This window comes from Helianthus annuus, chromosome 6 (genome assembly GCF_002127325.2).
Source record: "Helianthus annuus cultivar XRQ/B chromosome 6, HanXRQr2.0-SUNRISE, whole genome shotgun sequence".
NCBI classification, from domain to species: Eukaryota; Viridiplantae; Streptophyta; class Magnoliopsida; order Asterales; family Asteraceae; genus Helianthus; species Helianthus annuus.
In genome coordinates, this window is record NC_035438.2 from 19,413,367 (window position 1) to 19,485,455 (window position 72,089).

Consider the following 72,089-nt stretch of genomic DNA (forward strand, 5'->3'; position numbering starts at 1 on the left):
AGGTAGCGTAATTTTTTTTTTAGGTTATTTAATTTTTATTTATGTTATGTAATGGATTTTATTATCTTCCTTTATGTCTTATTTTTATTTAAATGTTGAATAGTTTTTATAAAGTTAAATAAATAAAAAATAAACAATAAAACTTAAACAAATAAAAGTTAAACAAATAAAATGAATTAAACAATAAAAAAATATGTGGTGGGGGCCCATCCTCCATCCCCCTCCATCCTTCATGGAGGCTCATCCCCCACTAGCCGCCTATGTGGCGCCTACATAGAGGCTCATCCCCGTGAGGATGAGCCGAACCATACCTTCTAGTCCAACATAAACGCCACCCTTCTTCTTCTTTTTCTTCATTCTGTGCTTCTATTTCTGTTTTGTTTTCGCATTTCTTAACCTTTAGTTGGTGTTAAACGGATTAATGCTATTTACTTTGGTTGTTTAGATTTATTGCAATTTCATATGAACATACATTTTACACCACCAATAGAATCACACGTATAATGGAAATGAAAGCATATACTAATTTATTGAGGAGGTTCAAATTCTACATCACACCATAAAAGTCCACTTGAATGAACCTTGCACACTACTTAGTTTTAGAGTCCAGATCGTGACCTTTACATATATGTGGTCTAAAAAAGTAGCATCATTAATGAAATAATCCAAAAGAGTCCCTACTTTCTCTAGGATATTCAAATTCCACATCAAACCATTATTTCTTTCATATTTTCTCCTCCAAATCCATCAAACAATCCTTGACCCTAATCCTAAATAATATTAGTTAATTTTTACCTACCTTATAACAAAGGTCTTTGTTTTGTTTCAATATACGTTTTTTTCACACTAGAAAACACATGTCCATTTTTGTTGAATTTATGAATCGTCCAATTAAGACGCGTGTTGTCAGAACACCATAATATGAAAATGAGACTAACACCATTCGAAAATCTATCTAGAAACTTTAAGTACTACAAAACCTACACAAAAACAGTGGTTGTGTATCTAGTTGTTTTCTAGGCGATACTTGAGAGACGAGATAGCGGATGTTCTTTGTTGACACACATCATCTTATAATCCGGAACTCATGTACCTCTTGACTTTGGATTCACAAAAAATCGGCTTTTTATTCATTGGTGTTACGCAACATGTTGCTCATGAGAGTGAGGTGTTCTTTGTCTCTTGCGAGTGAGCTCCATGTCCAAGAACACTGGCCATCCTTAGTTTTTATTTTTCTATCTATTTAGTTTTGGTTGAAAACTAAACATCATAAAATGGGAGTAGTGCTTTTAATAAATAATAATTTTGTCGGTGATACACTACTAAGTATCACTGACTTGCCAAATCCGGAATATTCGCCATAATGTTTTACTTAGACCATGTGTAATGGGCATTATAAGGGCATGAAAAGGTTTGATAATGCCTTCAACACCATTCCTCTTGGGCATTATAAGGGCATGAATAGGGTGGGGCATTTCTATAATAATGCCCAAAGAGAAGAAAAATAATGGAAAGTAATAAATGAAATGGGCATTAACCATTACACATTTTTTAAAAGGGCATTATGATGATGATGTGGTGAAAAATGCCCTTTAGTGGGCATTAACCATTACCTATGGTCTTAGCTTTTGATATTAGTCTTTTACTTTTTGAATTTGTATATTTATTTTGTAGGAATTCTATAATCTATTAAAACACCAGTGTCGGAGAGAGCTTTGGCAAGATAGTTCAGGTTGCTCAACATAATGTTAAAGATTCCGACTTATCTTTTGATTATGTCGGGGTGCTTGTAACGGAAGGCAGAAAAATTCAAGAAGAAGTCGTTATTCATTGGAAGGGACGGAAATACAGAGTTTGGGTGGAGGAGGAGGTCGGTGATTGGGAACCGGAATTTTTGGAAAAGGGTAGGGGCGAAACGAAAGTTCCGGTTAACCGGAGTACACATACGTCGGATTTTCCGGCCAACTCAACGGTGCCTACTGATAAGGAAGGTACGCTAATTACGGATAGTCTAGAGAAAGAAGGTAATCATGTTCAAAAAGGAAATGATATTATGGAGGAGGTATCCAATAATTTGGGTGATTCAGTTCAAGTCATTAAGGAAGGAAACGTAAATGTTGGAGAGGTTAATATGGAAGCATTAAAGTTTAGGTGTGATAGGAGATATGCATCTAAAAAAGATGGGATGAAATCGAAAAATAAGAATAAAGGAGGTGTGGGCCCGGTTTATCATAAAATGCTTTCAGTGGACAGCAGGCCCAGTGTGAGAAAAAGACCAAGGTTAGATTTTGACCTAAATGGGTTAGACCCCTTTGGGCTGGATGCTCTTTTGGGCTTAATTAACAATAATAATAATAATAATAATAGTGATCATATTTGTCCCAAAGGGGATGATAAGGAGATATCGACTGGTGGTTTTACAAAAGAGGGACCTGCCTCTCAGTCAATTATAATGGAAGAGACGATGGCTTTGAAGTCGGTGCAGGATGAAGGTTCAAAAGTTCAGTTAGAGGATATCAACATCTACTCGACGCCGAATCAAGATCAGTCGCAGGCCGCTGGGTCGCTGAAGGCTCAAGAACAATTGCAAGTTGCTGATGTTATTCAGTCTACTTCTGCGACCGAGAGTGGGGATATCAACATAGAAGTGGATAACACGATCGATTTGGGAGCGAAGGTGGGGGTACAACTGGGTAATTTCAAAAAGCTAGTGACACAAGTGGTGGAAGAAGAAGGTTTACAACCAGGTAATCCATGAATTTTCTGTCAATTAATGTTAGGGGATTGGGAATGCAAGGGAAACAGGGGTGGGTCAAAGAGTTGAAGACCAAAAATGGAGTTGATTTTGTGGCCGTTCAAGAAACTAAGATTATGGATTCGCAGAGGTTTGATAGTAGTCAGTGTTGGGGGAGGGGGGTTGTCGATTTTGATTTGGTAGAAGCTTCGGGTAGATCAGGAGGTTTGTTGAATATGTGGAACCCAAAGGTCTTTGTAAAAAACGCTGTCATCTCAGAGCCTAATTTTTTACTTACTTCAGGAAATTTGGTGATAGATGGGTCTCAGTTAAATGTGCTGAATGTTTATGCGCCCCAAAAAATTGTAGCAAAAAGGTGTCTTTGGGAAAAATTAAAAGATCTGATTAGTAGAGGTCAAGGTATGTGGATAGTGTTGGGTGATTTTAATGTTGTTCGTTATCCTGAAGAAAGAAAGAACTCCAGATTTAACCAAACGAGCGCTGCGGATTTTAATGCTTTTATTGACGAAGCTGATTTACAGGAGTATGTTATGAGGGGCAATAGGTTTACTTATGTGGCACAAAACATTGGAAGTTTTAAGTTGAGTAAAATTGACAGAATTTTGGTTTGTCAGTCTTTCTTCGATAGATGGCCGTTGGCGTGTCTTAGAGCCTTGCCGAAGGAGATGTCCGATCATACGCCCCTATTGTTAACTTTGGTAGATTCCAACTTTGGATATAAACCGTTCCGTTGGTTTAATTCGTGGTTGGAAAGAGAGGGTTGTCAGGAGGTAGTTACGAATGCGTTAAGAGAAGGCACTTTTGAAGGGTGTCCAGATGTGGTTATTATGAATAAGTTAAAAGCGGTCAGGGATGCGATTAGGATTTGGTGGGCTGAAGTTAAACAAAAAGAAGGAGAGGAGCTTGAGAGCTACAAGAATGATATGCAACGGTTAGAGCAGATTATGGAAGAGAGGGATTTGGAAGAAGAGGAGATTTGGGTGTGGGAAGAATGCAAGAGAGGAGCGGACCAAGTAAATTGTTGGAAAGGTAGAGATTTGCAACAGAAATCTCGTGTTAGATGGGCTATGAAGGGTGACGAGAACTCCGCATGCTTTCATAGGATAATGAACGGAAGAAAAGCGTCGAATAATATTCCTGGCCTGTTAGTGGACGGCCAGTGGGTTTCTAAACCTAGTTTGATAAAGAAAGAGGTCTTTCAGTTTTTTCGGAATCATTTCTCGGAAAAACATTCGGTTAGGCCGGTCATGGAGTGCGATAATTTTAAGTCTTTGTCTTCGGTTGATGCCGACAGGCTTGTTCGGGCGTTTTCCAAAGAAGAGATTCGGGAGGCAGTTTTTGATTGCGGGTCTGACAAGGCTCCGGGTCCTGTTGGTTTTAATTTTAAATTCATTAAACATTTTTGGAGTTTTTTGGAAGATGATTTTCTCAAGCTTTTCGATAATTTCTATGATACGGGGATGGTTAGTAGAGGGTGTAGTACCTCGTTTATAGCTCTATTACCTAAGACTAGCTCGCCGGTCAGGTTAAAGGATTATAGGCCTATTACTTTAGTCGGTGTAATCAGCAAAATTATCTCTAAGGTGTTGGCTTCGAGGGTGAAGGAAATAATGGGGAAAGTTATTTCGGATACTCAGACCGCTTTTCTTAAAGATAGATTTTTTTTGGACGGTCCTTTAATTATTAACGAGCTATATGGTTGGGTCAAAAAGTCAAGGAGACAAGGTTTTTTATTGAAGATTGATTTTGAAAAAGCGTACGACAATGTAAATTGGGGTTTTCTTCTTTCGGTGATGGGTCAGATGGGGTTTCCTAGTAAATGGTGTCTATGGATTAAGGGGATTCTTCAGTCTGCTAGGTCGGCTGTTTTGGTCAATGGGTCGCCCACGTTTGATTTTCAATGTCATAAGGGGATCAGACAAGGGGATCCATTGTCTCCTTTTCTTTTTCTTTTTGTAATGGAGGCCTTCTCGTGCATTGTTAGTAAGGCTTGCGAGTTGGGGGAGTTGAAAGATCTTAGAGCTTTCGATGGGGGCTATGCTATTTCGCACTTGTTATACGCAGACGATGCGTTGATATTAGGGGAATGGTCGAGGGAGAATATTGAGAATACAGCAAGGTTACTTAGAGTTTTTTACATTTGCTCGGGGCTAAAAATAAATTTAAAGAAATCGTCGTTGTTTGGTATTGGTGATGTCGGCGAGGAGGTTGCTATTATGGCGAGAACTTTGGGTTGTCGGGTTGGGGAGTTTCCGTTTGACTACTTGGGGATTAAAGTGGGTGCAAATATGAATAAGTGTTGTCATTGGGATTCGGTTATCGAGACGATCAAAAGACGGTTAGCCTCTTGGAAGGCGAATTCTTTATCAATGGGTGGAAGGCTTACTTTAATAAAATCGGTGTTGACTAGTTTACCGGTGTATTATTTATCTTTATACAAGGCCCCTAATAAAGTGACGGATCAGATGGAAAAATTGATGAGGAATTTTTTGTGGGCAGGTTCGAGTGAAGATAAAAAACTGAACTGGGTTGCGTGGGATACAGTGACAAACTCTAAGGAAAATGGTGGCTTGGGAATTTCGAGACTAAAAGATGTTAATTTTGCTCTTTTGGCCAAATGGGCGTGGAGATTTAAAACTCAAAAAGATTGTGTTTGGAGAAAAGTGGTGGAGATGGTGCACGGGGGAAGGGGTAGATGGGATTTTCTACCTTTGAATCGTCGTTTTAACGGTTGTTGGAATTCTATTGTTAAGGTGTTGGCTAAGCGGTCTTTTAAGGGGAAAAGTTTCAATTCTTTTATAAGGGCGAAGATTGGGAACGGTTTATCAGTTAATTTTTGGTCGGATTTATGGGTTGGGACAACAGTGTAAAAAAACAGATGGCCTAGACTTTATAGCTTGGAGCGTCATAAAAGTTGCACGGTTACGGAAAGGCTTCAAATGTTGGATGGCAATACGAGATTAAGTGCGGATTGGAAAAGAGGAATCTCGACAGTTGAGGAGATATCTGAGATGCAAGACGTTAGTTTTCTTCTAAATAATGTTTTGTTGACAGGTTCCAAAGATATTTGGTATTGGGGTGAGGAAGTCAAGGATGTTTTCTCGGTTGCTGCGGTGAAGCGTTTGCTTCGAGAAGAAGTAGAGATCAGCCGTCAGCAGCTTATGCAGTGGGAATCTTGGGTTCCGATCAAAATAAATGTTTTTATGTGGAGAGCTGAGTTGGACCGTATTCCTACCAAAGCGGTTCTTATTAGAAGGCGGATAGACATACAGGACGGTACGTGTTGTTTATGCAACTTTGGGGATGAGGATGTCATGCACCTTTTTACAGGATGCGGTTTTTCGTTTGGAGTTTGGTCAGCGGTGGGGCGATGGTGTAATATTATGCCTTTAATGGCTTTCGAATTTAAGGATGTGCAGGGCTTTCATGAGCAAGTGTCAGGTGGTAAGTGGGCCAAAAAAGTGGTTAGAGGCGTGGTTATGATTACCTGCTGGGCGATTTGGAAAGCGCGAAATGACAAACTTTTCCGGGGGTCTAAACCGAGGGTCGTAGATGTGGTCGCATGGATTAAGTCATGGTCTTTTTTGTGGATAAAAGGTAGGTCTAAATTTTCTGATATTGTATGGAAAAAATGGGTTCTTGACCCAATGTATATGCTGTAATTGTTTCTTTGGTGGCCCTTGTTTTGAGGGCGCGCCCTTTTTCTAATGAAGTTCACTGTTCAAAAAAAAAAACACCATGTTGGTGCTTTCATCTGATTGGTGGGCTTGGACTTGGGCTCTACCTTTTTTTTCAACTTTTGTATTAATCGAAAACTTTGCTAGGTTTACAACAGTTTTTGTATTAATCTAACACTTTGCTAGGTTTACTAACATTTTACACTAAAAATTAAATTATTTAAAGAAGAGTAAACTTCTGTTTTGCTCTATGTGTTTTGGTCACTTTAACGGTTTTGCCCCAATCATTTAAAAATAGCCATTTTCACTATCCAAGAGCCTTCTGTTTGCATTAGAGAGATAAAGTACCCATGGACATGTGGTTGCATGTTTTTTGGATCTAGTTTCTGATCTTGTGGTGGTTTGTGCAATAAAGCACCAGCTATACCCTTGGGACCCACACCCTTGGGACCATCACTTTTGCATGAAGATTCCCATTTATCACCACTTGGTGCAGATTTAACATTTTTACCCTTACCTGCAGCAGAATTACCCTTTTTGCCCTTACTTGCAGCTGAATTCCCCTATTTACCCTTACCACAATCTGGTTTAAACCCTTCACAAATCACCCTAAACCTAACTGGATCATTCCTAATAATCTTCAGTTGCCTTTTGCTAGACACAACCAACTTCTTAACAAGAGTCCTTATCTCTTTCCTTTCTACAAAAACTTGACCAAGATAGAATGGGTCAGCCACAGGATCATTCCTCCTTTTTTGTTTCCTTCTTTCCCTTCTTCGTTGTATATTAATGGGTGGATCATTTTCCTTATCAGTTAAGCTGTCAAAATCCTCTAAATGTGCATCCAGTCCCATCCCCATCTGAGTCACTTAAATGAATGTATTCTAAAGGCTCTTCCTCTATATCATGATCCACATAACTACTGAAATTCTGCATATCAACCACTACATCAACAATCATATTATCTTCATCAACTATGTAATCTGAATCATCAAAATCATCTTCCTCTTCAACACTATCTGCAGGCTCCTCATCTAGGTCCTGATCATCATCTTCACTATCCTCACCATCTCCCTCATGATCATAATCACTATCCTGACTATCACTCCCCTTACCATCATCTCCCTCATCATCAGCCTCACTACCCTCATTTGCATTATCCTGACCAGGATTAACCACCTGACTCTGATCTAATTCAACTTGGCTAATTCCAGCATCATTTTGATTAAAGAGCACCTCAATTTAGCTAGTTCCAGCATCTAGTACCTGACTCTGATCTAAATGAGATTGGCTAATTCCCACATCATTTTGATTAACCAGCACCTCAGTTTGACTAGTTCCGGCATCCAGAGTTTGACTAGTTCCGGCATCCAGTACCTGACTCTGATCTAATTCAACTTTAATTCCCATATCATTTTGATTAACCAGCACCTCAGTTTGACTAGTCCCTGCATTACCTACATTATACTCCAATGCTAGTCTCATGGAAGCCCTTGCCAATATCTGTTGTGTATTCCTAACAGGTAAATCATCATCATCATCATGTATTTCCTGAATCCTAACTTTACAATCAGGAGACATAAAATATGTTTCAACTCCAGTTTGACCATGCTCAGTATATAATTCCATCAACTTATGATCACCCACACAATACAAAAAGTTGATCACATCAGAGTCATTTCCTAAAGCCCTCAATCCAAAGTTCAAATCTTCATCAAACAATTTGAAATGGTAAAAAATCAACTCATTTTCTAAGTACCCTAGTTCTAACATCATATAACTTACTTCATGAACTGAAAATCATCCTTGTCTACGAAGTCAACATAGTCTACCTGACCTTTTACATACATCCTGCTAGAAAACTTTGTGAAAGAGCCCCCATGAAGAATCTTGAGTGAGAAAAATGTAGGGTTAACTGGAAAAAAAACATAACAAAATGCCAGCATTATCAGTTTAACAGTATGGAAACGGTTTAATACATTATCAGTGTTAAGGTTTAAAACTTCACCATACAATGTCTGTACATCAACCTCTTGTCCCCTAGGACGAACGAACCACATTGACATTGCACTTCAATCGTCGATAATCCTGAATGCGTTTGATGTTGGAGAATGTTTAGGGTTTGAGAAAGATTCGATTTGGGAGATAATGTATCGATTTGGGAGATAATGTCTCGAAATGGGTGATAAGGCGATTATAATAAGTGTATTTAGGGTTTTAAATTGGAACTGTAAAGGCAGGATTGGGAAAAGACATAATTTCCCATCAGGTGTATTGCACGTGACACGTTTTAACATTTAAAATGGATGACGTTTACGCGGGGAGTAAAATCATGAAGGGCTTCATAGATCAGGGAATAAAATGCCTATTTTTAAAGGATTTGGGCAAAACCGTTAAAGTGACCAAACTACAGGGAGCAAAACGGAAGTTTACTCTTTAAAGAAATTAGCTTTGACCCTCTGATAGTGGATTAAGATTTGTGACAATATAACATAAACGTTTTCATTACTATTTGTTATAATCACAAGCTAATATTAATTTAACGTAATATTCTGTATATTATTAACTCTAAAAAATATCAAGGGTTTGTTATTTAGTTTTTTTTTTTCAGCTGCTACAATGAGTACTCAGTATCATAAGGAGTTGAACCGATACTGATTGAATTTCCGTCGCGTAGCGCAGAGAATCTCACTGGTTTATTTAACAGTGCCATTCACAAATTCCAGTTTATTTGAACGCTTACAAATCAACACTAAATACTATTCATTGAGATTTAAAAATTTTATATTCTAATTGTATCCAAAATTTTAATAAAGTTATCAAATTTTTAATAAAGTTATGTGAATATAAGGCTTTTTAATAAAGTTATCAAATTTTTACTAAAGTTATGTGGATCTAAGGGGGCTTAATTAAAAACTCCCAATACAAAGGATCATTTTCACTAAGGTTTAGAGTCAAACCTTATCCTGCGCGTTTTCATATTGTTTGTCTTGAATATATCATCATCATAAAAGATTCCAAAAGTCTACAACTCAAAGATTCAAATCCACATAAAAAAAATCTATTTATTTCTTTCTCTTTCAGATACATTAAAAAAGTCTATGTAGCTCATGGAGATAATGAAAGACAAATTCTTTTTTCCATAATTCACAACCGATAAAAACTCAATATTCAAATTTGTTTTTACAACCCTTCTAACAAATTATCACTGCTTGAAATATAATGAATTAGGAGTGTTCTGAAAGATAAGTGTGTTGTACGTTGAGCGTTTTATGCATTGCAGATGGTCTTACGTTTATACTCAAAACACGAGGTTAATTTTATATATCAATAACCTTCAAAAATTAACCAAAAAACTAAATACATTAGATACAAATTATGCAATAAATAATTTATGAGAAGCTAGGTAAACATCAAAGTTTCATTTCAAGTTAAAAACGAGTATAATTTAAGCCGCGCTTAAACTTGAACTCCAAAAAAACTTGATTGAACTTGAACTTTTGATCATAATAAACTACTGTAATCATTAAACGAGCACCGATCTCGAACCCGAACAATATTACTTTTCCGGGACATATTTGAGTTCCCTATTGCTTGGATCAGAAAAATATTGACACCCTAGATATATATATGACTTTGGAAGTCACAGATGAATGCATAAATAAATCCAAGATATAAGTCATTTTTGAACCAAAATGCCGTGTCATCAGTCATGTATATTGCTAGCAACAACGTTTTATGTACGATGAATTCCACATCAGATATATAAATGTTATTATTTTAACTTTTTATAACACAATACATGACACAATTAAGATAAAACACTTATGTAATTTTTACACTTTTCTATTTAAAATTAATTCAATATTAAATGTATTTCTATGGCCTGTAGTATGTGTCTTATTGTCAAAACTCAGTGCTGCTGTTGAATAGCATATAAGAATGTCAAATTAAATATATGTATAAAATATGTTTGATAGCCCATTTCCTAAAATATATATTCGGTGAAGTTAAAGGAGCAAATCATAACTTTTGATATAACACAAGGATGAGAATGTAATTTACTATTCTATATATAACCATACAAAGAAGATTTCAATCATATAGACTCAAAATGGCCTTAGAGAGCACTCTAGAGCTCGAAAACAACGATGGAAGGGCGAAAAGTGACGCGAATTTGCTAGTTGCGGAAGGGAATACGGCTGGAGATGACGATGGAACGAAGGGAAAAGTAATAGAGTCGGTAGAGATGACATTTAAGGACACAATGATACCGTCGTGGAAGGGGCAGTTGACACTTAGGGCGTTTGTGGTTAGCGCAATATTGGGTGTCATGTTTAGTTTTATAGTCATGAAGCTCAATCTCACGACGGGTATCATTCCATCGTTAAATGTAGCGGCGGGTTTATTAGGTTTTTTCTTTGTGAAGACTTGGACAAAGGTGTTGGAGCGGTGTGGGATCTTGAAGCATCCGTTTACAAGGCAAGAGAACACTGTTATCCAAACGTGTGTTGTTGCCACTTCAGGCATCGCATATAGCGGTCGGTATATATCTCTTTCTTTTATAGTATCTACATATTCTTGTGATCGAGAATAGAGTCATGAAATGTGTTAGAGCGGTTGCAAATTAACTTTCTTTTAACTGCCACACACCCCTAAAACTCCTACAAAATCCATCTATTGCGCACTTTATAGGACTAGAACTTAACGCTACCAATTTGATGAGGATAAACACGTCATTGCATATTAACTAGTGAGTAAAATTAGTAACAAAAGACTATTTTTCTTGACTAAGATCATGTATACGACCATGATCGATTTAATGCATTAATTTTAGCTGCTATTTGGTTGATCAAGTTGAAGCAACATTAAATTACGGTGTAGAATGATGATTTCGACGTCTATTTTGACAAAGACGACTAGAAAACAAGAACATCATTATCAGGATGATAAAACCATCAAGCAAGCCGGCTACAAAAAGATGAAACTACGAACTTCTAAAGTACACTTATATGAGGTGATTTCAAAAAAAAAAAAAAAAAAAAAAATTATAGGAAGTTAACATGTAACATAATACAATAATTAAATTAAAAGAAATAAAAATGCACATTTGCCTTATATAATATAGGATTTTTATAATATTAAAGTACATAAAAGCTATTTGAGTTTAAAAAATAACAAATCTAGATAAAAAGTTCAAATATAGGATATTTATAATATTCAAGTAAATAAAAGCTGTTAAAAAATAACAAATCAACGTATATTTTTAAGGTTGTTGCAATTTGACAGGGGGATTTGGAAGTTACTTATATGGAATGAGCGATGCTATCGCTTCACAGTCCTCAGACTCTGACTCGCCTACTCGAGATATGAACATCAAGAACCCAAGCTTGGGCTGGATAATTGCTTTTCTCTTCACCGTTAGTTTCATCGGCCTTTGCTCTGTGGTTCCTCTTCGAAAGGTATTAACATGTTTCATCAACTAACAACTCGGTAAATTATTTTATATGCCCGGCCAATATAAATATAATAATTTCGTCTTTAAGGTCACAAGTTATAAATCTTTTTCTTCCCAAAAAAAGTAATTAAGAATATTTTACATGCAGATCATGATCATAAAGTTCAAGCTAATATACCCAAGTGGAACTGCAACTGCCCACCTGATTAACAGCTTCCATACCACTCAGGGTGCCAAGCTTGCCAAGTATGTATAACTTGTTTCAAACTACATAAAATATAATATATGTATAAGTTTCTTGTATAAGAAACAATTATATGTATTAATTAATTATATGACAGGCAACAAGTGAGTGCCTTAGGGAAGTTCTTCTCCTTGAGCTTCCTATGGAGTTTCTTTCAATGGTTCTTTGTTTCTAATGAGGATGATTGTGGCTTTCAAAACTTCCCTACTTTTGGCCTCAAAGCTTACCATAACATGTAATCACTACCCTTTGTCATATTTACATGCATTTTTTTATTTTATATTTTCATCAACTTAATAAAATGCAATAAATATGTGTATATATAGGTTTTACTTTGATTTCTCAACTATGTATGTTGGGGTAGGGATGATATGCCCATACATTATAAACGTTTCCTTGCTACTTGGTGCAATCCTGTCATGGGGGATTATGTGGCCACTCATTGAGACACAAGAAGGCAACTGGTACAAAGCTGGTCTCGGTCCCAGCAGCTTTCATGGCATCCAAGGTTATAGGGTAATCAAATTTTATTCACTTCTTTTTAATCCATTGCCAAAGATTTGGATACTTTAGGACCTTGTTTTTGTGTGGGAAAATTGTCTTTACAGCGACGAATTGTTGATAAAAGCGGTCGGAAAAACCGTAGTGGGAAACATTGTGACAACATTTAGACAAATTAGAGACAAAACAAATTCGCTGCTAATTTCTCACAAAATTCCGAAATAAAGTGTTTTATGATAATTTCCCTTGACTAAGTTTGTAATATTATTTAGGTAAAATTACAAGTTTTTAACAGAAAAATTACCCAATGTAATAAGATTTAACAGAAAAATTTAACTGGGTTAGGCTCAAAGGACGTAACTTGTAACAAAATTCCCTATAAATGGCGAAACCTGTCAAAATTCGTTGAAAAGAACACCGCCTGAAAAGAGATATATAGATAAAGGACAAAACTTGTAATTTTTCCTATTATTTATATTTAATAATAATAGTAACAAGAGCAACAATATTAATAATACTTTATTAATCTAAATGCTATTGAAAAGACTATGATTTCCAACAATATATACTAGTGTCTTTTTTTACTTTACCGACCATTATTTTTATTTTTATTTTTATTACATTTAGTGACGATTTTCCAACTGACGCTGAATAAATTATTATTTTTTTACAGAATTTACTGACAAATTTCCGAAAAACCATAAATAAATAAATAAATAATTTGGTTTTATTGACATGTTTCCGACAAAAAAAAAATTAACAATTATTTTTGTTCTTACAGACAGAATTCATTTTTTGTTAATACTTTTATTTTTAATTTGTAATAAATACTGCTGTTAAACATTCATTAAATAGTTACATATTTTGTCGGTAAACTGTCGAAAAATGAAATAATGTAGCGACTATTTCCGACGAAGTAAATGGTTGTTGCTACTTTGTCAGAATGTTATGGTAAAAAAACAAGGTTCTTTTTTGGTGTGAAATTCGTTGGAAATGTCGTGGGAAAATTGTCAGAAATTCTCGTGGGAAATAAATACAGTTTTCTACCAGCTCTAACAAACTCATCCCTATATTGTTGTAGGTTTTCCTCGCCATAGCCATAATCCTTGGAGATGGACTCTACAACTTTCGCCAAAGTACTTACAACTACCGGAATCGCGTTGTACTGTCAGCTAAAAAACAAAGAATCAAGAGCCGTTCTACCGGTAGCTGCCACCGATGGTGCGAGGCAAGAAGCTACATCTTTTGATGACCAGCGTAGGCTGCAAATGTTTATGAAGGATCGGATACCAACATGGTTAGCCGTTGGCGGGTACGTAGCAATAGCTGCGGTTGCAACGGTTACACTCCCTCAGATATTCAACCCACTTGAATGGTACTATGTGGTTGTAATTTACCTTTTCGCCCCAGCATTAGCGTTTTGTAATGCGTACGGGTGCGGGCTTACTGACTGGTCGCTAGCGTCAACTTACGGGAAACTGGCTATTTTCGTGATCGGCGCGTGGGCTGGTAAGTCACAAGGTGGTGTGTTGGCTGGGCTAGCCGCGTGTGGGGTGATGATGAACATAGTGTCAACCGCTTCGGACCTAATGCAAGATTTCAAAACTGGATACTTGACCCTGGCTTCACCACGGTCCATGTTTGTGAGCCAAGTGATTGGGACCGCAATGGGGTGTGTGATTGCACCGTGTGTGTTTTGGATCTTCTATAGTGCTTTTCCGGATCTTGGGCAACAAGGGTCCGAGTACCCAGCACCATATGCGGTCGTGTATAGAAATCTTGCTATTTTGGGAGTCGAAGGGTTTGGGTCGCTCCCAAAGCACTGTTTAGCACTTTGTTACGCGCTATTTGCAGCTGCAATCCTTACAAACGTCGTTCGAGACACTGTGCCCAAGAAGTGGGCTAGGTTTGTTCCAATCCCTATGGCAATAGCGATACCGTTCTACATTCCACAGCCATTCGCCATCGACATGTGTGTGGGGAGCTTGATTCTTTTCATATGGGAAACGAGGGACAAAGCAAAAGCTAATGCTTTCGGACCAGCTGTGGCTTCCGGTTTGATTTGTGGTGAAGGGATCTGGTCTGTGCCCAAGTCCATATTGGCTTTGGCCAAGGTGAACCCCCCGATTTGCATGAAGTTTTTGTCGAGGCGTACGAATCTAAAGGTCGATGATTTTCTAGCGACGCTAAGTCGTTAGCGTCAAATAACACCTCGTGTTGTTGCGCGTTTTTAGTACTTTATATGTTGTAAATTTTCGTTTCATAAACTATCTTTTGGGTGTTTTGGATGTTGATTATATTGAGCATATGTACTATGTTATGTATAAAGCCACCTTGTGCATGTATGTGCATCCTGGGAAACGAGTCAGAGTTTGGTTTGAATTAAGTCATTATTGGCTTAAAATCTTCTTTAACCTTGGTTGGTGCAATACCTTCAAATGATATGGTTTAACTTTTGACTAGATAGATTAATGGGACACACGTTTCCAGTCACCATTTTAAATTATCTATAGAACAACCTTAAGACTTGCAAAAAATCAAAATAAAATATTCCCATATTCACAAAACAAAGTGAACACATCATATCTTAGGATTTTAATTATATAAAAAACAACTACCCTACAAACGACAAGAAGTAATTCAAGATTATCCTCCAATCCCACAATTATAATCCAAACAACTTCAAAGTTTTGCAGCATCACTCATTACTCAAAAAACCATGAAATTACAAATCTTTTCAGTTCCACCAGCAAAGCAAATCGTCATTCAATCAATCCACATTCATTTTTTCAAAACTTCTTTCAGCATTTATATCAAATCCGCCACGTTCATCGGCATTTCATCGATCTGGGTACTGTAGTACTGCTCTATATCTCTCAGAATTTTGATATCATCGGTTTTCACAAAATTTATAGCAACACCCTGCAAACCAAAAAAGATTGCAGATTAACTTCAGTCCTAGAAAACATATTTAAGTTAAATGATTCAAAATCAAAAGACAGTAAAGTAAATAATTCTTAATAACCTTTCGTCCAAAACGACCAGATCGACCTATACGATGAATATAAAGCTCTCGATTATTTGGGAGGTCATAATTAATGACCAGAGAAACCTGTAAAACATAGCATTAAATAACATATTAATAATACGAAAATAAAAATATAACATAAAATGAGATACTAAGATAAAGGTGTTGACTTGCCTGTTGAACATCCAATCCCCTGGCCCACACATCTGTGGTAATCAACACACGAGTAACACCAGATCGAAACTCTTCCATAATTGCATCTCTCTCTTTCTGAGGCATGTCTCCATGCATTGCTGATACAGTAAAGTTATTCTCACGCATCTTTTCAGTTAACCAATCAACCTACAAACATACAAAATGAGAATAGGTTGTTAAAATTGATAACTTCCATAATATATACAAAACAAAATAAGATGAATGACAATTAATTAGTTACCTTTCGCTTTGTGTTACAGAAAATTACAGCCTGGGTAATTGTAAGAGTATCATAAAGATCACACAGAGTATCAAACTTCCAGTTTTCTCTTTCTACCGCAACGAAGAATTGTTTTATTCCCTACCATAATAAAACATGTAAGTTAAAATACAAGACATTTAGACAGACCGACAGACAGAACAATTCTTAGCAAGCAACATATGCGATACCTCAAGAGTCAATTCATCACGTTTTACAAGGATTCGAACAGGATCAGTCATGAATTTGCTGGTCATCTCCAATATTTCATTAGGAAGGGTAGCAGACACCAAACAAACCTGCAATAATGATATGTTAATACTTAACATGATGCATATAGTTCTGAATGAGAGAACGTGTAATTTTTAACTCAGTGGTGATACTACGTAACTAATCCTAAGAAAGCACCAAACTAAGTTTCAACTGAATGAAAAAGATTCAACGGTGACATATAGGAGAAAGGAAAATGGAAAACAAGCTTCAATTAAGATTCAGTCATTCAGAAATAAGCAAACAATAATGATGTATGTTAATACTTGGAGTAGTTTGTCAAATATGTGTCATATACTCACATGTTAATACTTGGAGTAGTTTGTCAAATATGTGTCATATACTCACATGTTTTAATATATCTACGGTATATATTCCTTTTACACTTTGAACCCTTAATGTCAAACTTCTTAAAATATTAAATATAAAATACTATATACTAATTGTGTTGATAGTTTATCACAAAGATGATACAACATAAGATATGCAGTTAATATCGGTTATCGGTCCCCATGTCAAATATCGGTACCGATATTATTGGCGATATTGACCGATATTTAACCAATATATTACCAATTTTCCCGATATCAGTACCTTTTTTCTTGAAGTCTTACTTGTTAAATGTTGGAGTTTTGAGTCATAATAAGTACCTACTTGCTACAATTGTTAGTGTTTCGCAACTTGCAAAAGATTTATTTGTTAATGGTAGGAGAGTATACTGAACTATTAGTGTTAAATTGCAATGTATATATATAATTCCGCATGATATTAAAATTACCGACATCCCACCAATATCCCACTGCGATAACCGATATCTCAAATATCGGTCCTTGATAGATATCCGATTTTTTTACCACATTAACTGCATAGCTGAGCCTCCACCAATTTGTTAACAGCCCTAGTTCTAGTGTAAGCTATACTGTGGCGTATCGAGTTAGTCCCACAGCATAGTAGAAAATAAAGAGAAAAGAAAGATAGAGAACCTGAAGCTCTGGTGGAAGGTATCGATAAACATCATAAATCTGATCCTTAAAGCCTCGGCTCAACATTTCATCAGATTCATCCTGTTAAAATTTTAGAAACTCACACACATCAATCAACATCCAAACATGATGCAGAAAAATTTGGACATGTGACAACTCTAATTAAAAAATTTAAAATTGCAAGGATAAAAGAAAATAGAAAACTCACAAGAATTAGCAATTTAATGGCTCTAGTTCTCAATGTTCTTCTCTTGATCATGTCACAGACTCTGCCAGGTGTTCCAGAAACAACATGAACTCCATTTTCTAACTTTCTAATGTCCTCCCCGACACTTTTTCCACCAATGCATGCATGGGCTTGTATACTGATGAAATCACCAATAGCCAGTATTTGTTTCTCTGTTTGCGCTGCAAGCTCTCTTGTAGGTGATAAAATCAAAGCTTGGACCCTGCATATGAGAATAAAAATCTAATCAACAAAACTATAACATTAAGGAAAAAAAAGAATGAGAACTAATCAAATTTCCCATTTCCCAATAATGAAAATAACCACTAAAAAGTAAAAAGAAAAAGGCATAAACCAACTAAACAAACAAGAAGTAGTAACATCATCATTAACATACAGAACTTAGCTAAAAGCATAAAAAGGTAAAACCAAATAATAAAACATCCATAAACTATACAGCTGCAATAAGTGCTTAATTAAGTTAACAGCTAGACATTACAACCAATAAAGACAATACAACTTCATAAAGTCCATACTTTTTTCATGATTCATTGGCATCCCACTTTCAACTCTACTTACAATTCTGTTGGGTGATGTAGGCTCGTTAGTGGCAGCCGACCCTAATGTGTTCTATGCAGGTTTGGGCCTAACTTGCAAATTAAGTTTCCTAACCCTAGATTAATCTCTATACATTGATAGCATTGTACTTGTAACTCCTAAAGCAAATTAAATACCTAGTTGCATCACAGTGAACATAAGTCACATCAACCGAACCGCTTTAAATCTTCGTGTTCATTAATTGTTTTCGTGTGTTTAACCCTAACAAATTACTCACTAAAATGGCTACAATAGTGCTTCAAAACTAACCCTAAAACAACAAATTATTACAGAAAACTTGCTATTGAATAAACAAACAGATAAATAAAAACAGAAGATAACATACTCTCTGGAAGAGGTGTCAACAATCTGGCAAACGGTTAAGGCAATCATGGAGGTTTTTCCGGTACCAGATTGGGCCTGAGCGATGACGTCACGGCCTTCAATAATTGGGCGAACAGCTCGCTGTTGAATTGCAGAGGGTTTCTCGAATCCGTGCTGGTAAATACCGCGAAGAAGATCGTCTTTGATTCCCATCTGGTCAAAGGTCATGATTGGCTCCACTCCTTTAGATGTTTCGAACACCAGCTTCTCGTCGTCCACCATCGTGTTCCGTCGTCCCCTGTTCGCCGGCACCACTGACGTTCCCGCCATCCTAATTTCACCTTTCGAATGTTCTAGGGTTTGTTTGGTTTGATTGAGAAAGAAAGAAAGAATGACTCGAGCGAGGAGGTTGGTTGTATATAGGGTTTATCTTAGGTTAGCTTGAGATTGGCTTTTTGCCCCTCTTTAGTCTTTACGCATAGGGTATACGGGGTGTAAGCGGGGAAAGCAATCGGTGACCCCATTCACCTATAGGGAACACCGCCGCCATCCCTTAGGTGAATGGGTGAGAGGAGTGAAATTGGTGGGGGTTCACCGAAGAGAGGGGAGGAGAGAGAGAGGAGAGAGAGAGGAGAGAGGGAGCTGCATCCAATCACATGTTTTCTTTTTTTTTTTCTTTTTTTTTTTTAAAAAAAAAAAAACAATTCACCTAATAGGGGAGTGGGTTTGGCGTAAGAGAGTGCACTCACCTATTAGGTGTGCACCCCCTTCACCCTTATGAAAAGAGTAAAATGAGTAAATTAAAAGGGGTGAAAGTGAAATATCACTCGGTGACAAAAAAGGACCCGTTATAACAAACAAAAGAGAAAACTTGAAAAACAAAGTCGAAAGAAAATTTTATTAAACTTTTGAAGATATTTGATAGCTTATTAAAGTTTATGGTATAAAAAACAAACTGAGTAAACTATACAGTGAAAGTGAAAAATCACTAAATGACAAAAAATGATACTATTCATCAACCTACACTTTTAAATATATATATATATAATATAATATAATTTTGACATAAAATGACATATTTACCCTCACGTGACCTGCACATGATCACATTTAACTGAAAAAACAAACTGGGTTATGACTAAAGGACAAAACGTGATGGATTTTAAAACATAAAGTACAAAACTCATCAATTTTAAACACAAAGAACAACGCTTGAAAATGAGTACAAAAACAAAGAACAATCCTTGCATTTCACTCCATTTAATATATTATATCATATAGATCATGTTTGAGCAGTTATACTTAGTTAAATAATTAAATAGTTATATTAAATACATCTTAACAATTTAAATAAGAAAAAAATTACACCATTAGTCCTTTTGGTTTTTGCCAAATTTCAATGTCAGGTACTAATAGTTTTTTATTGCAAAATCAGGTAATAACGTTTTAATTTGTCACAATGTTGAGTACTAAGGCCAACATTTGTTAAATATTATTAAAATGACGAAAATGACCTTTAATAACTAAAGGGTCTATTTTTGTAATTAGGCTAATTTAATGATAGGGACTATATGTGTAGTTTACAATAAAATACATAATAAAATTAAAGTCAAAATATAAAACCTACATCAATCATCTCAATTACCCCTCCCCTGTAACCCTAATCCGCAGCGCCACCACCATATAATAAAATTAATGTCAAAATATAAAACCAACATCGATCATCTCAATTACCCCTTCCTCTGTAACCCCAATCCACAACGCCACCACCATAATAAATTGGAAAAAATAATTTATCATAACTCAAGTAAACATGTGGGGTGGAGGTTTTGGGTGGTGGTGCAACTGTGATTTTTTATTCGTGCATGATGGTGGTTTCATCTCGCCAGGTGATGGTGATTCAATCGTCGATATTGGTGGTTGCATAACGCTGGTGATGGTGGTCTAGCTTAAACCTATTACTTTTCGTTTTCCCTAGATCTTCATCCATACTTCCCAATTAAGAAATTAGTTATTAAAATCATTAATACAAACCAATTAAAAAGTGCCGAAAGATTAAACATCAAAAGTAATACATTAAAAACTTGTCTTCACCAAGTGATGTAAGAGTTTAGCCAAACATGGTCTTTGATTGATAAGAACTCTTACGATCAATCTTGGATCCCGAGACTACTACACACTCTAAAGATGGATGATGGATGATGGATGATGGTGGTGGGTGTTGGTGTTGTAGTGGTGGTGGAGTGGTGGCAAAGTGGGAGAGAAGTGGTTTGCCAAGGGATGCCTTTGAAGTGAACCAAGCACCTCTATTTATAGCCAGAACAGAGCCCTGGCCACGGCCCCGTGTCCACTGGGCACGGCCCATGGCCATCATCTTCTCTTCCTTCATTAATTGCAATTGTCAGCAGGGGGCCCCACACGACCCCGTGTCTTCTGGGCACGGCCCCGTGGTCAACGCTTTGCTGTACTATCAAGATTCTGCAGATCTAACAGTTGACCATGCCCCGTGTAGAGCTGGGCGCAACCCCGTGGTGGGTGTAGAAACTTCTGCAAGTTTGTCTTTTTGTGCAGGGCCTGACCACGCCCCATGCTCAGCTGGGCACGACCCCGTGGTCAGGTTCTATCTTCTTGTTTTTATCTTGGGAGTTACTGCCGAGGGGTCGAGCATGTCACTTTATTCCTTCTTCTTGTATTTATGTTGGTTTTGGCTGCTTATTTGTTCCTTTTGCTCGTTTAAGCTCGTTTAGTCATGTAAATTCAAAAGGAAGAAAGAAACGCGCTTTTTCCAACATTAGTACTAAAATAGGTTAGTTTTATGCCTCATTTGATATAATTTATATGTTGCATTTTACATTTATCGACAATCTGATTATGGGAAGGGGTTTCTATTTTTTGAATAATTTACATAATGGCCCTCTGATCAAATATAATTAATTACAAAAATAGACCATCTAGTTATTAAAGGGCATTTTCATCATTTTAGTAAGATTTAACAAAAAAAAATGAACAAAGTTTGGGATTAGTACTCAATATTGTGATAAATTAAAGCGCTAGTACCTGATTTTGCAGTACCCGACATTGAAATTTGACAGAAACTACAAGGACCAACGGTGTAATTTTTTCTTTAAATAATTAAATTAAAAGGAAATAATAGGTGATGATTTGGAAAATGTAATGATATGTAAGGATGTGTGTAGGTGAAATTAAGAGTTTTTGTAAGGATATGACATAGCAGTTTACTAGAGGTTTTTTTTATTTTTCTAAACTAGTCTTGGTAGAAAAAAATATTTACCATTTTGGTGTTTCTAAAAAAACTATTTACCTAAATAGTGTTTTTTATTTGTTTTGCATTTATCTTTTCTTTTTAGACTTGTCTTTTTCTGTTTTGTTTTGTTATTTTTTAATTCAGTCATTCTAGTCTCGATATCAAATAAATACAAAGATAATTAAATAAACCACCGGTCTCAATATATACAAGCGAAAACAAAAATGTCAAATAAAAGCGAGTCACTAGCGGTTTTAATATCAAACAAAATAAAAAAGTTTTAGTCTAATTCATATTAAAAACACATTTGTTGAGCGAGGACAACCATTTTTATCTCGTTTTAAATCGCATGTAATACTACGTTAATTTGAATCACATGTGTAAAACAAACCTATATTTAAAAAAAAGTATATGAAATCCTATTGTTCAATTTTTTGTTAGACTTTCTACCCCATCGTAAAAATTATAAAATCACAAAGTCTACAAAGTTAACATTTGAATAAATTTATTTGTGGACGTAGTTGCACTAATTTTAAAATTATTTTACATAAATTTATTTGTGGACGTAGTTGCACTAATTTTAAAATTATTTTACTAATTTCGTGAAAATAGCTGAAAGACAAAAGGGTATATGCACTAATCGGCCTTGTCTCGATTATTGAGTGTTATGTGTTTTATGTCCAAGATTTGATGCAAAACTACTTTCAAGTTAGAAGCCTCAATCTTTCTATTCATACGGGGCAAAGGTAAGGTCGTCTATATCTTACGCTCCTCAAACCCTATATTAACTTTGCTATCGGTAGTATTTATTTAGTATGATGAAGAAAAACTTTGAATAAATTTAGTGAAGAAAATCCAAAAAGTTGAATAGATTGTAAAAGATCAATTTTATGTAGCTTTAAATAACTATGCGAAAAACTCGGAACAACAATTTATTGTTCTAACTGAACAACGTATTGTTTGAATTCCTTGCAACCAAAGAAACCCGTAATCAGTATCAATATTCAGTTTCCTTATTCAAACGTCTTTTCCGATTTCCATATCCACTGGGTATCTTAATCCATTATAAATACCACTCCCCTCTTCATCCTCAAACCACACATACATACACACACAAAGCAACATTATAAATACCACTTCCCTTCACCCTCAACTACAGTCTGCAGTCATGGCTATAGAGACGAACAAAAGAAACAGAAGCACGAACCGTGATGGCGGGTACGAATGCAAAACTTGCAAAAAGAGATACGAAACTTTCCAAGCACTCGGAGGCCACCAAGGAACCCATAAAAAGGTCAAACTCAGCGACGAAACTAATGATGCATGCTTGTTAAATCTTGGTATTGTGGTTCACAAGTCTTCGGGGTTGCATCGATGTCAAACGTGCATGAAAGAGTTTGAGACTGGGCAGGCGTTGGGCGGACACATGAGGCGGCACAGGCTTGAAAAAGCTTTGATTTTGATGGAAAAAGAGAGTATGTGGCAGCAACAGGCGGTGGTGGAGAAGGCGGAGAGTGATGTGATATTCGCGGCATTGGAACTACAACTGCTCAAGTCGAAGGAAGATGAGCGGGACGAGGCCAAAACCGAGTTGGTTTTGGCAGCACAAGAGTGGCGACTATCTGTTTGACATTTAGGCTTATAGTAAAAAAGACATTTGATTCATTCGATTTTTTTGTAAGGATCGGCGACGAGATTTAATTTCCTGTAATTCTCTAACTAATTCGTTGATAAATATATAAATACATACATATTACTCGTACATATATATTCATACTCATATGTATATGTGATTATATATATATTGATACACATGATCAACTCTTAAGACCGAACCCAATATTCATTGTACAAATATAACTTAATGTTCTTTTAGCAGTCGAGTCGGTCGGGTCATAAGAATAAACCTATACACCATGTAATGTGCGGTAGATAATTTTTTTAGAACACAAGAAAGCACAACAAAAAACAAACCAAACACAGGGTGTATTCCACAAATAAAAAGCCGAACTAATTACATCACACCAAAAAAATATATTTACACATGCAATGACAGACAAAAAGACGACCGACCTGTATCACAGAACAGTGTTGATATGGAGTGCTTTTAGCAGTGAAGTTGCCATCTGCTTCACCAGAACTTGACCACCGGAACTTTGACCATCTCTTCGTTCTTCAATCAAATTTTGAAGTTTCTGAGGCAAATTGTTTTCTACAATCAGTTGCTTCGGGCGTGGGTGATGTTCGTATACAGCCTGACACAACATACCAAAACCGAGGTTCAGTATGTAAACAACTGGAGAAAAAAACATACGTAAAATTATATACTAATTTGGAAAATTATCGACCTTTATTAGTTTGAGCAGATTGAGACGAGCTATGGCGTCCTGGTGATCAAGCCTCGATATGAGCAATGGTGTCCACCCATTAACAGCCAATGTTGTATTTATTCGAGATGATTTCCTGTAAATTATGTGAATAAAATTCATGATAAATACCCGCATAAAGCATACAAATGAGCAACAAAAAAAGCCGAAGAAAACAAACGTGATGATCTTCAAAAAGGGTTCTAGTATGTGCAAGAAGAACTGTTCTGGACAGCACTGGAAGAATTTAACCAATTTTTGAACCGCGTCCTTTTTGAGCAAAGCTTGTTCCACTTTCTTGTTATCGTTATCATGTGCTAAACAAACAGCAATTGAATCTAAAGCTGTTACAGACCAAAGTTGGTCTTCAAGTAAACTCAAGTATACATCCATCCCACCATGAGCTCTTAACTGCTCCCTTGAATTGCGTGATGCGTGGGCCATATCACATAATAAAGGTAACGCACATTGTCTTAGTGGAGAATCCGACATTATAAAACGCATTAAGTGCGGAATGATTCCGTTTTCCGCTGCTTGTTCTTGTCTTCTCTTGTTTATCTTGCATAAGTTGAATAGAGCGTTGAGGACCTTCAATGGAAAAAAACATTGCATTGTAAGATTATCATATTCTAGATTTAAAATTTTAATAACCACGTAATCGTTTTACTAACCTCGTGATGAATTTGGGACACGAGGGGACCGTCTTTGAGATCGAGATTCGGAATAAGATGCTTGATGGCATCGGCTCTTTGTAGGTGTTCCAAGCAGTGTGGATCAGTTGACAAATGATTGATGCATTTTAACAACTTTAACAGTATAGGTGGTTCTACTTTATTGAACATCTGAAAGAGGCGGCTAAGCAAACTTTGGCTACACATGTAGGACTTCACGGTTGAGTCAGCACCAGCAAACTCAAGTAGAAGATCCGCCACTTTTTCAAGATATTCACGAGCCACGTCAGCGTTCCAAGGGGATACCATGTGAGACAGGAGCCCTGATGACGTGGCACTCCCTGGTCTAGCATTAAGAACTCCGGAACCGGAGAGTACGCCTGATGCTGTCTGAGATGCGATTCCCGATGTGGAAGCCTTTCCCTCATTGGATGCCGTTAACGCGGTCTTCTTATTGGCTAACTTATGTGGAGTCCTGGTTACCGCCTCGGTGTAAGCATGTTCTCTTCCACGACTAGAAGCCTCTGTACAATCACCAAAGAAAACTAGTATCAGAATAGTAGGGTGAGAAAACTAGTATCAGAATCTGTACAATCTCACCAAACACGGATAAAGGTACCTTTTATTAGAATCAAAAAAAGGAAAAAGGGCCCCAAAATTTCATTTCGCCTTAGGCCTCCAAAAAAGTTGGAACGGCCCTGGGTTTCGGTTTGCCCTTCTTCCATAACCGAAATAACCGAAACCGAACAGATAGTTATACATTTATGTGTTTTTCATGTATATCCATGTATTTGAAACATATTATCATGTATTTTCCGTGCATTTGAAACATATTTTCATGTATTTTCTGGGTGTTTCATGTAATTTTCATGTGTTTTCATGTATTTGTATGCTTGAAAATGGTTCAAAACACTTGACAGTTGACCAACTATTTTAAGTTTATAAATTGCACAAGTTTTGTTTTTGGTAATTAACCAAATATAACCAAAACCGAATCGGCCGACATATTAACCGAATCAACCGAACCGACTTAACCGATGGCTTTCGGTTATGGTTTTTCCTAAAACAGAACTTTGGTTATAGGTTTCGGTTATGTGTAAAAACCGAACCGACATTTGCTCACCCTTACAGAATAGTAACATAAAGCTGAGATATTTTTGTAAAAATACTGATGTTTACCAGCAAATTCAGCCATCAAGAAATCCATCCCGTTGGATTTCTTCTCATTAGAAGAATGCAAAAGAGGAAGTATGCTTTCGTGTTTCTCCAAGCCCGTAAGATGTCGAACGTACTCAAGCTGACCCGAAAAATGGCGTGAAGGCGGTTCTTTCTCCAACAAACTTAAAAGTGGCCTCACATTTTCTTGCTGAGTTGCAGAATATCCATTTGATACAGCATCCATCGATTTCCTAGGCCTATCAGTGGACAACCTTCCAAAATTAGAAAGCCGTTGTTTAGGTTCTGCGTCATGTGACGGATCAATTTTATCTCTCTCCATTGATGTTGAATCGGGTGATCTTGAGGTAACCGGAGCTTCAGCGCTAGTGTTGCTTGATTGATGTTTATCTGTTTCTAGTGTGAAGAATCTTGAATCAGGCGAGTGAGAAGATGAAAGTCTAGAAGATTCCTGCGGGCCAGCAAAAGGATGATCTGTATGGCTACTTGGATCCAGTGGGCCAGAGCGGGGCCGCATGGGTAAACCATCCATTGAAAAACCACCTGCACCTGATATGGACGCTAGCCTCGTTGCCTCATTTAAGCTATAGAGGGTATTTATGAGCCTGAGTAATATTCCATTTTTTGCAGCTATTCGACAAAAATCATTCCTAAGGGTTGATCTCTGAAGCTTAAACACCTGCCACATGCCATCAATAGCTAGGTGGACCATTTGCCTGTATTTTGCATAATCAGCCTCGAGAAATCCCACAAGAACGGGTATCCCACGGCAAGCGATAAACATTTGCAACGTCAACGAGCTGTAACAGAAAGCTTCCACCTCAATCCATAATCATCGTAAAGCAAAACACAGCACTCTATGCGAGAAAAAAAAAACAGGGGGCAATTTCATATATACCCCTATAAACTTGCAAAATATCATGTATACCCATACAAAATTATAAATATCATATATATACCTTTATAAAGTAGTTGAAATATCATATATACCCAATTCATTAAAAAAATTTAATAAATGACAATTTTACCCTTATTTTTCTAAAACTGTGGAATCTCATAAATGACCTTTAACTTCAAATACTATATTTAGACATTTCTAGCTTAATTTATTTAGCTTAAATATAATATATGGAGTATACTATTGTTTATGGGTTAAAATAAAAAATAAAATAAAAATGGGTAAAAATAAATTTAAACTAAAATGTGTTATATAAAAATATAAGTTAAAAGATGAGCATATATGAAAACTTGAAGTTCAAAAAATAAGGGTAAAATGATCATTTATTAGATTGTTTTTAATAAATTGGGTAAATTTGATATTTTAAATACTTTGTAAGGGCATATATGATATTTTTAGTTTTGGTTGGGTATATGTGAAAATTTTCAAAGTTTGTAAGGGTATATATGAAATTAATCCAATAAACAATGTAAAAAGAATATGCAAATTAGCAAGACACGAGACCTTGACTGACACAGTTGCTGCAAAAAGTAAGCCGCTTCCATACGAACCTCTCGTGTTCTATCAGGCGCTGCAAAGCCCATAACAAGAGGGATCTAGAGAGGGTTCTTGACGATTAGAACACGTAAAAAGAAACATCTTACCATTACATAATGTATACATAAATACTTACAAGGCCAACAAGACAAGCGTTTTCTTGGAAATCAGTATTATCTTTAATAATTTGATTTAAAACCTGCAGCACAGAGCATATAACCTGCACCTAAAGAACAGCAGTAACTACATTACTATCGCTTATTATAATCAGACAAGAAAACGAATAATATGTAACAAGCCCGGAAGCCCGTTCGAATTGCCATACCCGTGTCCTCGGAACTTCGAGCAATTCCAGAAGAGGAAGCAACCCGTGTTGTGTCATAAACACGTGTTTCTGCTCAGGACGGTGTTGGAAAAAAACAGTTAACTTGTGACAGGAGGACACGATCACATCTTCTGATTCCTCTGGTCGCAGTTGTGAAACTAGTTTGCCAAATTCAACAGCCTACATATTCATTGATGATTTAAACAACTGTACACGATATACCCTAATTTGACAACTGCGTTTTAAAAAGATTGTACCTGAAGGTGAAAAAGATTGTCTGCAGGTAGTTTATCATCAAAGCCCTGATAAACAAAAAGATGAGAAGTCAAAGGTCTATAGTGAAGAAGTCAGATAGTCAACAACATAAGCCTGCTATCATGATATATAAAGCTTACCAGACCATCGATACCGATTACATCCTCCTTTAAAACACCCATCATTAGATGAAGTATATCTCCGCCATTAGACTGGCCCGGTTCATTCTCCATTTGTTTTTGAGCGATTGTAGCTCGTAATTGTGTTGCCAAGTCAGCTTTTCCACTATCTGTAACAAATGTGATACCTTGATTCACGTGTGATGATGAAGCAGACGTTGAAGCTTCAGCCGATCTACCGTCCAGATGTTTGTTATCTATTGGCTGAAACAAATCATCCAACGAAGCATCACCAGGTGTATCACTGAATTTACTCAGCTCATTTACTTCAACTGGTCTTCCCGTCTGTACACCCTTGCGGGAATCGTAGTTATGGGCTTTGCGCCCGGAATTATGTGAATCGCTATCAATTATAACAGTGCTTCCGTTTTCTTTGACTTCTTTACCTACTGCGGTTTTCGATTTTGACTCCGGAGATCCAGATTCAGCATTTGTTATCACAACCTCGGTGGGTTTCAATTCTAATGGTTCATGCACTTCTGCTTGATTAGAATCTTCATCCTTAGCGGATGAAGATTCTATTTTTTCATGAATAGCTAAAGTCACAACTTCGTCTGCCAAAACAGAAACATCGTCTTCAGATGCATCTGTTTTTTCCTCAGTATTCTGATTAATTAAATCATTTTCCTCAGCTAATACCGACTCTGTTTTATTTTCCTGAAATTGGATATATTACTTAGTAAAAAGAAATAAATAACTAGAGGGGTGAGTAGAAAACCAAAAAACCGATTTAACAGAACCGGAAAAAACCAAACCGCACAGAAAAACCGAGAAAAAAACAAACCGAAATTTACGGTTCGGTTACGGTTTTGCATTTTATGAAAACTGAAGAAACCGAACCGAATAACCTAAAAAATCTTTTTTAATGTTTGTTATGTATTGACATAGAAATTATTATTTTTATTCTTAAATGTTAAGTATTTATAAATAACATTAGCATTTTATTTGTTTTTGTAATGATTTATCTATTGCATACAGGAAATAACAAAATTTAACATAAAAATTAAATGATTTTCCAAGAACTATAAAAGAAAATGTCTTACTAAAAACTTTGAAAAAAAACATAAAAATAGATTAGAATGTTAGGTTTATGAGAACAATATTAATTATAAAGGTTAAACATAATAACTTAAATGTAAACATCTAAGAAAGATTCTTAAATCTTGGATTATACTTTTTATTTTAGAATCTTATGTAATTTTGTTCCAAAAACCGAACCATTGCTAAAACCGACAAAACCGAAACCGAACGGTTTTCAATAACCGAAAACTGAACATTTCGGTTACGGTTTTACCATAAAACCGGACCGAACCGTGCACACCCCTACAAATAACTATATTGCCGAGGCTCTAAAAGATAATGTACGCATGAGTTCCAGTTAAAAGAAATACTTTGACTTTCTCGGAAGATAGATTCTCAACAGTGCTTAGGGCATCTGCATTTGAGCTTTTGGCACCCACTGAACCATCATCATCATCTATGTTTCTGAGATTAAAAAAAGGGGTCTCTAGTTCAGATATATAAGCATGATGTTTAACAGCATCATTCAGTTAAAAATTAGCATGTAACTACCTAAGTGTACCGCTATGCCGGAGTGAAGACGGCAATACAACACGCCTAGAATTTTGTATCCAAGGATGAGAAAGCAGCGTCTTTGCATCCGGTCTCAGCCTAGCATCCTGAAATACGAATTAAACGTCAAACGAAGCATATATAATTGTGGTCACGATAGTAATTTGCAAGCACAGAGAAAACAGGATATATTACACCTTACCTTTTTAAAGCACTGGCGGAGAAAAGAAGTTATGCCAGGTGACAAGCTATCTGGTATCGGAGGATTCTCATCCTGAAAAACATTGAGAAATTTCAGTAAATGGGTTCGTTGTGGTAATTTGACCATTTACAAAAGGTTAATCGGGTGTTGTGGTTTCATTATGATAAATCGTTAATAAAAAGAACACCTGAACAATCCTAAAGAGAGCAGGCATGGGTTGAAGATCATAATAAGGAGGTACACAGGTAAGTAGCTCAATCACAGTACAACCAACACTCCATATATCAGATGCAGCACAAACTCCTGACATTTCAATGACCTGCAAAAGATAAAAGTTGAAAAAAGTCACAAATGTAAAGGTTGCTATATGATCTCGATATCCTGCCACACAAAAGTAGAATAAGGTAATAATAAACAAAGATACGATCATACAAATACCCTAGGTCAAAAACTTATTTGAAATAAACTACCTCAGGAGCCATCCAGTAAGGTGTACCAACAACTGAATGTGTATTAACATCAGCCTCAGTTAGCTTCGTGGCAACCCCAAAATCTGCCAATTTTACAAGACCCTGAAAATGGTATTTGACAGAATTAAAAAGGTAAGATTCGATTAGAGGATTTAGAGCTAAAAGAATAAGGGGAATAAAACTTAATCCAATTGGTGGTGATATAAGCAGATCTACCTCTCACATCAGCAAAAAGGGCAACTTTACTTATTAGGCAACTGTCAGAAAAACACCCTATTTACCGTCTCGGTCTTTGCAAATACGTCCCTAACCATCTTTTTTTGCATGATTTAATCCTTAAACTCGTTGAAATTTACCAGAAGTGCATACTTACCCTTGAAACCGGTTACATTGTACATTGCTGTCAGGATAGCAAGATCCTTGGGTTTTATTTTGTAAAGTTTTTACATAATTAAAGGATAATGATATAACCATAGTTGTCAATAGTGAATAGCGGTGAGCGGTCAATAGCGACAGGTTACCTACATGCTACGTCGCGATAGCGACGAAATAGTGCCCGCTATTTCGTGTTTAGCGATAAGGTTGTAGAAAATTTAACAAATAAAAAATATCTATTTATAATTTATATATATGTATATAATGTTAATTTTATACTTTTAAGTATAAATTTATAAGTTTAAGGACCAAATGTAAGCTATTGAAGATAGAGGGGGTCAAATGTTTAAATACACAAACTAATTTAGTAATTTTACACTTTTATGTAAAATGTACAAGTTTTAGGGACTAAATGTAAACTAGTGAAAGATATAGGGGTTAAATGTTGAAATACCTAAACTTATCTAAACCTAAAAGTCTAAACCACGCATGTTACGCAGCCGCTATCTTCTTCCCAGTTTCTGATAGAAAGCAGCACCGGCGTCGGAATTTTATCGGAATTTGCCGTCGGAAGCCGCTATGTGGCCGATATGTGGTCGCGAGGTACCATGAAGCGGCATATGGCCGCCTCGCCACACTATAGTGTCCGCTATGGACGCTATTGACAACTATGGATATAACATAAATGAAGTTAAAATGAAAACCATAACTGCGTACTTAATCATAAAGATATTCATGTAAGCAAATAAAAAAACCATGTGGCGTCCGTGTCAGCATGAAACCAGTTTCAAGGGTATGATACGCACTTCCGGTAAATGTCAACAAGTCCAAGAATTTAATCATACAAAAAAGGTTTAGAGGCTTATTTGCACAACTGGGAAAGTGCATTGGGCTTTCTGACACCTGCCCCAAAATATTTATAGCATTATTCAGTACACTAGGTCACAAATTACACTTAAGTGGCCCTAAGCAGGAATTTTTGGAACATGTTACTTAATAGTAAACACTACCATATGAACTAGCTGCTTCTAAGGAGTAAGAAAAAATTTACTTACCTCTTTAGTAGTCAGAATATTAGCACCCTTAATATCCCGATGAATAACCCCTTGTTCATGTAAATAAACCAAGCCTTCCAAAACTTGAGCTATATAAACAGCCACCAATGATTCAGGAAACGGCCCAAATTTGTTCGGCTTAATAATGTTTGCCAGTGAACCGTTCTCCACATACCTGAGGTTAATTAGAGCACCATCAAATAAAAACAGTGCTTTCAAAGCTGACACAATTGATGATCATATTAAGAAAATTACTAAACAATGACGTACACTCATACTTAGTTACTTACTCAAGAATTATATGAAGATGTGCCTTTGTCTTTAAGGATCCAAGATATTTCACAATATTTTTGTGGTTCAAATTCTACATCAATAGAAACGCATCATATAACATGACCATAAGTATCATCATCATCAGGTAATTTAAATAGCCATATATTACCATGAAACAGAAACATTATCCAAGTGATTTATATATTTATGTACTGTTTGTAAAATAATTACAACGAAGTTAGAACAAGTGGATTACCTTAAGCAAGTCAATCTCTTGCTGAGAAGTTACCAAGATCGATTGATTTACGATTTGTCCATACATGAAGCAAAAAAAGGTGTTAATGTAAAACAAAGTAGTTGCGTATCGATATTCTAACCAGCCATATAAACATATAGCCAACAGGAGCATCTTATTATAAGCCACTAGAAACGCATTAGAGATGATAACTTCAAAAGAGAAAAAATGATTAATCATACCATGATGATATTAAGATCCTCCTGTGCAATATTCTCCAAAGACACTTGTTTGATCGCAACAAAATCCCCATTCTCCAAGTCTAGACCCTTGTATACTCGACCATATGCTCCTTTCCCAATCTCATCTCCAAGCATCTTCCAAAGTTTAAAAAGAACGACAGATTAATATGCAGATATCACGTGCCAAAAGTAGACTATCTATAATAAATTAAATACTCCACAGGGAAGAAATATAAAAGGAAACTTGGTCTTTGTTCACAATATTCCTCTTGCATGTAAAGAAACTGCTTCGAGTTTCTACAACTCGAAAACATGAGCTTTCGACTTTTCGTTATAAAAGAGTAACAATTTATTCATTGACCTAAGTCTCTACTATATATTAGAAAAATGTTTATTCTGCAACAACTAAGTGTTTTTAACGACTAACTCACACACCCACTGAAGCTATCCTAAATCCACACCAATGTCCACCGTGGGACAAGAACCCTCAGCAACTTGGGAAGAACCACCTTTAGAACACTCCTGGATAGTGGATACCACTAGACTACAAGCCCTTTGGTCGATTAAGTTAAATACATATTCGAATAAGAGTATTCTCTAGTTATAAAGAATTATCAGTCACTGGGTTGTGCTATTTCTTTTTTTTTAATGGCAAACAAGCTCACCCACCCATGTTTTCTAAAATAATCAAATTGGTCGCGGAGACTTGAGCAGTGTCTCGGTTAAACTGGCCAATGACAAACAAAATCAACTGATTTGGTGTTGTCAAACAAAGAATGAAAAACGGGATACTCCTTGACTTTAAAGATAACATAAAGTACTTTCCAATTATAACATATTTAGATTTGCACACAAGTTAAACATCAATATTCTATTTTCGTACCGTTTACTAGTTTTCTTATAAAGTCAATCCCCACGTCTATTTATTTGCATAACTCCATAAAGCTTTGGAAGCACATATTACGTGGGGAATAATTCTATCGCTAGCGCATCAAAGGAAGTAAATGCTCGTTAGATTGAAAGCCTTACACTCTTATCAATTATCATTCAAAAAATCCAAAGCCCTAATTCTACAAAAAAAAAAAAAAAAAAAAAAAAAAAAAAAAAACTTGCTAATATTTTCCAACAACCTCTTTATTCAAATAGAAAGCATCATACCTACAAAACCTACCTATGAGATCTCACATTCTCACGCGATACAGAATTACAAACTACCTCTCCAATATATAATGCTACTGAACGAAATCCACAAATGTGATACAGGTTGCCAAACACATACATAGCACAAATTCAATAACTTACAGCCCCAAAGTCAACTACATTAGATATGAAACATTGAGAACCTAACTGTATTCCATCTAATTGCTTGAAAAAGTTTAAAGTAATCGCACATATTTCGTCAAAATTTCAGATCACGGATCAAATTGAATCCAAAAACTGTAAAATTCAGCATCCAAAGTGAAAAGCGAACAAAATACAGGATCAAAATAGAAGGAAATGATGAAGAATTCTTACATATTTGTTGTCTAGGGTTTTGTTCTTAGGAAAAGCGGAGGTAACCGGTTGGCGAGACATATCTATCTCTGTGTATCCCCTCCTCCCTGTGTGTTAGAATTGCAGAAAGAGGGGAGGGTTTTGAGAAACCCTAGAAATGAAGTTGTGCCATTATATTATGATTGTTTGTTGGTGATATAATAAAGTGGTGAGTGATTTTTGAAATTGGGGCAAAAGAAGATGGGATGGGATGGCCCGCCTGAAAGTGATCGGCAGTAGAAGCTCCGATGAGGGGGAAAACAAACACAGTTGTTAGGTTGATTGATCCGATTGGTTGGCAATCTTATGTGTTGTTTTTGGTGTTAATTATATGTTTAGATGTATTGTTATGTGATATAAAAGCTAGTGGAAATGGAAATGCCAATCATATTTAAAATTTTTAAAAATAAAAGTATAATTTCGAAGAGCTTGTATGTGTTGATATTATTTAAAAATTTTAATTTTAATTTTAAATACAAATAAAAATAAAAGTAGGAATAGAAGAAACTCAACTTGGTAAGCAAAATATAATCTATTTTAGTAAACGAGTTAATTACATAGTTAGTCCCTGTGGTTTGCACAAAGTAACATACTTGGGTACTAATAGTTTAGAATCACATTCTAGGGTATTAACTTTTCATTTTGTAACGTTTGAAGGTATTAACCTTATTTTTAGGCTTAAAATCACATTCTATTAGTACCTAAATATGTTATTTTGTGCAAACCACAGGGACTAACTATGTTAATATCCTAGAAGTTAATACCTCCAAACGTTACGAAATGAAAAGTTAATACCCTAGAAGGTGATTTTAAACTATTAGTACCTAAGTATGTTATTTTGTGCAAACCACAGGGACTAACTATGTAAAAGGTGAATGAATGAATAATTAAGGCCAAATGGGTCATATATTTATGTTTGACCAAGTAAAAAGTGAAATTAGCGTGTGATTACGTGAGAGATTTCTTCTAGCAGTATGTTTCTAGTTTAAGAAAAAAACTCTTACTCAATAATAAGCCTTGTTTAGTTGAAGGAGATTGAAGCTTTTAGGTTAGGAGTTTGAAGCTTTTGGTTTAACGCTCCAGCTGGAGCTACAAACTTTTAGAAAAAAATGACTATTTTAACCTTTAAAAATAATGAACTTTTTAATGCACAAACTTTTTAAATTTTTAGTTATGCCCATTTTGGTCATTTTATAAATTTTATTAAAAGCTCCAGCTACTTTGTCAAACACCAAACATATCTAAAAAGCAGTTTCCAGCCACCAACTACTTTTACCAAACATACACTAGGTCTTATTAGAAATTTCATGATAGGCTTCTCTTTGATTTAAGAAATTTAATTTTTCGTATAATGTATCCTAATTTTTGCTCATTTCCTTCTTAATAATCATCTTTTTTTTTTTCTAACTAGAAAACTACTCAAGTTTCAATATTTTTATATTGTCATGAATTTTTCATGATTAATAAAAAAAAATCTAAATAAAACTTGGTTATTATTTAAATTTCTCATATTCACCTAGTGGTTTAGTGGTATGGTATCCTCCACTCACACACGCGCGCGCACACACACACACACAAAGTGTTGTGTTTAAATCCTTGCAAGTAAAAAATTGTTAAACAGTAACCAACTTTCATATTTGTTTAAAATTTATAAAAAAAAAACCCATAACAATAGAATAGAACACCATTGAAACTTGGGTGTTTTTTAGCTAAAAAAAAATTAGGAATGAGTCTAGTAAAACGGTAAAGAAACTTAATTGCTATTATTAACTCTGATGAAAAAAAAATAGTACAAGGAAGAGGGCAAGAAAAAGGTTGAAATGTTAAGCACTTAAAAGCTTAAATTATGATGTTAGGGACATGTTAGAGAGTGTTTAGGATTACGTTTTGAAGTGATTATTTGATTATTGCGTTTGTAAAACATAAATAATCTAAAAAAATGTTTGGATGAAAAAGTTATTATCTACATCCAAAACGCAGTTTTGGAGAAGCATGACACACAAAATCTATTTTGAAAACGCATAATCTATTTTGAAAACGCAACACCAAATACCCCTTAGTATTGTCCCTCGTCAACAAATTATTAGTAGGAAATTTCCTTGCTATTGATTTTTAAAGTTAGGCTTGAAAATGAAGTTTTTGGTTATTTGTGTTTTTTGTCAAATCATGAAAAGATCGATGATGCTTCCACTATCTTAATAAAATTATATAAAATAACAAGTAACTATAACGTGTGCTATATTTAAGAATAATTGAAAATACATAGGGGTGTAAACGAACCGAACGAACACGAACGAGGCCTTGTTCGTGTTCGTTCGTTAAGGAAATAAATGTGTTCACGAACGGTTCATGAACACTAACCGAACAAGATTTTATGTTCGTGTTCGTTCATTAAGGAAATGAGCGTGTTCACGAACGATTCACGAACACAAGCGAACACAAATAAATTTGTCGAACGCGATGAAGGATAAAGGTGGATGGCCCAGAGAGTAGCACTATAACTTGAATCCCTTATTGTGGAACGGAGGTAGATCATATTCGTCGATGTAAATAATGAGAAAAGAAAGGGAAATGGTGCATAAACAAGGTGAAAGAGGGTTTCCTAGTTTAATTGTTAGGGTAATGATATAAATAAAAGTTTAATAGTATAAAAAGTATAGATAAAATACATGAAAGTATAAAAACCTTTAATTAAAACACGAACATACGAACACAAATGAACGAATGTTCACGAACACCTTACCGAACGTTCACGAACACAATTGAACGAACGGGACATTTGTTCATGTTCGTTCATTTAACTAATCGAACGAAATTTCTTGTTCATGTTCGTTCGTTTATTAAACGAACGAACATAAACGAACTTCCCGCCGAACGGTTCACGAACTGTTCACTGAACGTTCAGTTCGTTTACAGACCTAAAAATACATGTTTTTCAAAACATGTCAAACAAGTTGAAATATAAATGGCGTAAAGTCAATTATGTAATTTAACAAATAAGTATTTTCCAACACATACAACACGCCTAGAATTTTGGTTCGCCCCTTTCAGGCTTAAACACATTTATGGTAAATAGGTGCATTCATTTATCATACAACGCGCCTAGAGTTTTGTATCCACGGGTGAGAAAGCAGCGTCTTTGCATCGGGCCTCAGCTTAGCATCCTGAAAGGCTGAAATATGAAGTTAATGTTTGATTAATCATATATAACCGGGGTTATTATAGTCATCAGCAAGTTCAGAGCAAATCAAATATGTTGTTACAACTTACCTTTTTAAAGCACTGGAGAAGAAAATCAGTTATGTCGGGTGACAAGCTATCTGGTATCGTTGGATTCTCATCCTGAAGGAAAAATTGAGCAAATTTTAGTAACCGAGGTTGTTATGACCACTGACAAAAAAAAAAAATCATTGCGGTTATATCAATTATCAGCACGGTTGGACCCGAATTTAAAAAAAAAATCAAAAAAATCATGTGGTAAATTTGGCTTATAAAAAGAAAGAACACCTGAACGATCTTAAAGAGCGCAGGCATGGGTTGAAGATCATAATAAGGAGGTGCACCAGTAAGTAGCTCAATCACAATACAACCGACACTCCATATATCAGATGCAGTACAAACTCCAGACATTTCAATAACCTGAAAAAATAATAAAAGTTAAAAAAGATAGATGATCTCGATATCATGCCACACAAAAGTACAAGAAGATAATAATAAACGAAAGATAGAAAACAAAACTTTTATATACCTCAGGAGCCATCCAGTAAGGTGTTCCGACAACCGAATGTGTATTAGCATCAGCCTCGGTTAGCTTCATGGCAACCCCAAAATCCGTCAATTTTACAAGACCCTGAAAATGGCATTTGACAGAAGTAACAAGGTTAGAATAGTAATTTAGTGCTAAAAAATAAGGTATATAAACGGCGACTTTGCTTTATATTATGTAGGGGTTTTGGAACATGCTAGTTGTTGGTCCCAAAACGGATCTTTGATCTCTAGACATGAATCGAACTTGAATATAAAACCGAATATCTTTACATGTGATTCTGATTGTGTACAGGGATGATATTACAATTGAAAACTACAAGCCTATTTATACTAATTGAATAGATGCGAGTGAAAGACATGTCTCTTCGCGAAACAGCGCGTCTTCTTGATCTTGTGATGGTGGCGACGATTGGAACAGATGCGTCCCATGGGATGTGTCGCTCCATCAATTTTGTAGGTTATAATCTTTGCTTTTGCCACGTCTAGTCCTCGCACTTGTATACTATTCTAATTACAATATAAACTATCTATTAATTATTTACCGAACAACCCTCGAACTTAAGGATGTGTAGCGATTATAACTTTCATTCACCCCCCTAATCACGAACATCCTTGAGTTGTTGTCGATCTTGAACTTGATCAATTCCATCTTCCTGAAACTCCTCGGTATCCAACGTTTCACATGTATCTTCTTATTCACGAACCTTGCTCCTCACGAACCTTGCTCCTCACGAACTTTGCTTCACACGAACATTTTGCTTCACACTTGTCTTGAGCGTTGTATCACACGATCCTCTTCTTGTGTAGTTGTCTCAACACGAACTCCACCCGGTCTTGAATAGCTTGCCCACCATCATATCACATGATTTGACTCGCATAGATTTTGGATAATCTAACTCACTTAGATTTTTCTTGCGGTTGTATCACACAACAATTACTTCTTCTGACCCAGTCACAGGATTACTTCTTTCCTTCACACGCATGCCTTCTTCTTGGTCTATCATAGATTTAATCTCGTCATCACGGTTGTCTCTTACAACGGGTTCTTCATCATTGATAGCTTCCCTCACGGATTCTTCACTTTTACCTAATCTAGTCACTGAACTGTTTTATTGTTCCTTTCACAGGTTATCTCCGCATCACACGATTCTTCTTTCCTTCGACTCCTCACAAATCGACTACACTTTTCCACACGGTTTCGAATCACACAAACCTTTTTTGATGTCTCACCAATAGTATTCATTGTTTCAATAGCTTCAACTTTTCTGCATTCACTGCACTTTATTTTTCTACACTCACTGCAACAATTTTCTCTTCTTGTTTCCTACATTCACTGCATCACTTTTCACTATCCTGCATCCGCTGCATCATCGTGTTTCTTTGCATTCACTGCATCTACAATTGGCTATTCCACATAGCACTTTGTTTCTGATTGAAAAAACCTTCGAGCCTTCACTTGGTAATTCTAGATTCTTCGAACACACTTCGAATCACTCGAATGATTCTGTCTTTACTCGCGTCTTCTTCACGATCGACTCACTCGATTTTCTTTTTCCCAATTGATTCACTCAATTTTCTTTTCTATACTATGAATTTGGCCTTCAAACCTTCACCCGCAAATAAAACTGATTGCGTATAACCACCGGATTAAATTTTGATTCTTCCTAGCACTCCAAATGAAACAAGAATAACCCTGTTTTGCGCTTCTGTACTCGATTCGATACACTCACGAACCCTAGTCTGATTGCTAACTTAGAGTTCTCACAACCCTTACTTTCTTGTTTCTAAAATTTCCTGGCCACCAATACGAACCACTGTACTGGTAAATTCAATTCCCTTGAATTCAACAAACTCTCAAATCTTTAACCCGCGTATAACCCAAAACGCGTAATAATCAAACAATCTAATTCGCACTAAACCCCGGAATCAAAAACCCTAGATTCCTAACCCTGGTTCGTTAACTTTGAACCCATAAAACTAAAAAACTTGCGAATTGAAAAAGAGAATGATGAAACCTGATCGCGAATAACTCTGTGATTCGATGCCTTGCGATTCCCGTGCCTAGAGCCTGGCGCTCTGATACCAATTGTTGGTCCTAAAACGGATCTTTGATTCTAGACATGAATCGAACTTGAATATAAAACCGAATATCTTTACATGTGATTATGATTGTGTACAGGGATGATATTACAATTGAAAACTACAAGCCTATTTATACTAATTGAATAGATGCGAGTGAAAGACATGTCTCTTCGCGAAACAGCGCGTCTTCTTGATCTTGTGATGGTGGCGACGATTGGAACAGATGCGTCCCATGGGATGTGTCGCTCCATCAATTTTGTAGGTTATAATCTTTGCTTTTGCCACGGTCTAGTCCTCGCACTTGTATACTATTCTAATTACAATATAAACTATCTATTAGTTATTTACCGAACAACCCTCGAACTTAAGGATGTGTAGGGATTATAACTTTCACTAATACTACCATATGAACTAGCTTTTTAAATTAAACGTTTACTTGCCTCTTTAGTAGTCAGAATATTAGCACACTTAATATCCCGATGGATGACCCCTTGTTCATGTAAATAAACCAAGCCTTCCAAAACCTGTCAAGGAAAATAAAGTCATAAATACAAGATTTTAGACCTTACAGAGGAATTGATGGGCAGTTACACACACCTGAGCTATATAAACAGCAACCAATGATTCAGGAAACGGCCCAAAGTTTTCGGGCTTAATGATGTTTGCAAGTGAGCCATTCTCCACATACCTGAGGTTAGTTAGAGCACCAGCATATAAACAATGCTTTCAAAACCGACACAATTGATATTCGTACTTACTCGAGGATTATATAGAGATGTGTCTCTGTCTGTAAGGATCCAAGATATTTCACTATGTTTTTGTGGTTCAAATTCTGCACCAAAAGAATTGTATCATATAGCATGACCATATATTCCAGATGTTTAAAGCTGTAAGTGTCATTATTATATAATTTATATAGCCATATATTTTCATGAACCACTAACAGTAGACAAGTGATTTAAAATTTAAATATACATTTATTGTTTGTAAACTAGATACAAAAGAAAAAAAAAACAGAACGAGAGGATTACCTTAAGCAAGTCAATCGTTTGCTGAGAATTAACCAAGTTCAATTAATTCATGATTTGCCCATACAGAAAGCAAAAATAAAGGTGTTAATATGATTGATATAAACTAGCTGTGTATAACATGCTAACTGAGCAATAGGACCAATTTACGACAAACCGTTAGAAACACGTTAGAGATGATGAAGTCCATTACATAACATGTACTAAATACTATATGGTGGGGGCTGTTAACTTCAAACGACAAAAAACGATTACATCGTACCATGATGGCATCAAGATCCTCCTGTGCAATATTCTCCAATGACACTTGCTTTATTGCAACAAAATCTCCATTCTCCAAGTCCAAACCCTTGTACACTCGACCGTATGGTCCGTTCCCAATCTCATCTCCAAGCATCTTCCAAAATCCAAAAAGTATTATCACACACAAATTCATATGCAGATATCACATTCCAAAAGTGGAATGTTCATAATTAAATAAAAGAGTAGCGATATATTCTATTGGAAAAATGTTTGTTTTACGAAAGTTAAGTTAAACAACTATCCTAACATAGTTGTTAATAGCGCTCATAGCGAGCGCTGAAGCGAATACCGTAGCGTAGCTGAAAGGGAATGGTCAAAGTTCTGTGTCTCTTTCCATTAACAATATTCTAAATATATACAAGAGTACACCAGCTAATTGAGTGGAGACTAGCTAATTGAGTGGAGACTGGAGAGATTATCTCTTTACAAATATAAAAGATTGAGTAAATAGCAATTTAAAATTTAAAAATGATGTTGGCGCCTATTACCCTCCTTCAAGCGAAACAGGTAGAGGTCCTACTCGAAGCATTAGACGGAAGCGTTCAAAAAGTGGTTGTGGGAGACTTTTTGTAAAGATATCGGCTACCTGGAGCTTGGTTGGAACAAACTTTGTGCAAAGATGACCTGCGGAGACCAATTCCCTTATGAAGTGATAATATATATCTATATGCTTAGCTCGTTTGTGTGAAACTGGGTTTTGGCTTAGAAATAATGCACTCTTGTTGTCACAAAGGAGAGTTGGACGTCCCGGTGGAAGTGCATGTAGTTCTCGTAATAAATGAGTAAGCCAAATATTTTCTGCCGCGGTGTTGGCCATTGCCCTATATTCAGATTCACAACTTGAACGAGATACGGTTGGTTGTTTCTTTGCACTCCAAGAGACTAAATTTCCTCCAAGATAGATTGAATAGCCATAAGTTGAACGTCTTGTTTCAATGCACCGAGCCCAATCGGCATCCGAGTAACCAACTAGTGTTGTTTCTTTTGGTTTATCGAAGGTTAATCCAAAGGATAGAGTTCCTTTGACATAACGTAAAATCTGTTTGACTAGTTGGAAATGGGAATTGGTTGGGTTGTGGAGATGTTGACTTGCTTGATTTACAGCATAAGATAAGTCGGGTCGGGTTATTGTGAGATATTGGAGAGCACCGACTAACGAGCGATAGAGAGTGGGATCATGAAAAGGAGTACCCGTAGAGACAAAAGTGTCAGTTGTGGTAAGCGGAGTAGCAACCGGTTTGGAGTCAAGAAGTCCCGCTCGTGATAGAATATCATAAGCATATCGAGCTTGGCTAAGAAAAAGACCCGAGGGAGTATGTGAAACTTCAAGTCCCAAGAAATAACTTAAGGTTCCTACATCCTTGAGTTTGAATTCTTTTTGCAACTTGCTTGTAAATTCCTTGACAATGTGCATGTCAACATACACAAGTAAATAAATTAGAACCGTGTCCTTTTTATAAATGAAGAGTGATGGATCGGCTCAACTGCAATTAAAACCAAGTTGCACAAGAAAAGCACTAAGCCGTTGGAACCAAGCACGGGGTGCTTGTTTGAGTCCGTATATAGCCCAATTAAGCTTGCACACATGATTTGGAAATTTTGGGTTTATAAATCCCGGCGGTTGTTCCATGTATACCGTTTTGGTAATATGACCATTAAGGAAGGCGTTATTAACGTCTAGTTGGCGAAGCTCCCAATTATAAATTGTGGCAAGACTTAGGACAACACGGATTGTGGATGCCTTCACAACGGGACTAAACGTGTATGAGAAGTCATGCCCGGGAACTTGGGTAAAACCTTGCGCTACTAGACGTGCTTTGTAAAGGTCAAGAGATCCATCCGCCTTATATTTAATTCGATAGATCCATTTTGAACCTACGACATTTGAGTGAGGCGGGCGTTGAACAAGTTCCCATGTGTTGTTATTGCGAAGGGCATGAAGTTCATCATTCATGGCATCCACCCATTTTGGATTCTTGGATGCGGTTTTGAAACCCTTTGGAACATGAGTTGCAAATAATGCATGGTGTAATTGATTTGAGTGGAACTCGGTTAGATGTGCAAAATGTTTCGGCTTAAAAATACCCGACTTGGACCGAGTGGTCATGAAATGAGAAGAGGTTGAAGAAGGTGGAGGTTGTTGTTGTTGAGTAGTGGATAAAGGATGGGAAGTGGGATTTTCTTATGGGGGATTGTTTGGTGGGCCAGAGACGGTGATGGGTTGATATGAATTAAGTGGACCATGAGAAGATGTGCTAGATGGAATAGAGTTGAGTGGTATGGAGGTGCATGAAGCTGGGTCGGGTGAGAGTGGGCCTGGTGAAATTGGGTCGGGCCGAGAGGAGTTCGAGAGAGGGTTAGGTGATGGTGGGTCAATTTGTTGAGTGGGATGTGGTGTGACTTGGGTTGGGGTATGGGTTTGTGGTGTGGTAAAAGATGTAGGACAAATGGAACAGGGATGGGAATTTTTATTTTTTGTGGGACCAGTAGAGGTGGTGGATTGTTTGATTGGGGTATTTGGTTGTTGCAAGTGTTCGATAGTTGGAGTGGGTATGGGAATATTGTCATCAAAGTTGGAAAAAATTAGTGAAGCTTCATCAGTTTTAGCAACAATACCCGAAAATGGAAAATTCTCTTCATCAAATTTCGCATGGCGAGTGACGTAGATACGTGACGTGGTTGGTTCGAGACATCGATACCCTTTATGTTTAGGACTATAGCCAATGAATATGCAAGGGGCACTTCTTGGTAGAAGCTTGTGCTTGGTATAGTCTAGGGGTGTTCATCGAATCGAATATCGAATTTTCCAATTATTCGAATCGAATTGTTCGAATAATTTTTATTTTTCCTTGAATTCGTATTCGATTCGAATTCGATTAAAACCAATCGAATTCGATTCGAATTCGTATTCGAATAAAAAACCAAATTTGTATTCGATTCGTATTCGATTAAAAGTTCGAATTCGAATCGAATTCGAATCGAATTCGAATAAATTCGATTTAATTCATATTCTTTAAAACATGTAAAAAACTATCAAAATGAAACATAAATTTTAAAGCATTCATAAAGCACGATATCACATTAAAAAGTTTCAAATAAAGTATCACAAGTCTAAAATTCAAAACGAGAAGTCGGGAATAGTCACTCCACATTACAAGTTAATATTTTTATGGTTAGAAATCAATTGATAGATTTGTTACTTAGGTTTTACTTATGGGTCATGTAGTGGGTTTGGTAATGGGTAATTTTAATACTTGGAAAAAAATTGAAAATAATTTATAGTATAGCTTAATAAAAGTTATATATGTATTATATATAAAAATAAAAAATAAAAATGTATAATTTTTATTCGAATTTCGAATCGAATCGAACTTGAAATTATAAATTCGTATTCGATTCGTATTCGATTTACTTGACTCGAATTGAATCGAATTCGAATTCGAATTCTTATAATCGAAACGAATTCTTGATAATCGAATCGAATTTAAACGAATTTCGAATTTTTCGAATTCGAAACGAATCCTGAACACCCCTAGTATAGTCCCGAAGATATGGGAAGACACGGCAACCAAATATTCGAAAATGTGCATAGGATGGAGGTTGATTAAAAAGAACCTCGAATGGAGATTTATTTTCAAGTAAGGGTGTCGGTAGGCGATTTATGATGTATGTGGCGGAAGTGAAGGCGTCAACCCACAAGTTTGCGGGAGCATGTGAACATCATGGCTAGTCCCGTTTCCGTGATGTGATGGTGTTTTCTTTCGGCTCGTCCATTTTGTTGCGGAGTTTGTGGACATGATAACCGATGTTGTATACCGTGTTGATGAAAAATTTGTTGAACACGGTTGTTTGTAAATTCCGTTCCACCATCACTTTGGAAAACTTTGACACTACATGAGAATTGATTTTGAACAAGGTTTAAAAATTTACGAGTATGTTATAAAAATCAGACTTAGCTTTTAATGGATAAAACCATGTAAACCGTGAGAAGTCATCGACAAAAATCACATAATATGCATAACCATCTTTTGATACGATAGGTGCCGGACCCCAAAGATCGCAATGGATTAAGTCTAACACGTTTAGTGATCGTTTTGAGTTATCAATAAACGGTAGACGATGTGCTTTGGATAGTTGACATGATGAGCATAGAACCGGTTTAGGTAATAAAGATGTAACAAAAACAAGGCCACGTTTATTCAAACCAGAAACAATATTAAAAGAGACATGTCCTAGGCGACTATGCCATTTATCAATCGATGCATGAAGATGTGATGCCGAAGAGCGGCAACAAGTGACTTGTGACCTTGCGAAAGAACATAAAAGCCATTTTCACAAGTGCCTCTAGCGATGACTTCCTTTGTCTTTCGATCCTGTATGTGAAAAAAATGATTAGAGAATAAAACATCAACCGGGGAATCATTAGTTAAACGACTTATGGAAAGGAGATTTTTGGTGATGTTGGGAACAATAAGGACATTTCATAAGGGTAAAGTATCATTGATAGCGGTGTTTCCGATTTTTGTTACGGGTAAGGATTCACCATTACCAAATGTGACAAAAGATTTACCCGAGTCATAGATATTATCTAGGCCATTTGATGAAGGTAGCATGTGGGTGGTTGCACCAGTATCGGCGGTCCAATCCGGTTTGTTTTGAACAATGTTGCACTCAGCTTGAAAGGCTTGTGCAAGGTTTGCGTCTAAAGGTGGTGCCCTTTGCGCATAACTAGCAAGGCTAGGGCAAGCACTTGCATAATGTCCTTCTTTTCGACACAATTGACAATGGGGCGGGCGTCTAGGATGTGTGGAGCGACCACGTCCGGAGGACGAGCCCCGGAAACGACCTCGCTACGAGAAATCACGGCTGGATTTTGGATTAAAACTGGACCGTTGGGATTGAGCGGAAAAGGCCGCTTGCGGAGTTTGGTGAGCATTGATGTTTTGGAGAAAAATCTCGTGATTTTCTGCATTCGCAAGAAGGTCACGAAAAGGTGGAGATGGATGAATGGTACGTTGGGCGGTGGAGAAAGTTTCAAATGAAGAGCCGAGTCCGCAAAGGAACCAATGGCGTTTGTCTTCGTCGGTGACCGGGTGGCCGATGGCTGCAAGTTGATCACATAACGATTTGAATTTTCTTCCGAATTCAGAAACCGTAGAAGCACCTTTGGTAAGCTGCCTAAGAGAGTCTCTAAGAGTATGCATTCGTTCGACAGAGTGATGACTATAAGCGGTTTGGAGTGCTTACCAAACTTGGCGAGCAGTCGTATGACCGATAGTTTCGGCCATCGACTCTTCGGTGAGTGTCGACTGAAGAAGCAGAAGGACCTTCTGGTCAAATTCTTTCCATGAGAGAAAATCGGGGTTTGGTGTAGTTTTGTCATCGGAAGTTACGGATTCTGGTGGAGGGTTTTCTGAACCGTTAATATGTTTGAGAAGGCCAAGGTATTGTAAAACAGTTTCAACTTGAGTTTTCCATAAAAGATAATTGTTTGCAGCAAGTTTTATTGTGATTAAATGGAGGTAGGTGTGAAGAGGAACAATTGATGAGTCGAAGGAGGTGGGGTTTTTGTCGTTGGCCATGTTAACCGGTGAGGAAGATGACAAAGAAAAGAGAAAAGGGGACCGTGAATTAGGCTCTGATACAACGAAAGGGAATGGTCAAAGTTCTGTGTCTCTTTCCATTAACAATATTCTAAATATATACAAGAGTACACCAGCTAATTGAGTGGAGACCAGCTAATTGAGTGGAGAGATTATCTCTTTACAAATATAAAAGTTTGAGTAAATAGCAATTTAAAATTTAAAAATGATGTTGGCGCCTATTAGTAGCACTCATGTGTCGCTATTTGATTTTGGCACCTCCATAGCAGGTAAATAGGGGGATTTGTTTTTTTCTTTTCTGCTTTAATATAAATAGCAGGATTCTATAGGTATAAAATAGTATGATTTTAGGTTTTTTGTTAAGCATGCATATAAAACAGCTTATTTGGATATAATATACATATAAAATATTTCTAGATTTTCTCCTCGTGTGTCGCTAAACATAAAGCAACGCCCGTTATTTCATCGCTATCGGTACATAGCATATAGATAGCTTGTCGCTATCGTCCGTTATTCGCTATTAATAACTATGTATCCTAATACGAGTATCTTCTACTTCTAGTTAATAGTTATAAAGAACGACCTGCTGAATCGTGTCATTTCTCACGAACAAGCTCACAGACCCGTCTTTCTGAAAACAATACCAATAGCTCTGCTACGAATGGGATTTTACAGGTATTATTGTTTGTTGGAATCATATGTTAGGTGGTGACTGATCCTATTAATCATGGGAGGAAGTATATATATATGATTCTGAAACTGAAAGTCTTACACTCTAGCTAGCATTCAAAAAACTGAAAACACTAATGCTACAAAAACATGCTAACAAGATTTCAAACTGACACACTACAAAATCAATTTTGCTAAAATGATTACAGACAACACGCAAGATTGGTTGTAACCAACGAATGTTTTGGAACAATAAGAATTGTGGGAAAAAATGAATATGTGTCTTACATATTTGTTGTCGAGGGTCGCTTGCTGAGCCATCTCTTGTTGGTTCAGTTCTGTTTGTGCATGAAGGAAAACAATATAAATCATACCTGTCACAGCAGATAGTGCAGAGGAGAATCCAGTAATGGAGTTCGACATGCCTGTCATCTTGACCTGGTTCCTCCTTAGGGTGCTGACTGATGATGGGGACTTAGAGAACCGAAAAGGGGTATCGGTTATGGAGAGGAGGTTTCGTGATGATGTTATGGCTAATGGGGTGTGTGAATTGTGTAACTGAGTAACCCCTAAACCTCCACATAACTCTCCTTATATAAGCACCCAGGAGGAAACCTAATTAGTTACTAAGGGTAATATGGTCCATCAACAATTACCAACTAATTAAATAATAGGTTCTAATATATTTTGATCTCTATAATGTAAATGATTATGATGGCTATAGATTAAATATTAATACGTAATATATTTAATCTTACATTCTCCCACTTAGCCGAGTAATCATTTACTATGAGTATTAGATAAGCCTGATCAGGAGTTAACACTCATTTTAGCCTTAAACAAGTACTATAGCAGAAAAATACAGCCGTTGAATCATTATGCGACTCAGGACCCCCATTAATCATACTATAGCCTTAATTTAAAACCTAATCATCATGATCAAAATACGCGTAAGCCCTTTGTTTGATTTGTAACTTTTATTTGTCTATATGCCATTATACCGGTTGAACATATTCTAACAGACATACAAAATCAAACTTTGAGGAAAATTAACTAATACTTAGTCATTCATAGTACGATATGCAATTGCGCATGACTATTAATTAATACCCGTCTATGAGCTCTCTTAATAAGACTTATGGGTAATAGCCCTTCAGTTATAGGATCCTTAAGCATATCATGAATGTATTCGATACAAAACTTAGTTTCCTCAACTCGTTCATAAACGAATAATTAATTGCGTATCGAAACTTAATGCAGCACCTCTTGAACTGTTACTGTTCAAGGAGTTATGGTAGCTGACTTTATCACACTAATTCTTCAAACATTATATGGAGTTAATAAACTTATGAGTCCACTGATTAAATTTCCAACAACATTTAGTGACCATGTTATGTCGTTATAACTTAGGTTGTTTAATATCAGTGCATTATGACTCCTCCATGAAATAGGTTTTGTCTGCTGACATAAAGATATACCCGAAACTGCATTTTATAATCTTTGAATATCTCAAAGTTAGAGTAATAAACCGGTTTTAATTCTCACTTCTTCTTTAAATTGTAGTCTCTCGTTTCTTTAAAGATATTGTAATACTCCATTAGATGCTACACATTAATCTAGACATATCTAGTGTGTTGCAATATGAGTAATATCTAAACGAGTATAGACTTAAACTTACATAAGGCTTCTAATTAATGAAGCGTAAATAAATAATCTCATTTATCCTATTATCCTCTAAAGGAGAGCAATATTGATTGTTACATATGTAAGGACCCATTTAATGTTAAACTTATGGAACGAAACTAATATCCCATTTGGTCTATCTCAGTATGTTATGATATCAATCACGTAAGAGATATCTCTGAGTTTTATTATATCAAAGTTTGTGTTAACAATGCTTTGACTTATGTAACATATGCTTGTCAAAGAATGTCATCTATATAGACAAGTTTATTTTGGTTGCTCCCACTCATCTTGAGGTAGGTACATTAATCCACTTGATTCTTGATGAAAATAATTACGTTAGCTTTTCATCACATTATGATGTTTGCATTAACCCATACACGGATATTATTGGCTTACAAATAAAGTGTTCTTTAACCTTCAGTTTGAAACTTTAGGTTGTTATCTAATGAACATGTAAATGTGTCAGCCATTTATTAGGGAAAATCGTTTTAATGTTCATCTAATGTAGCTTAAAACTATTATAAGCTACTAGAACAGTGATGATCCTCAAAGAAATCTTTTGTTAGATATGCAATAAAGATTCTTTAATAATTTATCTCTTCCTGAGAACAACCTTTGACAACCAATCATGCTTTTGAGTGTCTTAACGCTTATATTAGGATTTGGTTTAGTTATGAACACTCTTAGGTAACTTAATCAAATCCCAAATGTTACACAAACACATAAAATCAGTTTTACTAGAAAACTGTTTTATTCCATTCATATGATTGATTTACACTAATGGCTTAATTTGAAGAGATAGGATCAGTAAACATTTCCAAAATCCATTTCAATTTCAATTAGGGAGGTTATGTAATCATCAAAGTTAGTAGGCTTTTAAACCTAGATGACCTCCTGAGTTGATTATTGGGTTCATTAGAAGTTTCAATTTTATGGATTAGCTCTTGGTTAGGTTGCTATCATTTTCATTCTAAGTTTGTAAGAGTTGGTGCAGTATAGTGTACAAGAGGTGTAATCGGAGTTAAATTCGGAGTGAAATTTAATGACACTCTTCCCCCCGCCTCTTGTATTCCTTGCAAATCATGATAAGGACTTTGACTGCTCCCACCGAACTTAGAAATCTTTAGGAACTCAGCATGCGTAGGGTCAATGTCAAACGACCAACAAATTCTAATAGAGAAACAAGTTAATGACGTTAGTTGTTGTAGTTTCTCTTGTTGAGGATTATGTTAGTTTAGGTAAGAAATCTAAGTGTGCCCACAATTAAGAAACAATGAAACTTTTGTAAGAGTAGCATTAGATTTGAGGAGACAAGTATTGATGATAGAACAGTGTCATGATGGAGCGGTGTCTTGTACAAGAGGTGCAAACTTATAAGGTAATGTAAAATTTTCACTCCCCACCTCTTGCAACTATTGCAAGTTATTATTAAGACACTTAATGCTCCCACTGATCTTTAATATCTCTAAAATGCTACAAGAAAAGTTTCAATGAGCTACGTGACGCGGGAACCTATCACATATACGTTAGACTTTATTTGATTTCTTTAATGTCCAGATATCATAAGAAACTTTAGGAACATATTTAATAGAAATCTTATAAAGTATATGTATGAATAAATTTCTTCTAAGACCGTGGGCCATATGTGACAAAATTTAGATACAAGTTGATAGTCTGTTAAATGATAAATGAATTATGTCTGAATATTCCATTTGGAATAAGTTCCACAAATGTCAATGAATGACTTATGATGGACCCATGCTTATTCCCTAAGCCAAGTCATATTTTAGGGCTTTAACGTCATGATTTAAAATCACTTAAAATGAGATTAGATGGATAATCATCCTCATTAACCATGTCATGATTTCTCATGAATTTTGGTTCTAATGGATGAAATTTATAAGTCTCATTTTCCTTTTGTCAAATTTTCGTTAGCATGATGACAAAGGTTGTGAAAAATAAGGTATCATCTAGTTTCATCTTAGTAATGTTTCTATCCAGATATTTAGAACAAATAAGAGGAGAGTTTAAGATAAGTGTGACTTTATGTTGACTATGCAAACCTCACAACCTTCATAACATTGCTTAATTATGATACTGTATTCTGATTAATCTCCAGAATATATAAGGTATCGTAAAGCGTTGTTGGAAGACTGTTCATTATGGTTCTTATAGTCTTAACATTTAATTTTGTCACTAACTCTCATGTTAGTTATTTGTCGAGTTCTGGTAAGGAAACGTATGGAACTAGAGTCAACTAATCATGTGTTAATTGGAATATTAAAATTATCAGACTTAAATATCATTAGTAAGTTTCTATCTAATTAATTTATCCAACTGTTCTTTAGAATAATGGATAGTCTCGTTGCTTATGCCTAGTCTAATGACATAATTATGCAGTGAGATTTTCCCTTGAAGAACCTTAACGTTGGGATTAACACTTGTAATTTGTCTATGGACTTTAGAACAATCCTCTCTTAAGGTTTTAGTGGTTGTAAGGTGAATAACATCTTATTTTCCAGTTTCAAACATTTATTTCTATGTACATATGTTGCTTATCAACACACTCGTTATACTTTGGTACTTTTGAGTGTTATAGCTTATTTATAATGCATCAAATCGTACAAATGAAAACTTAGTATGTAATGTACTGGAAAATGTACTTATTTCCATGCGTAAGCCCTTAACTTTATGGGTCATGGTATTGTACATTATAATATATTCACATATACCACTTAACCTTATAATTTATAATTTTAAATGAAGACATGCGCCTTAGGAGTTCTTGTGATTATTCCACAATTATAGATTAGTCTTAGGAAAAACTGAATCTGGAATAACTTTAGTGATAGCAATTATGTTAGAGAGTTCTTGATTATCATAAGAGACATCATGTTCGATTTACCCTAATCATCATGCTCTACTTTTCTTCTGTAGTGCCTTATCAGAAGAGAGCAATAGGGTTACCGTGTCTTAAGAGATAATCAAGGATTTAATTTAAGAGCTAATTCTTATAGAAACTTTAAATAAAGCAAAACATTTTAGGCTTAGGAATTAGAGTGGATGAGATATAGATTTATAGAAGAAAATTATAGTGAGTAAAATATGGGTACTAAGAATAAGGCAGACAAAATGATCACAAAAATTAATTGAGGATCATTAATATAAGGATCATTATGTGAAGAGGTTGTGATATGTCTATTACTAACATCAAAATAATAGACTACTTAAAGTTCTACTTAAACGAAGACAAAACAGCTTTGGCCAGAAATGTAATCATTTAAGCATATGTGCAAAGTGGTTGAAACAAATCAGCTTTGGCCAGAAATTGAGACAAACACTTTAGTTATGCACTTGTTGAGTATGTCATCTATGAATGAATTAGATCAGCTTTGGCCAGAAATAAAGACATTCATGCTTATGATGCACACACAACATAGCTTTCGTAATACTTGGATGATAAGTAGATGCATCAAGTCAGCTTTGGCCAGAAATGATGCATCAGAAGCTCATTCAAGTAAAGCCATTTTGGTTTTGTAAAACATTATTTGATCCTCATTAATTAACTAAATAATTACAAAAACCAATCATTTAATAGCAAACCACCCGTTAGCGCGGATCGAACTCCGCGGTGAGTTCGCTGGGGGGGTGCAAGGGGACATAATGAGATTTCGAGTCGCAACCACGATCTCGACTAATGACGTTATGGTTGCGAGTCGCAACTACGGTCTCGACTAATGACGTTTTGGTTGCGAGTCGCAACTACGGTCTCGACTAATGACGTTATGGTTGCGAGTAGCAACCTCATGGTTGCGAGTAGCAACCTCATGGTTGCGAGTAGCAACCTCATGGTTGCGAGTAGCAACCTCGTGGTCTCGAGTAATGACGTTATGGTTGCGAGTAGCAACCTCATGGTTGCGAGTAGCAACCTCGTGGTCTCGAGTAATGACGTTATGGTTGCGAGTAGCAACCTCATGGTTGCGAGTAGCAACCTCATGGTTGCGAGTAGCAACCTCGTGGTCTCGAGTAATGACGTTATGGTTGCGAGTAGCAACCTCATGGTTGCGAGTAGCAACCTCATGGTTGCGAGTAGCAACCTCGTTAACAGCTGTTAATTGTGATATCATAACCGAAAATTCGAAATCTAAGGGATTAAGAGATATTCTTTCCTGTTTTAAGCTGATCTAATTTTGTCAACATATTTCGAAAATAATAACTGTTTATCTAATAACAGTTTCGAATAAAATTAAAAGATAAAATTAGATCAAACATGGAAAAAACACCCATTAATCCTAAATCATTCCAAAACATAACAGAATACTTCGAATTTTCTCATGAACATGATGAACCCTAAAACATAAAACATAAATTCTGGAACCCGAAACCTGAATTTTATTAGTTTTTCTAAATAGATTTCGGTTAAAAACATAATCCAGTTAATTCGGAGAACAAACAATTAATCTTTTTCCCGAAAAACAGAGATCTCGAGTCGCAACCTGATGAACTCGAAATCGGCTGTCATGTTCATACGGTTTCAAAAAATTCCGTTTTCCAAGTTTCAATCCCAGAATTATGGATACGAAAACAGAACTGACTAATCAACATATGCTCTGATACCACATGTTGGTTCAGTTCTGTTTGTGCATGAAGGAAAACAATATAAATCATACCTGTCACAGCAGATAGTGCAGAGGAGAATCCAGTAATGGAGTTCGACATGCCTGTCATCTTGACCTGGTTCCTCCTTAGGGTGCTGACTGATGATGGGGACTTAGAGAACCGAAAAGGGGTATCGGTTATGGAGAGGAGGTTTCGTGATGATGTTATGGCTAATGGGGTGTGTGAATTGTGTAACTGAGTAACCCCTAAACCTCCACATAACTCTCCTTATATAAGCACCCAGGAGGAAACCTAATTAGTTACTAAGGGTAATATGGTCCATCAACAATTACCAACTAATTAAATAATAGGTTCTAATATATTTTGATCTCTATAATGTAAATGATTATGATGGCTATAGATTAAATATTAATACGTAATATATTTAATCTTACATCTCTCTCTCTCTCGGTGTGTGTATTAAAATTTCAGTAAGTGATGATGAGATGAGGGTGAGATAAAAAGGAAGATGGGGGCCCATCTGAAACTAATCGCCAGCAAAAGCTACAGGAACGAGGGACAACAGCTGTTGTTTGGTTGGAAAGACTTTCATGATCAGCAGCATAATAGGAGTGATGTGATATAAAGCTTAAGAAAAGTAAAATATAAAAGTTAGTTAAGGGCTAAGGGCATTTCGCCTTTCGGCCCTTTTATTTTCATTCTAGATGTTGCGAGGAAGTGAGGACGAACGCCATCAAACGGGTTACATGAGAGCTGGAGGGGTGATTGAGTACATTTTTGAAGCATCCGAGGCATTTGCACCAAGACTGGGCGCCACTAGGCGTGCGCTGTAAGCCGGAACAAATGGGCACAAGAGTGGGGCATTGGTGTGCTGGCGGTGGTGAATGATGCAGGTGAGGCCGGGCGAGGTCCGGAACCATAAAATTTTCACCGATGGATCAAATCAATATGTTTTTTTTAATTCATTGATTAATAACAATTTTGATTTCCAATCGGTGTCATTTAAATAAAGCAATAAACTTATAAAGTTTAAATAAAAAAACTATTAATTCTAAAGACTTTAAAAAGAGTAAACACAGACTTAAAAATAAATACTTTATAAATACTTTATTTTAAAGCCTGCATTTACTTTTTTTTTTCTTGTATTTGTTAAGTCGTTGAAACCTAGAAAAAACAAATACTAAAAGGGATATGTTAGTTAAGGAAGAAAAAAGGTTTTACGTTGGGCTTCACTAAAATGGGCCCAAACACATCTTTTCTTCAATATATCTCTACAATTCAACTACTATTCTGATATTATGAGGGTCAAAACTCTATAAAACCCATCACAGTTTAAACTTTAAAATTTAAATACCCCTGTTAAGAAAACACGTCACAGTTTGGATATCCCTATTAAGAAAGGTTTGGGTTTGTGATATCTTGTACTCTTGTGTTCAAACAACTAACTCAAAAAATAAACACTTACATCCTTTTATTCTCATATGTGGCCTGGCCAAGTAGGAAAAAACAAAGATGATGAGGTTCAAATGTTGCAAGTATGATCTCAAACATCCGATTCGAATCAAGATTATACTTCATATCATCACTTTGTCTTTGACCACCAACATAAGAAATCTTATTGATGGACAAAGGGTTGTTCTACCAACATTCTCATATGTGGCAGAAGTGGAAGATTTGTAATTCATGCAATGAGTCATGTAAATCATTTTGAGCTAACAAAATGCACTAATGCTCGGTGTTGAAGCCTCGATAACTTTAAATGAACTAGTTACTTTAATTTAAGTCGTTTCCATAGATAGTATGTAGTTAGCTACTAAGTTTTGTTGAACTAAATATATACAAATTTTGGTTGATATATTGATTTGTTACCACAAATCAAGAATATAATCACTTCATGATAAAGATATGATCATACAATTTCAAGCTCATATATTGGTATGAAAGATAATAAACTACATAGACACATTTATTAATGATCCCTAGTTAGCCAAATTACATATCAAACAAACCATACTAACGGACATTCCCTAACCACACACACTAAGTGGAAATGACACTATCGGGTAGTTATCACTCATTACACCAATGGGACAACACGTCTTCTAACCACAATAACCAAGGTGCGACGACATCATCAGGTAAGCAAAAATAAAACACATTTAGTTAACACCATGATTACAAACAAATGCTAAAACACACATCAACTAACACTCAATGGTTAATGTAGGCAATCGTTCCATTGTTCAACAAACACACATACAAATTAGAGTTTACACTTAAATGACGAATCTCTCACACGGTTGTAATTGAAATTGTTTAGCCACACATGTTTGATATGGACTTCCCCTTGTCTCAAATTCATCCAAAAGTCGTGATAATTCTTAAACTCACCAAAATTTACTTTAAAACTAAATGAAAAGTTAAAAACCTTTATTTTGTTGGTATCAACGTTCCAAAACGTAGGTTGGGTGTTTGTTTTTAACCCCCCCCCCCACCATGCAAGATTTGTTAACGCTACTTGAACCAACCCCATAAGTAGCAGGGGTTCCATACCTCCACGTTTCAAAACGTGGGCTTGATTTCTTCAACCCCCCCCCCCTATCCGTTAGTTATGCTATAATCTGCCACATAGTACTTATTAGTGTAGCATGTTTCTAGGAGTAATTTAAAAATAATTCACACATTCAATGGCTTCTTAGATATACAAAGCATGAAACTAACTATTCATGAATAGTGATATAAGATCATATCTTATAATTAATTAACCTTTTATTAGTTTGTTGGTTAAGTTCTGTTTATACATGAGGGAAAACATTAAAAACACACCTGTTACAGCAGATAGTGCAGTGGAGAATCCAGTCAGAGATGATCCCATCGTGTTCGACATCTTTGTCAAGGTGATCTGGTTCCTCCTTAGGGTGCTAACTGGTGATGGTGACTAAGAAAACCGACAAGGGAATCGGTTGTAGGAGAGGGAGGTCGATGATGATGTTATGATTAGGTTGTCTGATTGAGTGTGTAACCTAATGACCTCTATATAATTCTCCTTATATAAGCACCCAGTAGGAAACCTAATTAGTTAATAAGGGTAATATGGTCCATCAACAATTACCAACTAATTATTTAATAGGTTATTATATATTTTGATCTATATTATGTAAATGATTATAATGGCTATATGATTAAATATTAAACCATAATATATTTAATCTTACATTCTCCCACTTAGCCGAGTAATCATTTACCATGAGTATTAGATAAGCCTGATCAGGAGTTAACACTCATTTTAGCCTTAAACAAGTACTATAGCAGAAAAATACAACCGTTGAATCATTATGCGACTCCGGACCCCCATTAGTCATACTATAGCCTTAATTTAAAACCTAATCGTCATGATCAAAATACGCATAAGCCCTTTGTTTGATTTGTAACTTCATTTGTCTATATGTCATTATACCGGTTGAACATATTCTAAGAGACATACAAAATCAAACTGAGGAAATTTAATTAACATAAAACATAAGCTAGTACAATATGCTCAAATAAGGTCTTTACTAAATCCCATATTCCGAACATGTTCTTCGTAAACCTTAGGAGGGAGACCTTTAGTCATCGGATCCGCAAGCATATCTTTAGTACTAATATACTCGATACAAAGATTATTTTCCTCAACTCGTTCACGTACGAACAGATATTTTGTATCGAGATATAAACCAGCTCCAGTCGAACTGTTACTGTTCGAGAAACTAACGGCAGCTGAATTATCACAATAAAGCTTCAATGGTCTAGAAATGGAATTAACAATTTTGAGTCCAGTGATCAGATTTCTAAGCAACATTCCATGACAGGTTGCGTTATAAACAACAATGTACTCTGCCATCATTGTGGAAGTTGTGGTCAACTGTTGTTTATGACTCTTCCATGAGATAGGGCCGCCTGCTAACATAAAGATATAGCCCGAAGTGGATTTCTTGTCATCTTTGCATTTGGCAAAGTCAGAATCAGAATAGCCCACCACTTCTAAATGATCACTTCTTCTATAAGTCAGTTTATAGTCTTTCGTCCCTTGCAGATATCGAAGTACCTTCTTAGCTGCTTTCGAGTGATCTAGGCCAGGATTAGTCTGATAACGGCCTAGCATTCCAGCAATATAAGCGATATCTGGGCGAGTACAGACTTGAGCATACATCAAGCTCCCGACTACTGACGCATAAGGTATCTGGCTCATTTTCTCCTTCTCAACCTCTGTTGTCGGACACTGAAATGAACCGAAAACATCTCCCTTAACTACTAGAGCGACGGAGGGTTTGCACTGTTGCATGTTATACCGTGTAAGGACACGATCTATGTAAGCCTTCTGGGACAATCCTAAGATCCCTTTGTGTCTATCTCAGTGGATTTTGATGCCAATGACGTAAGAAGCATCTCCGAGATCCTTCATGTCGAAGTTATGCGAGAGTAACCGCTTCGACTCATGCAACATGTCTAAACTATTACTTGCCAATAAAATATCATCTACGTAAAGGACAAGTATAGTAAAGTTGCTCCCACTCATCTTGAGGTAGGTGCATTGATCCACTTGATTCTTCATAAAACCTTGCTTCTTCATGACTTCATCAAACTTGAGGTACCACTGACGTGATGCTTGTTTTAACCCGTAAATGGATTTCTTCAACTTACAGACTAGATGCTCCTAACCTTCAGGTTTAAAGCCTTCAGGTTGTTTCATGTAAACATCTTCGTCCAAGTCTCCGTTAAGGAAAGCGGTTTTAACGTCCATCTGATGTAACTCTAAATCAAGATGAGCTACTAGGGCCATGACGATCCTTAATGAATCTTTACGAGAGACAGGTGAAAACGTCTCTTGATAATCAATTCCCCCTTTCTGAGTATAGCCCTTTGCAACCAATCTCTCTTTGTAGCGTTCAACGTTCCCATTCGGATCCAGTTTTGTTTTGAACACCCATTTGCATCCTACGGGTTTGACACCGTTGGGTAATTCTACCAAATCCCAAACGTCATTTTTCTTCATGGATTCAAGCTCATCAATCATTGCTTTATTCCATTCAGAAGACTGATCACTGCTTATGGCTTCATTGTAAGAGATAGGATCATTGAGCTTTTCGGGATCCATTATAAGCCCCTAGTTCGTATTTGACAAAAAGTCGCAGTGAAAGTTCATGCCATAAAATTTCTTTCCTTATAAATACCTTGATTTACTTAAATCTTCATTTTAACACAACTTTTTCACATGAAGTCATCAATCGAATCATTTACAATTAAAAAAACATAACATGGGTTTTCTAAATTTCATACACCAAGGTTCTCGTACAATCTGCCTTGTGACTCGATCATCGATCTCTATTCCTTGATGATCCTCATGACTCGTACTACCTGCGCTCACCACATAAAATGCATAACATTAGTACGCATTATAAACATACAAGATTTATTCACGTTTACTTTACGTTCCGTTAACTCTTTACATCCCAGCTTTCCATCTAATCATACATTTCTCGGTGAGACTTCTTTACTGTTCCTGCGTTACCTTCATCTACAAGGCACGCTATTATTATCGTCAATACTCAATAGCGTTGAATACCTGCATGCATACTTTCATACATACCTATACATATTCACACAATCGCATATAACTACCTACATACATACATACATGCCCACATATACACATCTACATTATTACATACGTGTCTTCATACACACATAACTACATTATCGCATACCTTCATAACTTTATACATATTTACATACATACATCACTACTTGCAATATACATAACTCATACATGCCTACCCATATACATACCTTCACATATCAGCGTATACTTGCTCACACACTTATAAACTTACATACGTATGTGCATACACGCTTACATACATTTCTACATACGTGTATAGATACCTTCAACATACATACATACATACATACATACATACATACATACATACATACATACATACATACATACATACATACATACATACATACATACATACATACATACATACATACATACATACATACAGACAGACAGACAGACAGACATACATACATACATACATACATACATACATACATACATACATACATACATACATACATACATACATACATACATACATACATACATACATACATACATACATACATACATACATACATACATACATACATACATACATACATACATACATACATACATACATACATACATACATACATACATACATACATACATACATACATACATACATACATACATACATACATACATACATACATACATACATACATACATACATACATACATACATACATACATACATACATACATACATACATCAAGATAGTTAGCTTGTTCATCATTCATCATATCCTTTTTATCACACGGATCTTATATCAAGTTTATCATTTAACCTTAAAACATGCTAATCCATCACTTCTTATCCAATTTCTTTAAAAATAATTACACATATATGATTTTCAACATTATTAACATGAGCATATCATTACTTCTATCATATCATCAAAAACCCACTTCATAACTACTTTGTTAATCACTTACAAGTGATCTAATCTTAAGTTCTTCATAATTTCATCATACTTTTGATGTGTGTACTACCTTCTAAGCATAATGTACAACTAGTTTACATCATAACCCACTTCGTGAAAGATCACCAATCTAACTTTTAAGACATACCTTACGATCCCATTGAGAAGGTGATCGTTAATCCGTCCTCGGTTATGGATTTAGACTTCATTTACCCTTCCAATTTGATGATCTTCCATGATTAGGGTTATGGCTCCATAAGAGCTCATGCTCTTTCTAGAACACACGATTATGTGTGTTTGTGGGTGTATTTTTCATATATTAATTCAAGTTTCATCTTGCCCCATTTTAGTCCCTCAAGTTTGCCTCAAAAAATATAATTGGCACAACTTCATCTTTTAATGTTTTTTTTTTATCATACTCTTAACTAAGTTAAATAACCTAGTCATTCATTTCTTGATGTACCATATCATAGCATTTAACGAATATAAACATTCGGGTTTTTGGGGTGTTACAAGTCTACCCCCCTTAAATAAGGTTTCGTCCCCGAAACCTTTCTCATTTCCTCTTACACACACACATCTATGTTTGACTTCATATTTGCATCATAATTACAAGTAGCCATCCGATCTCATTTCATAATTATTCATATAATTGACTTCTTCTTAATAAGTCTATACTTTCCATGGCATATTTCCACATAACATTCTCATTTCCTCGACCCGTTTGTAACAGGTCAATATACATATTTATTTAAACTTATAATAATGCTTACCTTCATATGATCATTTTATAACAGATTAAATACCTTCATCTCATCCTTTAAGATTTCATTCTATAGACACATTGCATAACATTTAACCCTTGTTTTGTTATCACAACAAAACTACTATTTCATAGTCAAACCTACGTGCTTAACTCCATAATTAACATCGTTCTACATTTCTTTAGTTATTTGTACCATGCTTACCCTTACGTTACTTTCAGATCTTCCTATTCATTTTACATTACTATTACTCTCAATTCATGCATTTCTTAATTTGCATAAGTATACGTGTCATGCAGATTCATTATACGAGAGTTTAACCCATACTCGTATCTTTCACTCAAACCTTTGAGACTCATTTCTTAATGACATAGTTTTCTTCTTATGTCAACTTTTAAAAATCAAACATTCCATACTATACCATACCCATTCCAACATTCATTTCGTAGGTCGTCCCCAATTTACCAATTCATACTTATCCAACATAAGTTAAACTTTTACTAACCTCATCTCACATCATCAATCGATGATCCGTAACCCAGATCTATCCGCATTCTTCACGAATACTAGCCATACCAGACTAGATTTCATTCATCTGCATAATGCGCTTCCGCCCGTGCTCATCCTTCCACCAATTCAGTTGGTTTCATCACATCAAGAGTTCCTAACATTATCATCTACAATTTTAGCGGTTAGCACATTTCATTCAAGCATTCAATATACTAGGTGATTACTCACCTATAATTCCCTTTTTTTTAATTTCCTACGTACAAACTATAACACATTCCATATTTCGTTCCTTACATGCAATTCTCTTATTCTGGTGGTTTATTTCATCAACCTTTGCAGTTTGACCTTTCAAGGTCAGACTGTCATTTCTTACTTACCATAGATGCATTGAGGTACTCTTCGTACTTCTTTCCATTCATGCTTACTTGCAAAGACATTCATTACATCATTTCGGTATTCTTAACAAAACTTACCCTTCTTGTTTGTACTTAAATCATTGTCCGGGTCGTAGCCCATCATTCATTATAACTCCTAACAGTCAATTACTAACACATTTAACACATAACTTGTTCGAACTTCTTTCTTTCGTTTTAAAATTTGGGTTTGGGTGCGAATTAAGACCAGTTTTTTTTCAATCATTTGCTTTACACCATCTCCTATAACTCGTTTGACACAACCACGATCAAACTATCGACACATCCTAATGTGGACTAATCTCCTCCTTTTTATATTTTAAATCCGTTCCGCGGATTCAAACATCACATTCATACCTTTCATTGCTTCCATGTTTTGAATCCGTCTAGCGGTTCCAAACATACCATTCATACATTTTCTTCCTTCTATGCTTTGAATCCATCTCCTGGATTCAAACATATCATTCACATCTTTCATTCCTTACATGGGTTGATTCCGTCTCGCGGATTTAGACATATCATTTCTACATTTCATTTCCTTGAATCCGTTTTACGGATTCAAACATTCCATTCATGCCTTTCACCCCTTGAATCTGTCTCGCGGATTCAAACATTACATTCACACTTTTCATTCTTTGAACCCGTCTCTCGGATTCAAACATTTCCTTCATACCTTTCCTTCCTTGAATCCGTCTCGCGGATTCAATCATTTCATTCATACATTTCATTCCTTGAATCTGTCTCGCGGATTCAAACATTTCATTCATATCTTGTTGATCCGTACTTTCTTACGGATTCAACATTCTTCATTTTTATCACTCATACTTTTCATTCCTACATAGTACTCTCAATTTCCCGAGAGTTTTATTACCCATTTCACCCGCACGCCCACCAGTTACCCAATTCTAGCGGACATACCTGCGATAATTACCATGGTCTCACGAACGTCATATGCTTCTTGCGTACTGGCCAGGTGCGCAATTCACATACTAGTTCGTGCCTTCATGAAATCATCGCCTCATGTCCGAACTAGTGGGTCCCAGTTCGTGCAACATTTTTAAAATCTTACCAAGACAGTATCGTTGTCTTCCGTTTAATACTTACCCTCCCAAGGAGATTTCTTCCTTTTTCTTTTAACACCGGTACCATACATATTAACATTGTGTACCTGGGGTCCGTCTGTCCATTCGCATCCTTGCCTGCCTTAGCATCCATCTTAGACTGCATTCACGGATCATCCTCTCCAAACTTTTAAGCTTACCTTGCACATAGCAAACCGTTAGCTTCTTCATATGAATACATACATACACGTTTTCATTCCATTTCTACCTTTAGATCTTGATCGAGTCATGGATTGTACGGGTTCCTTATCACAAGAGCACATAGGTTTGAGTTCAAGTACCTACCTTCTCGTACTTGATTCTCTCAAACCAGGGCTCTGATACCAACTTGTAAGCCCCTAGTTCGTATTTGACAAAAAGTCACAGGGGAAGTTCATGCCAAAAAATTTCTTTCCTTATAAATACCTTGACTTACTTAAATCTTCATTTTAACACAACTTTTTCACATGAAGTCATCAATCGAATCATTTACAATTAAAAAAACATAACATGGGTTTTCTAAATTTCATACACCAAGGTTCCCGTACAATCTGTCTTGTGACTCGATCCTCGATCTCTATTCCTTGATGATCCTCATGACTTGTACTACCTGCGCTCACCACATAAAATGCATAACATTAGTACGCATCATAAACATACAAGATTTATTCACGTTTACTTTTTGTTCCGTTAACTCTTTACATCCCAGCTTTCCATGTAATCATACATTTCTCGGTGAGACTTCTTTACTGTTCCTGCGTTACCTTCATCTACAAGGCACGCTATTATTATCGTCAATACTCAATAGTGTTGAATGCATGCATACTTTCATACATACCTATACATATTCACACAATCGCATATAACTACCTACCTACATACATACATGCCCACATATACACATCTACATTATTACATACGTGTCTTCATACACACATAACTACATTATCGCATACCTTCATAACTTTATACATATTTACATACATACATCACTACTTGCAATATACATAACTCATACATGCCTACCTACATACATACCTACACATATCCGCGTATACTTGCTCACACACTTATAAACTTACATACGTATGTGCATACACGCTTACATACATTTCTACATACGTGTATAGATACCTTCAACATACATACATACATACATACATACATACATACATACATACATACATACATACATACATACATACATACATACATACATACATACATACATACATACATACATACATACATACATACATACATACATACATACATACATACATACATACATACATACATACATACATACATACATACATACATACATACATACATACATACATACATACATACATACATACATACATACATACATACATACATACATACATACATACATACATACATACATACATACATACATACATACATACATACATACATACATACATACATACATACATACATACATACATACATACATACATACATACATACATACATACATACATACATACATACATACATACATACATACATACATACATACATACATACATACATACATACATACATACATACATACATACATACATACATACATACATACATACATACATACATACATACATACATACATACATACATACATACATACATACATACATACATACATACATACATACATACATACATACATACATACATACATACATACATACATACATACATACATACATACATACATACATACATACATACATACATACATACATACATACATACCTATCTACATGTGTGCATACACATATGTTCATAAAAACGTAAGTTAAATTAGTCATACGTAACTTATAACGCGTTTAAATGAGTTCCCAAGACAAAACGGAACAAACAAACAATTTTTCGGAATCGGGGGGGCTAGACGCCCCGCCTAGGGGCTAGACGCCCCACCTAGCCCCTTTTTTGACAGCAAGTTCCTTTAAAGATTGCTGCATTTGCCCAACTCCATTTTTGATCAAAATTTTAACTTCAAAGCTTCATAACTTTTGATCTAGATGTCCGTTTTCCGCGATTTTTTTCCTACACGTCCGTAATTTAATTCTCCATCTTATGAGTTAAAATCCAATATCCGGATAAATAAAATTTCAGACTTTTAAGTCTTTGACTTATTACCCTTTTTACCAATATTTTGACCTGTTCATGCATTTATCAACATAACTCGTTTGTTTGACCATAACTTCTTATGAACCTAATAATTTCAAAGTCGCTTAACACATAAGGTTTAATTTCCTGATTTCTTACATCTTCTTAACCCATTATTGCTCAAAACCTTATTTTGACCCGTTAAGGGTATTTGCGCATTTAAGGTCTATGATTAACAAAAACCATACTTCTCACTTTCATACGTGTCCAAAACGTTTCCCTTAATCAATTAACTTGTCTCTAAACAACTTTTACGATTGTTTGCCCGATATGTCCGTCAAGGGCGTTTTGGTCAACTTTGACCCATCCTTTACAACAAAGGACTTCCTTACATATTCACCCAATCCTAGGACTTAGCAACGACTTTACTTATACATACATGGCTCGAATCAATGCTATGACCCGTTTTAATACTTCATCCGCCAAATTGCTAGATAATAGCAACGCAAATCCTTTTGCTATACATTCTGTGAATTCATAATACTTAACAAAATAATTCATTAGTTAATATCGCCAAATGGTGATATCTTCACCATTTGACCCGTTAAGTCTAAATGTCCATTTTATTCTTGTGGGATTTTGGTTATTCATTATCCCATCCATATAACTTATTCCTTTGTTAACTCGTAACCAAAATCTCTATAATACCCTTTTTACCCTTTTTGACCATCAAACTTAGTTTCTTAACATCCTCACATGTTCCGACCCATATCAAAGCTTGTCGGAACATCATAATTCACATATTTAATAATTCCCATATTTACTTACCATGTTCGTAATCTATACATTGAATAGACATTCTACAAAAAGGGGTGTAAGCTTTACTTACTTCGCATCCGAATATGCTTCCCGTGCGCATTAGTCCCGTTTGACCCGCTTCTTTCCCAAGCTTCCATGTCGCTTATTAAGCATCAACTATCATATATCATTCTCAAGATAGTTAGCTTGTTCATCATTCACCATATCCTTTTTATCACACGGATCTTATATCAAGTTTATCATTTAACCTTAAAACATGCTAATCCATCACTTCTTATCCAATTTCTTTAAAAATAATTACACATATATGATTTTCAACATTATTAACATGAGCATATCATTACTTCTATCATATCATCAAAAACCCACTTCATAACTACTTTGTTAATCACTTACAAGTGATCTAATCTTAAGTTCTTCATAATTTCATCATACTATTGATGTGTGTACTACCTTCTAAGCATAGTGTACAACTAGTTCATGGATATCCTTCTAATCTCATTCATAATCATCAAATTCCTACTTCTAATCAACATGAATCATTCATGCATAAACATCAAACATACTAGTATCACATTTCTTTCAATTCCTCTAACAAGAGTCTATCATATACATCAAAATACATCAACATTGCCGTCATCTTATATATATATTTTTTTTCTTACATCTTTTCAACTTTTGATTCTTATTCTGCAAATTATTTTGTTTGATCGTAGTTTGTATTCGGAATGGATCCGGTGGAGGGGATCTCCTAGAGATGGTCTAATCTCTTGTTTTCGATATTGACCTCAAAGGATCTAGAACTCTCGTGCTCTTCTCTCTCGAGAACTTGCTTCATGCATGTTTCTTTTCTTTACTTCAAATAACACAACTTCACTTGCCCTTGCATCCGAGGCTAAACTTCTTTCAGCCAAAGATCTCAAGTGAACAACAACATAACTTGTGAACCTCCTCCTACATCTAACAAACGTAGGGGGACCCCATGACCTGCGTTAGGCAAACTTCAACCCTTGAATCCTTTTGCCTAACCAGCCTGTCCACTACTTTCGGTGTCGTATTTGTTGTAACAACATATATCAACTTGTATTGATTCCATAAACATGTGCATACCCCTTTTTAATAGCAAAACTACGTCCATAGATCTCGGGCTCATAACATTACTATGCATGACCCCTTGAACTCGACTATGTAGGTCCATAACCTCTGGCGCCAAAAAACCAAAAGTATTAAAAGCAAACAAGATAAACACGTGTTGGTTGTCAAGGCACGCTTTCTCGTGTTTGGTCACTTTACCCGAAGCAGCCTGACCCACCGTGAAATTCATAACACGAAAAAATACATTTGTTAACAAGAAAGATAGTTCACAATATTACATCATTATTTCAAGATTTTTAGTCACATGTGCATGCTATCGAGCATACAATAATGTTATTGTGCGTTTATCAACCGATGGAAGAGTTTCATGTTCACGGCAACTCTCTTCATTGAAAAAAGCTGGTTGTTTAGGTTCAGGCAATGTTCCCTCACTAACCAGCATCAGAACCACTGACAACATCGTTGGTCTATCTTCTGCATGATGCTGCACACATAACAATGCAACATGTATCGTTCTTAGTACTTCGGAGACGACATGTGAGTCCTGTAACGATCCACTCATTAATTCAATAGACCTTCCTTCTTTAAAGAGTCTCCATGCCTTCATCAAACCAAAACACAAATTTAAATATTAAAGATCACTAGTTTCTGGTCAAGATATTAGGATTTGGTCTTATAGCTAAACTTACATGTCCAAGAAGGTTATCATTGTGGTCTCCTTGAGAGAATTCTTTGTTTTTCTTCCCACAAATTATCTCCAACACAAGAACACCAAAACTAAACACATCAGATTTTATAGAGAAACGTCCATTTATTGCATACTCTGGAGAAATGTAACCACTACAGACAGGTTAAGCAAAACAAAATTTAGAATTCATAGTTCAGTCTCATCTTCCTTGTCTTCTAGAGAAAAGAGTTATTGTTAAGGAGGATTCTTACTATGTTCCCACCACTTTATTTGTCTTAGAAGTGGTATTATGTCCTTGAAACATTCTAGCAAGGCCGAAGTCAGATATTTTAGGATGCATATCACCGTCCAGCAAAATATTACCTGCCTTGAGATCTCTGTGAATAATTTGGAGGCGTGAATCTTGATGTAGATAGAGAATACCTCGAGCTATCCCATGTATTATATTGAATCGTTGAGGCCAATTAAGCATCAAACTTCTTGTTCCATCTGCCAAAAGGTGACTACTATGTCATGTGTTATTATATAAAGTTAAAAAGAAAGATAATAAGTGAAATAGTGACTAACGAAAGAGAAACCGGTCCAAGCTTTTGTTAGTCATGTATTCATAAATCAAAATCAGTTCATTTTGATGAATGCAATATCCAAGAAGTTTCACAAGATTCCGATGCTGAAGTTTTGCAATACAAGTGACTTCATTCTTGAACTCATCAAGCCCTTGTTGGGATGTTTCTGAGAGCCGCTTCACTGCTATTTCTCTTCCATCTTCCAACACACCCTAAAAGATTATGTTTAAGATTATGTTTATGAGTATGAGTATATGATAACTTATAATTCAATAGATTTTACGTCTATGATTCATGATATAGATAAGCAATGTATTCTGTCAAAAAGCATAAAGAAGTTACCTTGTAAACAAGACCAAAGCCTCCTTCACCAATCTTATTGGAGACACTGAAGTTACATGTTGACCTTGTTATCTCATATATGCTAAAACATTGTAAATCATCAAGTTGTTCCATCTGCAGACTTTTATCCTTTTCAACATGCCCATACCACTTTCCTACAAATTAAATAGTATTTTTTATGTATCACATCCTATAAAATTACATTCTCCTTTGTGTTACCTCTTCTTTTCATGTGTGTTCGTTTCTTTAGCTTTCGATAGGCATATGCCGCTACAAAGAGGAGTGTCACAGCTGATGAAGTTAAAAGTGCCGGTATAAGTATTCTTTTCTTTTTGTTGAATTCGGACACGAAATCCACAAGACCTTCCATTAAGAAATAATTATAGTTTAGAACATAAGCATATAAGCTAAAAACATGCAAATGTGTACCTTCTAACTCAGAGGCTGCCATTCTTATGTAAATATCTTGATCTGCATCATACTCTCTGGTGTCCAAAAGCTCATCAAGCCATAGCAAACATCCACTTCCTCCATTTCGGATGTCTAAATTTGCATACCCTGTACAATTGCAGTTCATTTTACAGGCCATCTCACATTCTCCGAGGGTCATGCTCATATTATACCATGACCGTCGTGTATCTGGTACCTTCACTCCTGCAATTTTCCAAAAACCATCCCCATCCCCATCACCAATCTCATTCCCATTCTTACAATGCAGAGGCTTTTTGCGTATACACCCACTTACCCAATCAGATGCTTCCCATTCTTTTGGATTTCTTGGTTCAAAACCATCCATGCAAGAACAAGGTGGATGCTTGTTAATGCTACAGATTCCATATGGACCACAAAGTGAATATCGATCACAAGTATCAACTTCAGCATTTGCATACACAAACCAGTCTTCGATACGCTCAATCCATTGTAAAATCAATGACTTGCCATCCCATGTCACAACCATCCGTTGAACAACTGAACTTTTAAGTTCATATGTAGCATAGATATCCTTTTCATTCATGACAAACTTGATTGAGTAAATATGATTTTCTTTTTCAATAGGAAAACCGCTAAAGCCGAGACCATTCCATGGTCCAAGTCTCCCCACTATAATTTCACCCTGCAACCTTAAATTTTGTGGATATCCATTTGTATCGTATATACTTGTATACTCACCGATAGAAGGATCATCGGGACTCTTCCAAGATGTCAAGAACATTTGAGATCCTGTTACCAAGTCCTTCCCTATTTTCATTCCAGGTAGATGTGTGTCACCAGGATAGTCAAAACTTTGCCAAATCATTTTATTTTTGTTCCACACAACAAGATTTCCGGTATCTAAAATTTGCGCCACCACTACCGAATTATTACCCGTTGAATTGGATGACCAGACCATGGGGTTGTCGCCACTACGAATCACCAGGTTTCCCTGTTTGTTGAGTTTGAGCATGCCTGATCTATCTGCAATTGGTGTATTCCTGTTAGCAACCCATACAACAGTACCATATGATATCTTCTTATACCATATCCCCAGGTACCGGTTCTTAGACTTCCCCGGACTAAAAAAGCCCAATTCGAACATTTCACCTTCGGAAACAAGAGTGGCTTTACCATCTCGGATTTCTTGATGTGCTGATATATTATCTACTGCAGAACAATTTGATGATAGCAAGATCAAAGCAATAAAAAAGAATATATGTATGGGCTGGTCTTCCATTGATGATACAAAACGTGAAAGCAAAGACAGTTTTTTATTCATCTTACATATTGTTCAAATGGTTTAAAATTCAACCATCTTTGGTCATAGTCAAGTCAACCGAATGGTGGTCTTCTTTATTCATGTGAATATTATTCAACGGTAGGTATGATTGATTGATTTCTACAACTTTACATTAAATTTTGTTAGAATAAAATGTTAAAATTTTCTCTAAGATTTGATCATTTTTCCATTTTACTTAAAAAATGAAACTTTTTGTAACTGAACCCATGAGGTTTCATTTTCGCTGTCATTAAATAGTCTTTAACTAATTAATTAATCATAAAACTATCATCCTCCAAACTATATTTTTTTGCTTACACACATCAAAATTTATCATATACATGTCAGTATTTATCCTACATAACTTGTAATTTATCCAATACTCTAAATTAATTTTTTTTTTTGAAAAAATATGTGTTTTGAAAATAAGTTACAAATTTAATGTAATTAGTTATTAAACAGAAAGACTACAAAATTAATAATCTATGTAAGTTTACAAATGTACCGTTAATAATCTACGAATGACCAGACCATGGGGTTGTCGCCATTATGAAACATTGTTTATTGATTTTTTTAGTAAATTGCCATTTTAGTCCTTGAGTTTTTGTCCAAATTGTTATTTTAGTCCAAATATTTTTTTTTCTCCTCTGAGTCCTGACTTTTCCTTTTTCTTGTCATTTTGATCACATTGCCTAACTTAGTCTAAAAACCAAGTTATAAGCAGGGGTATTTTTGGCATTAGATTATTATGAGGTTTATAAATTATCTTGTAAACTACCCGTGGTTATCACTATACAACAATTATGCCAAAAATACCTCTGGTTATAACCAGATTTTTAGACTGAGTTAGGCAATGTGATCAAAATGGCAAGAAAATGAAAAAGTCAGGGACCCAGAGGAGAAAAAACTATTTGAACTAAAATGGCAATTTGGACCAAAAATGGCAATTTACTCTTTTTTTTTCTTAGAAAGAAATTCTTCTCATTGAACTTTCCAATATATATATATATATATATATATATATATATATATATATATAGGCAAAGTGTAGGATACAAATCCCCTAATCGTACATTACATACGCGACTGTAGTGGTTGTACACATGTCCAGATTCGTTTTTCTTTGATAAGATTAAATCAGACAATTAATTCAATCATCTGAGGGCAAATTCGTCTCTTCATTCAATCAGCGAGCGAGAAGTTCGTTACACTAACATCCCGGTAATTATCATTCGAATTAGTTTCAAATTTTTCATAATTCTCAAATTTGCAGTTTTCGTTCTTCTGCGTTAGGGTTTGATTCAATTGTTTTTTTTCGATGGATCCACAGAGCAGCACCGGACGAAACACGGATGTTAA

At 35.8% G+C, this 72,089-nt stretch overlaps 7 protein-coding genes across 10 annotated transcripts; 3 read left to right on the top strand and 4 right to left on the bottom strand.

Moving 5' to 3' along the window:
- Positions 1–5,694: 5,694 nt before the first annotated feature.
- On the top strand, positions 5,695–6,417 carry LOC110944502. The gene has a single exon (XM_022186164.1). The coding sequence runs from the start codon at positions 5,695–5,697 to the stop codon at positions 6,415–6,417; it is 723 nt and encodes a 240-aa protein (XP_022041856.1).
- A 4,114-nt stretch (positions 6,418–10,531) lies between these two features.
- Positions 10,532–15,000, top strand: LOC110944501 (probable metal-nicotianamine transporter YSL7). Its single transcript, XM_035974426.1, is given in 7 exon segments — positions 10,532–10,973; positions 11,722–11,894; positions 12,039–12,136; positions 12,232–12,369; positions 12,461–12,650; positions 13,717–13,761; positions 13,763–15,000. Coding segments are annotated over 7 exon segments (2,142 nt in total). The 5' UTR covers positions 10,532–10,546; the 3' UTR covers positions 14,834–15,000.
- A 169-nt stretch (positions 15,001–15,169) lies between these two features.
- On the bottom strand, positions 15,170–18,988 carry LOC110864930 (eukaryotic initiation factor 4A-3). Its single transcript, XM_022114098.2, has 8 exons — positions 18,540–18,988; positions 17,579–17,819; positions 17,371–17,451; positions 16,309–16,416; positions 16,100–16,219; positions 15,838–16,005; positions 15,661–15,747; positions 15,170–15,557 (listed from the first exon to the last, which is right to left on the bottom strand). The coding sequence occupies exons 1-8, from the start codon at positions 18,845–18,847 to the stop codon at positions 15,444–15,446; spliced, it is 1,227 nt and encodes a 408-aa protein (XP_021969790.1). The 5' UTR covers positions 18,848–18,988; the 3' UTR covers positions 15,170–15,443.
- A 3,883-nt stretch (positions 18,989–22,871) lies between these two features.
- LOC110863830 (zinc finger protein ZAT11-like) lies at positions 22,872–23,491 on the top strand. Its single transcript, XM_022113102.2, has one exon. The coding sequence runs from the start codon at positions 22,951–22,953 to the stop codon at positions 23,410–23,412; it is 462 nt and encodes a 153-aa protein (XP_021968794.1). The 5' UTR covers positions 22,872–22,950; the 3' UTR covers positions 23,413–23,491.
- Positions 23,492–23,552: 61 nt separating this feature from the next.
- On the bottom strand, positions 23,553–34,522 carry LOC110864929 (MAP3K epsilon protein kinase 1). 4 transcript variants are annotated; one of them, XM_035974427.1, is made up of 21 exons: positions 34,189–34,522; positions 32,674–32,808; positions 32,453–32,473; positions 32,214–32,287; positions 31,924–32,098; positions 30,494–30,595; positions 30,211–30,342; positions 30,024–30,095; positions 29,822–29,928; positions 29,641–29,734; positions 28,780–28,906; positions 28,211–28,749; positions 28,073–28,117; positions 27,816–27,995; positions 27,627–27,716; positions 27,458–27,549; positions 25,999–26,795; positions 24,820–25,343; positions 24,330–24,736; positions 24,131–24,245; positions 23,640–24,037 (listed from the first exon to the last, which is right to left on the bottom strand). In XM_035974427.1, exons 1-21 carry the CDS (start codon positions 34,246–34,248, stop codon positions 23,861–23,863), a joined length of 4,065 nt encoding a protein of 1,354 aa, XP_035830320.1. In that variant the 5' UTR covers positions 34,249–34,522; the 3' UTR covers positions 23,640–23,860. The 4 variants fall into 4 exon arrangements, with proteins under 4 accessions (XP_021969789.1, XP_035830320.1, XP_021969788.1 ...); XM_022114097.2 differs by having other exon boundaries at positions 23,553–24,037; positions 27,627–27,710; positions 28,211–28,906; positions 34,189–34,248; XM_022114096.2 differs by having other exon boundaries at positions 28,211–28,906.
- A 2,646-nt stretch (positions 34,523–37,168) lies between these two features.
- LOC110864927 (MAP3K epsilon protein kinase 1) lies at positions 37,169–47,978 on the bottom strand. Its single transcript, XM_022114095.2, has 10 exons — positions 47,948–47,978; positions 41,347–41,481; positions 41,088–41,108; positions 40,815–40,888; positions 40,654–40,744; positions 40,497–40,580; positions 37,955–38,056; positions 37,714–37,845; positions 37,477–37,548; positions 37,169–37,370 (listed from the first exon to the last, which is right to left on the bottom strand). The coding sequence occupies exons 2-10, from the start codon at positions 41,479–41,481 to the stop codon at positions 37,296–37,298; spliced, it is 786 nt and encodes a 261-aa protein (XP_021969787.1). The 5' UTR covers positions 47,948–47,978; the 3' UTR covers positions 37,169–37,295.
- A 19,423-nt stretch (positions 47,979–67,401) lies between these two features.
- LOC110944500 (G-type lectin S-receptor-like serine/threonine-protein kinase At4g27290) lies at positions 67,402–70,688 on the bottom strand. Its single transcript, XM_022186162.2, has 7 exons — positions 69,407–70,688; positions 69,197–69,340; positions 68,978–69,132; positions 68,637–68,847; positions 68,321–68,558; positions 68,071–68,221; positions 67,402–67,982 (listed from the first exon to the last, which is right to left on the bottom strand). The coding sequence occupies exons 1-7, from the start codon at positions 70,686–70,688 to the stop codon at positions 67,695–67,697; spliced, it is 2,469 nt and encodes an 822-aa protein (XP_022041854.1). The 3' UTR covers positions 67,402–67,694.
- Positions 70,689–72,089: the final 1,401 nt, after the last annotated feature.

Coding starts and splice junctions, on each gene's coding strand:
- LOC110864930 (XM_022114098.2), bottom strand. CDS start 18,847: ATGGCGGGAACGTCAGTGGTGCCGGCGAACAGGGGACGACGGAACACG. Junction 16,220..16,308: donor GTGATGAATTGACTCTTGAG/GTATCGCATATG, acceptor TTATTATGGTAG/GGAATAAAACAATTCTTCGT. Junction 15,558..15,660: donor CTGGTCGTTTTGGACGAAAG/GTTATTAAGAAT, acceptor TTTGGTTTGCAG/GGTGTTGCTATAAATTTTGT.
- LOC110864927 (XM_022114095.2), bottom strand. CDS start 41,481: ATGCTTGGAGATGAGATTGGGAACGGACCATACGGTCGAGTGTACAAG. Junction 40,745..40,814: donor CATCTCTATATAATCCTCGA/GTAAGTACGAAT, acceptor AACTAACCTCAG/GTATGTGGAGAATGGCTCAC. Junction 37,846..37,954: donor CTTACTGGATGGCTCCTGAG/GTATATAAAAGT, acceptor TTATTTTTTCAG/GTTATTGAAATGTCTGGAGT.
- LOC110944500 (XM_022186162.2), bottom strand. CDS start 70,688: ATGGAAGACCAGCCCATACATATATTCTTTTTTATTGCTTTGATCTTG. Junction 68,848..68,977: donor GCTTTGGTCTTGTTTACAAG/GTAACTTCTTTA, acceptor ATAATCTTTTAG/GGTGTGTTGGAAGATGGAAG. Junction 68,222..68,320: donor AATAAAGTGGTGGGAACATA/GTAAGAATCCTC, acceptor ACCTGTCTGTAG/TGGTTACATTTCTCCAGAGT.
- LOC110944502 (XM_022186164.1), top strand. CDS start 5,695: ATGTTGGATGGCAATACGAGATTAAGTGCGGATTGGAAAAGAGGAATC.
- LOC110863830 (XM_022113102.2), top strand. CDS start 22,951: ATGGCTATAGAGACGAACAAAAGAAACAGAAGCACGAACCGTGATGGC.
- LOC110864929 (XM_022114096.2), bottom strand. CDS start 34,248: ATGTCTCGCCAACCGGTTACCTCCGCTTTTCCTAAGAACAAAACCCTA. Junction 30,343..30,493: donor CTTACTGGATGGCTCCTGAG/GTAGTTTATTTC, acceptor TATCTTTTGCAG/GTCATTGAAATGTCAGGAGT. Junction 28,118..28,210: donor TAATCGGTATCGATGGTCTG/GTAAGCTTTATA, acceptor TTTGTTTATCAG/GGCTTTGATGATAAACTACC.